General features: G+C 32.3%; 2 protein-coding genes and 1 non-coding gene across 6 annotated transcripts; 1 reads left to right on the top strand and 2 right to left on the bottom strand.

The window, feature by feature from the left end:
• Window positions 1-1,907: 1,907 nt before the first annotated feature.
• LOC132604680 (U6 spliceosomal RNA) lies at window positions 1,908-2,010 on the bottom strand. Its single transcript, XR_009568794.1, has one exon. It is a non-coding gene; the product is annotated as a U6 spliceosomal RNA (small nuclear RNA).
• A 42,172-nt stretch (window positions 2,011-44,182) lies between these two features.
• On the top strand, window positions 44,183-58,080 carry LOC132602903 (uncharacterized). Of its 4 annotated transcripts, XM_060315709.1 has the most exons (13): window positions 44,183-46,138; window positions 46,169-46,326; window positions 47,972-48,118; window positions 48,340-48,507; window positions 48,925-48,951; window positions 50,747-50,864; window positions 51,741-51,837; window positions 53,101-53,163; window positions 53,328-53,421; window positions 53,542-53,620; window positions 55,142-55,313; window positions 56,020-56,100; window positions 57,626-58,080. In XM_060315709.1, the coding sequence occupies exons 1-13, from the start codon at window positions 44,290-44,292 to the stop codon at window positions 57,792-57,794; spliced, it is 3,222 nt and encodes a 1,073-aa protein (XP_060171692.1). In that variant the 5' UTR covers window positions 44,183-44,289; the 3' UTR covers window positions 57,795-58,080. The 4 variants fall into 4 exon arrangements, with proteins under 4 accessions (XP_060171692.1, XP_060171691.1, XP_060171694.1 ...); XM_060315708.1 differs by having other exon boundaries at window positions 44,183-46,326; XM_060315711.1 differs by lacking the exon at window positions 47,972-48,118 and having other exon boundaries at window positions 44,183-46,326.
• A 6,349-nt stretch (window positions 58,081-64,429) lies between these two features.
• LOC132602904 (putative GDP-L-fucose synthase 2) lies at window positions 64,430-65,616 on the bottom strand. Its single transcript, XM_060315712.1, has one exon. The coding sequence runs from the start codon at window positions 65,520-65,522 to the stop codon at window positions 64,581-64,583; it is 942 nt and encodes a 313-aa protein (XP_060171695.1). The 5' UTR covers window positions 65,523-65,616; the 3' UTR covers window positions 64,430-64,580.
• Window positions 65,617-72,089: the final 6,473 nt, after the last annotated feature.

Raw genomic sequence — 72,089 nt, 5'->3', positions numbered from 1 at the left:
CTCCATCAACAGGAAAATGAATTTCTTTTTTTATATCAAAATTTCTAGGAAGCAGTGCAGCGCGTATGATATGTTTCCAGAATCCCTGTGGAAGTCCCAACTTTTGCACACTTTATGGCCAAAATAGTTGTGTCCCTATGGAATTAGGGATATAGTTAATTTACAACCTTGATAAGAATCACAAACAAGTTACTCAAATGAAAAGACTATAAATTCAAACTATTTGCTAGAGTTGAAATGATATTTGTCCAGAAAACTCTCTCTAACTCCACGCGACTATAGTGGTTGTAAGAGGTGACTGTTGAGTTAATGAGACAAGTTATGCCAATGATTCAGAAGATGAAAACCACAGGCAACTGTTGTATCATGTATGAATATAACACGTATACAAAGACCAAAATCCGAACAAAAAATAGTTTTGTTGGTTGAGTGTCTCCCAAGATCCAAGCTATATAACTTGTAACTATGACTAGATATCATTCTCAGCTTCACATTCACATAGTTCGACACAAGCACAAGGGCGGGCTGCAATAAGGGCCTTGTGTCCTTGTTATGTTAATAAAAAATGACTTGGCTATATTGTAACGAATTGGTCAACTACAGAAACCGAGAGTTCATAAGTTCATGTACTTGAGGATGGAACAAAAAACGAGGAGTCTCAACCATCTCTCTAGAAGAGATATAGAATTTGTTTGAAAGGACAATTGCAAACCTATCTAGGCAGGATTAAATATATGACAGTGGTAATCAATTCTGTAATCATTATTGTTCAGAACAAAGAATACACTTCCCTGGTCATATAAAAAATTATTAAATGTAATGACTAAACACACTGTACTACATTTTTTTGTAATATGACATGTAATAGATGTTTCTGTGTAGTTTATCTTATGTTGCTTGGGCTCTTTAAAAATATCATTGGGTGTGGGTCGGATCCTCCAAAAGCTATGCATTTTTGGATGATCAAAATTTTTGAAGGATCCGAACAACATAGGATTTATCAAAATGCAAATGACTTACATGTCTTTTGCGTGAAAATCATTACAAAGTACTAAACTAATCCAACCCGCCCGCCAGAAGTGCATATATATATATTGAAAGATCCACATAGCAAAATGTCCTTGCCTCCTAGACAGCATACTAACTTTCATTGGTATATTCACATGTCCTTGCCTATTTGAATAAATGTAATATCTTTTGGAAACACAATTTTATCACCTTTCATTACTTTATTTCCAACACCAACAACACAAACCTTCTTCCAACATTTAACACTATCTTCTATTTAAATATCAAATAACAAGCTCAAAAGATACATTCACCCAAATTAAGAAAACATTTAAAATATTTAAACTCACACATAGTCTATTTCTTTAATTATTTTTATTGGTGTGATACCTAATATGTTCCAAGCCCAAATTTGCTCACTGAACAATGTGATCAATGCAAAATTCACATTTCACTCTGTAAACAAAAATTTAAGAAAACTCAAATTAATATTGGTAAAGCAAAAAGCTTTATAACAATTATATATATAAAAAAAAAAAAATTGGACTATTTCTCGACCACAGAGATAAAAAATCCTAAACTACACTTCAAATCAAGAACTCACATTTCAAACGTCAGTAACAACCTCATCAAGAATCACTTCATTAAAAACTTCACAAAACCCCACTAAACCCCTTATTGTTGCTTCCACTTCATTAAAATAACAAAGCCTTCATATGCCTTCATTAATTTTGAGATTATAAACAGAAGATTAATTTCCAACACCGTATAACACTTTGGTCTGTATAAACCATAATGCCTTCAAATGGAGAGCCCGGATCAAAAATGTCGAATGGAGCCAAAAAAAAAAAAAACTGTGACCATAAACACAGAGCAAAAATGGGGGATTGGATTGTCAAAAAAATTTGGACCATTTCTCGATTTGTGCGTGTCATCCTTGCGCAGGGGCCATGCTAATCTTCTCTATATCGTTCCAATTTTATCGAATGTCCCCGAAGGGACGAACACATGTGTTAAGGTGTTGCTATATAAATTGAAGGGAGTTCCAGCTTTTGGTCGATGTGGTACTATCTAGTTAGGTGCCTCGTTGGAATAGAACCGGAAAAGGCTCTTTTTTTCTTGTTTAGTTGAGGCTTCTTTTAAAAGCCCATTACGAAATGAGCTTCTTGTGGACTATACTACCAGGAATAACTTGGGCTAGTAGGAAAATACACTTTGTAGCTTTACAAACCATTTAATCTACCTCTAATTTTGCATTCATTTTTCAAGCATTATACATGTGAGATATTATTTAAGCAAACTTAGAATGACCTTTTGGTTATAAATATAACTTAAAACCCATTTAAGTTAGCTGATTAAAAATAGCTGGTAAGCAATAAGTGTTGAAAAACTTTTAGATATTAAAAATGATAAGTCGTTACGTATTTGGATAGAAATGTTAAAACTGATAACAAACAATTGATATGTTGGGTAAAGAAGTGTTAATAAGTTGCTCTTTTGTTGAAATTTCTAAAATACCCTTAAAACTTTTACAAAAATTATAAATTTAAAAGTATTCTTGTAAAGAAAAGGTGAAAGACGAATAGAGAGTGAAGAGAAAATTAGGGATTCTATTATGGAAAACGTATTTTGAGACTTACAAAAAATGTTGAGGGTAAAATAGTAAAAGTATTGGTCAAACCAAAAGTGCTTATAAGCTAAAAAATCACAAGTTGGATGATTTTGTTACCAAACGCGTAGACAAGCTGTGCTTATAAGCTAGTTTAAATTCTCTCTTAGTGACTTTCGTGATACTTAAGGTAACATAAGTATAGATAGATAGAGTTAGAGTCTAAATTCTGAATCGACAATAGATTGAGATATCGATAAAGTATTCATTGAAATTCTACACAATATTGGTTTTTCTCGAAGTTATAATTTGTCTTTTCTTGTTTATCTCTTGATGTCCACCTTTTACTGGTCATGAACATTTATTTTCTTTTATTTTTATCGGATAGACGTAATTATGTTTCTTGCTTTACTTGTGAATCTCTTGATCTTCCTTCCTTTTGTAGCCATGACTAATTAACTAGTATGATTTTGCAATCTTGTAGAGATTACCCTTATGGAAATTGAATTTCATTTATATTGTTTAAGTAGGCAAAAAAAAAAAAAGTTTATTCGTGCAGTATAATCGATAAGCTACAAGTTCGAATAGTGGAGTCAGTTAATAAAAGTAATGAATCACTATTCTTAGGTTAGGACCTTCCTACATATTTATGAATACATTCAACTGATACTGTTATTTACTCCTGTTGCTTTGTTTTTCCTTGTAAAGTTTAAATATCACATCAAATCTAAATCAAGATGGTTAAATGAATTTAAATTATTAGAACTTTGTGAAAATTTGTTAAATTAAATTTAGATGGTTAATAATAAATGAAAAAGAAAACCAAGAATGATATGGCAAGCTTAACTGTGATGAGAGCAATATTCAATGCAATCCTGGTTTTGTTCTGAATGACTCCTTTCAGGGGAGACTGAACTAATTCTGGTTCACACTACGTAGGATTCATTTAAGGGGGAGACTGCACTAATACAAATTCACATCACATAGGACTCGTTTAAGGGGACACTGAACTAATCCAGATTCACATCCCGTAAGATTGTTTAAGGGGGGAGATCAAACTAATTCAGCTTCATATCACGTAGGACTTCTTTAAGGGGGAGACAATATAAGAGGAAAAAAAAATTCTATTTTCACAGTTACCTCTTGATGACTGTTATTCTCATTTCAAATCTATAGTATATGACAGTTAGCAAAGGAACGTCTTTGCAAGAGCAAAGTGTTGTGAAAATAATAGTAGTAATTGAATTCAAAATTAGAACATAGTATCTGGTGAAAACAAAGCTAACAAGATCAAGAGAAATATAAAACTTAATTGAATTCGATAAATAGCAAATCATATCCTAGGAAGAAATTAAAATATTTTCCAAACTGCATAAATTCATATAATTCTCAAAACATATATTGAAAAATCAAGGCTAACAAGATCAAGAGATGGAGCATCTCTTTGGAGATTGTGGTGTGATATCTTGTGCAATTGACGATGAAAGCAGGTGGATCTTCATATCTCTACAATTAATGAATAATTTCTTTGAATCATAAATTCCAATAACATCCACCGTAAAATTTCCATACCCGCTCGTAGTACTTATCTCCTTAACAACATTATCGCCCCTTATCTCGACGGGAAAATTATCAAAATTCACCTGTAGTAACGTGCGCTCTCCTTTCTCCTGATGATAAAGACCTAACATGTTCATCCAGAGGACATATGCCTTGTAGGAAACTGTAACGACAGCAACCTTGCACTCGATTTCACGAGGGGCGTGATTCTCAATGACGAAATTGATAGTTAAGTTTTGGGCGGAAAGAGATGAATAATGAGGCAATGATGATGAAGAAGAAATATTAATATTAGAAGATGTGATTTCTTCAATAGAAAATTTGGGAAGAGAAGCTTTATAGGATGCATCAACTAATTGATCTGAAATCACAGTCAAAAAGGATAAAACACTGAAGACAATTATCACTAAAATATAAAGCCTTTCTCGAAACTCAAAAGTGCCACTAGTGGAGGAATTATTGGTTTGTTCTTCTGGTTGCATCTTTAATTCAAAGTTGATGATCAAGAATTGACGATGGTATATATTAGAATTTCAACTAGAAATTAGGTTAAATACTCTCTATATAAGTTTAACTACAAATCCTAGGTAGATATGAATTAAATAACTAACAAATATCGAATTCTAAACAATTTAGGTTTCTATTCCGACTCTGAATTAGTCTTCTGGCACCAATATATTTGTACCCTCTTTAAACCTTTAGATTTATCAATACTTCAATGAGTACATATCGCGCTAGAAACTTGTGACGAAAATAACCAAATTATGGTTTTAAAGAAAGGACAAGCCAATAAGCCCTCCAATGGTGAAAATTTTGAACTTTCACATATGGCATCTATTCTACTAATTTTTGGGTTTGAAGTAATTGAGAATATTAAGTGTTAAACCCGAGTTTTAAAAAAAAGCACTTATATGCTTGTATAGAAGTGTTGAAACTGATAATAAAATGTAATTAGCGTGTTTGATAAAAAGGCGTTGATAAGTATTTATTATCTTAAACTGACCGAAATGTCCTTAAAGTATTTATAGAAAATATCTAAGTATATATAATATTGCGTTTCAACCAAACATGACACTAAGATCTATAGTATAATTAAATTACCTGAAATAACAAATCTTGCGATTTACTGTAGTGCACCGACTTCCTATATAGACAAAACATGTAAGGTAAATACTTACCGACTAAGTAGCAATAGCTAAAAATTAAAAATATTAAAGACATATATTTCGCTTCGCATTTATTGATTCGAATTAAATTTAAAGTACAAAATTTTTAACCCAATATATTTACCCTTCTTTAAACCCTAGGGGCAGTTTGTGTTTGTGTTTCAGAAGTAACAATTTATGTATAAAATTATTTTATTGATAGAGTTAATCTCCGTATATAATTTAGGATAACACATATAATGTTTGGTTAGGATTTTTGTTTTCTTTTTACAAATACCTGCATAATTTTACGAGGGAATAATTATATTATTATGCAAAAAAAAAAGTGTGTACTAATTTCTTATTCTCACCGCCTAAAACCCTAGGAATAATATATATTCCATCCTAAATTCGTGAAAATCTCCTTCAATGAGTATTAGTAATCAGAAAGACCTACTTTAAATAGAACCCAGAAAATTTAGAAAAATCTTTTCTATATAATTTTAACTACAAATCGTATTAGACATTTTTTTTATGAATAATTAAATAAACTAACAGATATCGAATTCTAAACAATTTAGGTTTCCTATTCCGACTCTAAATTAGTCTTTTAACACCAATACATATGTACCCTCTTTTAATCCTTAGACTCATCATATACTTCAATGAGTATAGTACCAGAAACTTGTGACAAAAATAGCCAAATTATGGTTTTAAAGAAAGAACAGGCCAATAAGCCCTCCAATGGTGAAAATAATAAATTTTCATGTGGGGATTTTCTTATAGTATTTTTAGTGAGCATTTTGATAAGTTTTTTCATAGGTTTTATGTGTTGGGTTATCAAACATGATATGGATTCAACTGCACAACGTCCCCAATTTTCAATTGAAGCAATCACAGCTTCTAATATTGATATTTCCACATCATCATCGATTAATCCTTATTATTCATCCCTTTCCGCTCAGAACTTGACCATCAATTTCGTCGTCGAGAATCACTACCCTCGTGAAATCCAGTGCAAGAGTGCGGTAGATACGGTTTCCTACAAGGGAGATGTTCTTTGGACAAACACGTTAGGCCTTTATCATCAACAGGAAGGGGAGCACACTGTATTACAGGTGAATTTCGATAGTTCCCCCATCGAGATAATGGGTGATGACGTGGCCAAGGAGATGAGTACTACGAGTGGGTATGGGGTTTTCATGGTGGAAGTAGATGGAATTTACGATTCGAAGAAATTGAAAGTTAATTGTAGAGATGTGAACATTCATGAATTTTCATCGATATTTACACAAGAGATCACATCACGATTTCCAAAGAGATGCTCTGATGAGTCGTGAAATTACGCGATATTCGACGCTAATTCCTTAAGCTTTTGTGACTCCTTAAGCACTTTTGTTGTTACTTTTTGTGTTTTTATGTTGTTGTGTAGGAAAAGATGCCCGGAGAGCAAAACGGAGCAAAACGGACCAAAATAGAGCAAAAATAGAACAAATTCATACTTTCTGGCACCATATGCTACACGCAGAGTATAGCATATGGCGCAGCATGTGCAACATGCGAGCAGCATGTGCAACATGCGAGCAGCATGTGGTGCAGCATGTGGTGACAGAGAAAATTGTCACCACGTGCTACGGTTTTGGCACCACATGCGATTAGCATGTTGAACATGTGAATAGCATGTGGTGCAGCATGTTGTGCAAGAGGGCATTTTGGTCCAGATTTTGTTCCCGTTTTTTGGAATGATATAAATACTCTTTTAGGGTTTGTAATATTTATCTTTTGCCATTTTGCAAGTTTTGGAGGCTAGGGTTTTCACCTACACCATTGGAGGAGAAGATTGGAGCACTTTAATGAGATAATTCTTAAACCTTTCTTCAATTCCTTGTTTTGTATTGAATATTTTAGTGTGTAGTATTTCATTTCTAGACTTGAATCTTGTTTATGAAAATATTCTTGATTAAAGTTTGGATTGAAACTCTTGTTTTGCTTATGTATTGAATGATTCTTATTGCTATTGACGTGGATCTTTGTTAATTTAATTAATCTCGTTCTTGAATGTTTCCAAAGGGATTAGCTAACCCTAGGACTCACCCATTTACTTAGATTGAGCTTGGAAAAGGAAATCTAGGTTGAGAAAGATTAATTAACAAGAATTTGGGTCATTAAACTCATCTAATAACTTGAGCTCGGAAGAGGATAGTTACTTGAGGTTAAATTGATTGTGTCTAATATCACACTCTAAGGCTTGGAAAAGCTTAGAGTGAAATTCATTGATTTGGTTGGAAGACTTTCAATGAGATTTTAGATATCATTATCTATTGACATAAACCCATTCTTAGTTGTAAAATCGTAAAATACGTTGGATCGTTACTTGAGTGTAATCTCCTATTATCCATGCTTGTGGTCATTGATCATTTTACTCGCTTTCTAGGTTAGTTTACATTTCCGCATTAGTTATAATTTTCTCAAACAAAAACCAAAATATTATCTATCGTTTGGCTTTAGCGTAGTTGGTGAAAGTTCCTTACTTTCTTAATCGCCTAGCACATTGTTCCCTGTGGGATCGACCCCGACTCATAGTTGGGTAAATATATTGCATACGACCGTGTACACTTTCTCTTTGAGGAGTGTATTTGGACGTTATCATGCTCCTCCCACGTTCGTGTTGATCTCTATATTTAAAATAAAAATAATATGAATTATTGATATTGCAGTTTGGAAATTATTTTAATTTCTTCCTAGGATTTTAAATGAGAATGCTTGTTATTTTCACAACACTTGCATCTTGTAAAATTGTTCTTCATGTTGGGATCGAAATAAAAAGGTGTCACGTCACGAGGAATCTAATAATTGCAAACCTTGATCAACGACAAATCAGACGACAAAGAAAAACATACTAAAAGCGACATAACCTTCTAATATGATTTGATCAATTGATTTACATATGAAAAACTAATATAAAATCATAAAACTTTTGAGAGAAAAATCTCCCCCTAAACGAGACCCTTTTAATGGCTACATTGTGGATGATATTGTGTTTTTGTTTGAAGGGAATATCCTTAATTTATAGAAGTGCAAAACTCCTGAACATAACATGATGTGAGTCTTAATTAATCGGGTTGGTATTCCGTATTGAGGAGGCGGGAGGTCTCACTTAGAGTGGTAAAACATTCTCTATCAAAACGATTTCATTCCATCATATTCATTGATGATTACTATCCCACATCATCAGATATATATATATAGCCATAGGGCAGTTAGCAAAGGAACATCTTTACAAAAGCAAGTTGTTCGTAGGGTTAACAGAGTATATTATGTTACATGTCACCAATAATTTAATTTTTTGATGATAATTAATACTTGCTACTTTTGTTTTTAAAATTTCAAAATATCTAAGTATGCAATACTTGATTTTGTTACAAGTCTATCCACTTCAGAACAACTTCAGACATGCCCAAAAAAAAAAAAAAAAACGTGTACATGTTAAATAACGGTGTCCAAATACGTTACACCGTGACTTTTTTCCTATCTGGCTATGATATCATGATAAGAAATAAATTTTGGGTCTAACTCAACTCCAAAAGTTACCTTATGAGGCGAGAATTGTCCAAAATCATAAAAGAAACCAGATTAATCCATCTCACACTCACGTGAGACTAACAAAACATTCCCTTCCTATGAGTTTCAGGGGTTTTTCATTTCTAAGACTCGAAACCATTCAAATCTTCACTTGTACTTCTCAAAGCTGTCTTTCATCTTTCTCTTTCCCTGAGCCAATAAGGGAATATTCTGGAAATCAATTATTGTTCATGTTCACATATTCCTGAAATTGTTTCAATTGGTAAGTATTGTGATAATAACAATATGTGAAGTGAGAGCTTTCTTAGAAATAAAATCAGTAAAACTAATTTTTATCGTGTGAATGCGGAATGCTTGGTGGAACAATTTTGATAAATTTATTTTCGTGTGACCTATAGGTTACGCTTTGAGCAATAAAATCAATCACAGATGTTTGTGTCAGGATAATCCGCCTACATTATACCCTGGAGGTGCTACCCTTACTAGAAGCCTGCGTGAACATGAGATAATTCGTGGGTCGGGGCTGAAGTTACTAGCCATGCAATAGCAGCATGGAAATTTTGTCCAAATGGAGAAACAGACAAAAAAATATAACTTCAAATAGACAACACAGATTAAAAAAAATAATCAAATATTTCAAATATTTTCAGAATCGAAAAGCCTCTTGTCTAGTTGAGCTTTTTCTCAAAAGCCCATTACGAAATGGGCTAATGTTGGATGACAAACCTTAGCCCATAAAATCTGCTCAGTTGTGATTTTAGATAGCAATTACGTGTTTGAATAGAAGCGTTGAAACTGATAATATATAATTAACGTGTTTAATAAAAAGGTGTTGATAAAGATTTATTTATTCGGTTAAATTAACTGAAATGTCCTTAAAGTATTTATAGAAAATATCTAAGTTATAGTATAAATATAATTAAATTACTTAAAATAAACAAAACCCCCTTTGTAAATAAAACATGTATGGTAGATACTTAGTGGTCGTTTGGTACCCGGACAAAATTATCCCGGTATTATAATCCAATCTTGGGACTAATTTATCCCATCTAAAAAGTGAGATAAAATAATCTCAAGGTTAATGGGATAAGGTGGGATATCCCACCTTTAACTATGGGCTTCATTTTATACTTTGTTTGGTAGAAGGTATAAAATTATCCAGGATAAATAATTTTATACCTTCTACTAAACATGGTACAAAATTAATTCCAAACTTAGTGTTGGGATATCCCACCTTATATATTGGGCTTCATTTTAACTAATTCCAAAAATTAGTGCTACCAAACGTGTACTGTGTTTAAGAATAATAGCTAAAAATTAAAAAAATAAAAATATTAAAGACAATTTCCATCGCATTTATTGGTTCGATGTAAATTTTAAGTACAAAAAATTTTAACCCAATATATTTACCCCTTTTTTATCCACAGCTTGTGTTGGTGTTTCAAAAGTAATAATTTATGTATAAAATTATTTTATTGATAGAGCTAATCACTTAATCTCCGTATAAAACTTAGGATATAATAACACATATAATGGTTTGGTTACGGTTTTAGTTTTCTTTTTACATAATACCTGCATAATTTTACGAGGTAATCATTATATTATTTTATGCAAAAAATAAAATAAAATAAAGTGCACTAATTTCTTATTCTCACCGCCTGAAACCCTACATAAAATATATACCATCCTGAATTTGTGACCATCTCCTTCAATGAGTATTAGAAATCAGAATCTAGACCTACTTTAAATAGAACCCAGAAAAATTAGAAAAATACTTTTTATATAATTTTAACTAGAAATCATATTCAGACATTAATAAAATAAACTAACAAATATCGAATTCTAAACAATTTAGGTTTTCTAACTCTACATTAGTCTTCTAACACCAGTATATATGTACCCTCTTTTAATCCCTAGATTCATCATATACTTCAATGAGTATCGTACCAGAAACTTGTGACAAAAATAGCCAAACTATGGTATTAAAAAAAGAACAAGCCAATAAGCCCTCCAATGTTGAAAAATATAAGTTTTCATGGAGTAATTTGCTTAAAAGTTTCTCTATGGGCATTTTGATAAGTTTGTTCTTGGGTTTTATTTCTTTGGTTATCAAATTTGATAGAGATACAAAAGCACAACGTCCCCAATTTTCAATTGAAGCAATCACAGCTTCTAATATGGATATTTCCACATCATCATCAATTAATCCTTATTATTCATCCCTTTCTGCTCAGAACTTGACTATCAATTTCGTCGTCGAAAATCACGCCCCTCGTGAAATCGAGTGCAAGAGTGTGGTCGTTACTGTTTCCTACAAAGGAGACGTTCTCTGGACAAACATGTTAGGCCTTTATCATCAGCAAAAAGGGGAGCGCACCGTATTACAGGTGAATTTTGATAGTTCGCCCATCGTGATAAGGAGCGATGACGTGGCCAAGGAGATGCGTAGTATGAGTGGGTATGGAGTTTTCACGGTGGATGTGAATGGAATTTACGATTCGAAGAAATTGAAAGTTCATTGTAGAGATGTGAAGATCCACGAATTTTCGTCTATATTTACACAAGAGATCACAACACGATTTCCAAAGAGATGCTCCCCCTACGTTAGACATCACAGCTGTCACTCTTGATCTTATCTTTTACCATTATATGTTCAAACTATCTAGATTTAAATTTAATAATAACATCTTTTGAGAATATGAATTATATTGTGGTTTGCGAATTATTTTAATTTCTTCCTACGATTTTAATATGAGAATGCTTGTTCTTTTCACAACGTGCACTTGTTCTCGTGAAATTGTTCTTTTGCTAACTTGTCTATGTAAATGTCTTGTGAGATGGATAAGATCCATTCCTCTTCAACTAGAAGTCTCGAGTTGAAAACGGAAAAATTTGTTTCCCTTTAAATGGGCTCAACGCGATTTGAATCTAAATATAAATGAATCGGTGAACTTCGGAAACCATATGGTTAAATAAAAAAGCGAGAAAATAAAAGAGAGTGAGTGGCTAAATTACGTTAACCAAACGCGTGACTAGAAGCCTAGAACTCTAGTTTACCGGCAAAATGTTGATCGACACAAAAACCTTTACTTTTTGTGACAATCTTTTGGGTAGCCACAAAACTTTTACTTTTGTGACAATTGAAGAGATTGTCATGTAAATATAAAGTCGCCAAAAAAACAAAAACCAATTTCCTGTATTATAAGAAGAAATCAATAGCTAAAAAGCAAAGAGAATTACGAAACTTAGTTGGTTGGAGCTTTAAGAGTGGAACTTTTTCATTATTTTCTTCATTCGTTTTAGCAACGGATTGTTAGCATCATATGGGTATTTGAGTTATTTAAGAGTATACTTGATGTGCTCATTGTTTTTTTTTTTTTTTTCAAGAAAAGAAACCAGTTACTTCGATCTCCATTTATGAAGATAAATAGTAGAAACATCGTCCATCGACCTTTTCCGATTCTATTTTGAAAATTTCTGAAATATACTCCCTCTATCCCAATTTATGTGCAGTTCGGATTTCGAGAGTCAAATAAAAAAAATTGACCTCAATTCGTTCATACATCCTTTAAATATTTTAAATTGTTAATGATTGTAACTTATAGTACTTTTTATGTACTTTCTAAATATATAAATTATTTTTCAAAAAACTTAAAGATGTCGGAATTCACATTCAAAATAAAGAAGTTTGATCGAATTGTATCACATAAATTGGGACAGATGGAGTAATTATTTGCTAATTTTATCCGGAGAAATAGGAGCAAGAAGATAGAGTTTGATTAGTGATAGAGGTCCGTGATAGAGTTCTAGTTTGTTCTTCAAGATGTGTATTTCACGTCCTTATCCTGGAAATTTTATTTTACAAAGTAAAGAAACTCTTAACAACTAGAAAAAGAAGGGGGAAAATGTGACCTATTTTTGCAAATTTATAGAGTTTAAGTTATGAAGTTTGCAAACTTTTTTGTGTGCTATATTACATTTTAATAAACTCCAACTCCACCACCACCACTATGTGGTAGTTTTCATTTATTTATTTATTTTAAAAATAGTTATGAGCATTGTCAGTGACCGAATGATGTAAAAATTAATTACATTAACGGTGTGTGTATATATATATATATATAAGCATAAATAATTTTCGCTAATTGTTGAACAACCAAAATATTCTCTAAATGTTGATCGACTTTTATGCCCCTTAGAATTAATATTTATTTTATTCCATATTGGATAGACTTGTAATAATTAGGATTTATATGAGATATACACTAGGATTCATATTCTACAATTAAGTTATTTATCATTAGGATTCATATGTTTATAAGACGTGTATTTAGTATCATTAGCAAAGAAACTTGCATACATTATTTATGGGTTAGCAAGAGAAAAGATCGGCGGCTGAATTTAACGAAGAACACAAAATTAATGGAGAATGAGAAAGCATTGCTTTTAGTTTACGAGGATGTAAGTTTTTTGTTTAATTTCTTTTTGTTTGTGTCTTTGATTTTTGCACTTGGATAGCACTAGGAGGAGACAGTTTTAATGGTATGAAGTTGTTCACCATTTTTTATCTGGCAAAATCTTGCACTCGCCTTTCTTTTCTGAGTTTTTTTTTATTATTATTACATAGGGGTAGGAGAAGGAAAAATGGGGGAGGAGATTATAATATGAGGATTCGAACCATCACCAACAAGGTGAAAGTTCAGGCAGCGAACCAACTGAGCTACTAAGTCCCTACCTTTTTCTTTTTTGAGTTTGATTTCCTACAGAGCAAACTTTCAGTAACACTTTTTTTTTTTTTTAAAGACTACAAAGTACGACTTTGCCGCTAATTAAGGAAATTCTTACTGTAAAATATAGGTTTCAAGATTTATTACCACTTTTGGAGAAAGAAAACCTTATGTCCAAGGAAGCACATTTCACAATGGCTCTTAGAAACATTAAGCTAAACAAATTCAGATTTATTAACCCGTGAAGAAGTTTGTACAAGGCGAGGGAACTCCATCTTTAGTTGTTTCCAATACCAAGCGGAAAATTATTCAACCATAGCATTTTCAGTTAGGATAATAATTCTTAAATTACACTGGTGAAGAAGAAAGTTTCGTAGAAATCTACTTGGTTTATTAATTTTGCAATTTGTAGGACTTATATCTGACGTAAAACTAAAATTAGCAAGTAACTAGACATAATATTATCGAAATAAATATTCACTTATTTATCTATCATTACTTTTATAATACTTATAAGACCAATTTTATCAAAGTTTTATGTCCTTGAGATTTAAAGGTATCTCTTTAAGAATAATTTAAAATAAAAAATAATTAAAGATTATCTTTTTAAGAGTAATTCAAAAAACAAATTACAATAAATAACGATTATTGTGAAATTCTGTATCCAACATACTACTAAAAATTCCCTGATTAAAAAATAAATAAATATGAATTCATACATCTTAAGTTGAACATAATATAGATGGAAAGTCAAATTACTTAAAACTTTTAGATAAGTAATGAAATGGCAACAAATGTATATTTAGTAAATATGACTAAATAACTATATCGGCCATATTTGTTGTATACGTAGAAGAGGAGTAGGATTAAGACACATCATGTACGAGGAATGAGGGTCTTTGAGTCCAAGTGAAAGTGAAACTCCAATAGATAATGTGTTCGTTTAAATCAAAATTAAAATACATATCGAAAACCAACCTGCTATAACTCAAATATATTTAATATTATAGGTGGGAAGGAAAGGGGAAAATAAGAAAGAGAAAACAAAGATGATGAATTATAAGGCTAACAGTATTTCTTTTAAAAATATTTTTTTTTGTAAATATCTGTCGTCTAATTATTTTTTAAAAAACATTTAAGATTTTAAAATTAATTAAGATAGAACTGTAACACAAGAAATATTAGTGTTCCTATCTAATATCGTTATCAAGTTAGTCGTCTTTTTATAATGAAATAAGTCGGTACCATTTTTGTTGAATTCGCCATTAGTATGGTGATAACTTAACATTTTAGCGAATTTATACGTGACTTTATATCCTATTCAAAAGATGCCCTATAAGAATTTAATTATTTCTTAGACAAATAATTTTGATAAATAATTTTAAGAGTCATATATGAGGAAAACTAATAGTTTTTCATGCAAGTCACAGACTCTTATGACTTACTCATTATTTGTCGAATAACAAGCAAGTTAAATTAAGGAAATCTATTTGTAAGAGGCTTGATGTCTTTTGGGTCCCATGTCTTTTGGGTATCTCAACCAGTGTACCATAGATAAAAGGGAATTTGGCACAGCGTGCCACGTGTTAGACTAATTTGGCAAATATTAGCCAATTTTTAATAAGTTGGTATAAAAAGGTCAATATACATGTTTTGGGTCAAATATTTAGCATAACATGACCCATAACCTTTTGAGAAAAAATAGCTCCCACCTTCTCATTCTCTCTCTACTTTGTTCTCTTTATACTTTGGTTTCTCCATTTCTTTTGACCAATTTATTTTCTTTGTTTCTCATTCTCTCTCCAAATTTTCCCCCACCACTTTCTTCTCCTAAAATCATTCAATTAGAATTTCCACTACAAGAATCTTGTTTTTTTTTTTTTAAATGGATTTAGTGGAGTTCAAAATATGTATACACCTTCTAATCAAAATTTGGAGGTTCTTGTTAATTTATACTACAAATATGGAGAAGAAAAGTCTTTCAAAAAACTTTAGGAAAAATCATGCTTCTGATTCTGATTTTGAAAAGGCAAAAAAAAAAAAAAATTACTTTGCTGGAATTTTGCAAACCCCTTAAGGAGGTTTGACCCTAAAGCCTATTTTTGATTAAAAGTTTGTCTTAAGGCATAAATGTATATATCACTAAATGTATACATCAAATGAAGGACTCTTTCACACTTGATGTATACTTTTATCAATAAATGTATACATTTTGGGTTAAAAGATTTAGTAACCATGTTAAATGTATATATCAAATATTATATGCAGTCCGCCTAATGTATACATAAACTGTTTATACCAACTAAATGTATTCATCAAATGAAAGACTCTTTCACAGTTGATGTATACTTTTCAATAAATGTTTACATTTTGGGTTCAAAGATTTAGTATCCACATTAAATGTATATATCAAATATTATGATGTTATAGACAACTTTTATTAATATGATTTTTTTTGTTAATGATGCTGCAAAAACATGAAATAAGGGAAACAAAATAATTGCTCCCTAATTTTTAGGGATATCTAACATGAAATAAGGGAATAATTAGAGTATTTTAACTAATACTTCAAATAAAAAGGAACAACATGAATAACTAGATCCCTAATTTTATGGATATGCAGTAACCAAATAAAAAAAAAATTGAATCCTTAGGGATCGTTTGGTGCATGGTATAAGCTGGGATATCCCAACACTAATTTTTTGTACCATGTTTGGTAGAAGGGATAAATTTATACCTTGTACCAAACAAGATATAAAATGCATCCAACTTAAAAGATGGGATATCCTTTTTTATCCCACTCATACTGGGATTATTTTATTCCATCTTTTAGATGGTATAAAATAATCCCCAGAGATTGGATAAATTAGTCTCGGGATTATAATCCCTGGATAATTTTGGCTACCTACCAAACGACCCCTTAGTGTTAAGAATACAATAACGTGAAATAGGGAAAGAGAAAGATATTCTCCCTATTTTTGCTCAAACAAAATATGCGGATGAAACATTTGGCTACGTAATGCCAATTTTTCTAGGCTTAAGTTTTGCTAAACACCTTTGGGCTTTGGGTTAAAGCATGCCAATACTATGTAAGACTTGCACCTAAATGTCAATTTCCCATAATAAAATGCTAGGAATTCGCATTCGCCCATACAATGATCATTATGTAAGAACTTCGAAGGATGACATGAAGGAGTAATTTATAGTATGAGATCCCATATTTTTTTTAGAAGATCATTAGATGTTGCGCGAAAATTTATATTTTAGGTTCAGACAATATCCAACTATGTTAACTTTACAATTAGGTGACAACATGCAAGTACAATTTAGCATTTTAACATAATCTATCTATACTATATTAAAAGCACGAAGAACCTTAGAAATGTTGATTGAACTTTTTGCCCTTCATTAAAAGACTTCACAATAGATAAAATTGTCATTTACTATTTTCCTTATTAAATATATGTGTAACTATACATAAACACTAATAATATATATTTTTTGAAATATTAAAAAAATCCACCGTTATTTTTGGAGTACTTTTTATCTTTGGCAAATAATCTATTTTTGGAAAAGTAAAAAAACGCACTGTTATTTTTGGAGTTCCTTTTTACTTTGGTAAATATTTTTTGGAAAAGTAAAACAACTCACCGTTATTTTTGTCAAAATAATAAATGCTATTTGCCATTACGATTCATATCTTTCGTATGTTTATAAGACGTGTGTTTATATACAATTTTTATTTTTTCATTCAAACTTCTACAAGATGCATTCTTTAGATTTGATGTGACGTTTTAAAGTAATGAGCGGAACCTGGAACTGAAAGTAATTTTGGTAGTGGTGATGACATCAATACGAATAATGCAAGTGGTAACGGAATTCAGCATCAGAATTGATCACAACGTTCTTTGTTTACTCTTTCCTTATCATATTTTTGCGTATGTGTGATTGTTGGAAATTCAAGATTGACTTTGTCGCTAAAAATAAAGATGTTTTTTGATATTTTTTTTCGGGTTTAATTTTGACTGAGGAGATTTGACATCTGTATTGATGTTATTTAGGTATTGTTTAGCTTTCTCGTGTCCGGAGGGGTCTGAAATTTTATGACACTTTGCTTTAGAAAACTACTATTAGCAATGAATCCGTGAAGTATAGCTACATTATTATGTATATTTATTTACTCAAATAATAATCATCATAATTGTCAGTTGATAACGGTTCAAAAAATCTATGTATTGGACACAAGTTTTTAAAAATTTAGTTTAATATTCTTTCATAGATAATTGACTGAAGATCCTCAATAACTAGAATGCATGTGTACTGACTATTATAAGAAACAAAATTTAGAATTTCCTTTACATTCAAGATAATAGTCCTAAACTAAAACAATTGCTATATATTACTACATCCCCAAGTAAATTTGGAGACTTGAAGACCTTCTTGTATGGCTATAGTTAGATTTGTTTTATAATTTGTTTTGGTTTTATTTAGGTTTATTTATGCCTTATTCTTTATAGTGTATTTTCATGAATTAATATTCAACAATAACTTTGATCACTTTCAAGTTCAGAACTCCCCAAGAATCCCTTACCTAAATCTCTTGTTGATGAGAGCCTTGCTTTTATTGGCAATCTAAAGGGTCAGATATGTCTTTATGATCATTCAAAGTTCTGAGAATTTTATTGCTTATGATGTGTTTTCTCAGAGAAAAGGACCAAAATCATCCATAATGTTTGAGTTTGGATCAAAATCATACATATTCTTTCACATGGTGCACTAATAGTACATTATGTTTGCATAAGTGGTGCACTTTTAGTCACAATCCCAAATAAATTTAACGGAAAAGAACAAAAATGCCCCTGAACTTTTAGAAAAGGTATAAAAATACCCTTTATTCATTTATTTTGCTAAAACTACCCCTCAATTCAACTTTTTGAGAATTTATTCCCCTTGACTAACGGACAACACTAATTTTTTTTTAAAAAAAAATAAATAAATTGCACATGACATTTTATTACTGAAAAATTGATTTATTCTTTTAAAAAGAAATTTGAAACCTTGGAATTTTTTTAAATTTGGAAAACTTTTTTTTAATGAGTAAAACCTTGACTAACGGACAACACTAATTTTTTTTCTTTTCAAAATGTGAAAAATTGGATTTTTATAAAAATCTGAAAAAATTAAATTTTTTATGGAAAAACTATGTTTAAAAAAAAAACCAGAAAACTATCTTTTTTTAAATCTAGAAGAAAATTATGGAGTATTAGTTTTGCACATTTTACTTAAAAAAACAATCAGTTTTTCAGATTTAAAAATTGAATTTTCTAAAAAAGAAATGGGGTTTCCACCCGTTAATTTTTTTTTTCCAAACTTAAAAAAATTCCACATGTTTTAATGAAAATCCAATTCTGTTTTTTTTTTTTGTATATATATATATATATATATAAAAGGCTTACTACATTTGTTTTTTTAAAGAAATGGATGTTGAAAAATTATTTTTCCTTATTCTACAAATAACGATTTTTCAGATTTCTTTTTAAAAGAATAAATCAATTTTTCAGTAATAAAATGTCATGTGCAATTTAATTTATTTTTTTTAAAAAAAATAATTAGTGTTGTCCGTTAGTCAAGGGGAATAAATTCTCAAAAAGTTGAATTGAGGGGTAGTTTTAGCAAAATAGATGAATAAAGGGTATTTTTATACCTTTTCTAAAAGTTCAGGGGCATTTTTGTTCTTTTCCGTTAAATTTATTTGGGATTGTGACTAAAAGTGCACCACTTATGCAAACATAATGTACTATTAGTGCACCATGTGAAAGAATATGTATGATTTTGATCCAAACCCAAACATTATGGATGATTTTGGTCCTTTTCTCTGTTTTCTCATGTATAATAATATGGTTGTATATGATTAAAATTTCTTACACAATAATTGTTAAATGGGCAAAGGGTCAAATATACCCCTCTACTTTACTTTATTGGTTAAATATACCCTCCGTTAGCCAAAGTACCTAAATATACCCCTCTGTTAACCAAAGTTGTTAAATATACACCTACATGGATGGAAATGCCCAAATCTGATGAAATTAACCATTTAGCTTAAAAAAACTATGCCCCATAATTTTAACCCGACCCGACCCACAAATCATGCCCGAGATTGACAGCTTATCTCGGCTTTATTCTTTAAACCTTTCTAAAAAATTTATGGACTAACTAAACATTTATGCTTCAAAGAATTTTTCAAGAACAGTGGTTTAAAGATTTTGCAATATATCAAATTCCTTGGAACTATAATAAGATAGACCCATCAGTTTAAATAAAACAGTAACTCAACAATTTTTAATCATTGATTAATTAAGTTATAATAAACGCTCGAACTATTTTAAATTTTTATGTCATTAGTTTAATTAACTTAAAAATTGACATTTTTCATCGTTCTTCATTGTAGCTTTAATTTGCGTCAACAATGCTAAAGCTTCACCCAATAAGAATTCACATATAAGATTCTCACCCAATTAGAAAGTTGATTATTAACTATGTTTTTAGAAAGATTTAAAGAATAAAGCCGAGATAAGCTGCCAATCTCAGGCATGGTTTGTGGGTCGGGTCGGGTTAAAATTAAGGGGCATGGTTTTTTTTAAGTTAAATGGTTAATTTCATCTGATTTGAGCATTTTCATCCATGTAGGGGTATATTTAACAACTTTGGCTAACAGAGGGGTATATTTACTTTGGCTAACGGAGGGTATATTTAACCAATAAAGTAAAGTAGAGGGGTATATTTGACCCTTTGCCCTTGTTAAATTTATCATCCAATACTTTGCGATTTCCTAACAAGTTATTGAACATTCTAAAATTATCAAAAGCTGTCGCTTTCTTTTATTATTTGTAACATGTAAGATAAGAACTAATTTGATAAAATTTGGTAACTGGAGCAAATCAGACGAACAACCATCAGAATGGATCCAAAGTTCTTGATAAGTTAATAAGAATATTGAGAGTATTCACAGCTAAACAAACATGAATTTTCGACAGGTGCTTTAATAATATAAAAATTAGTTATTTCACTCTCAGTATTCTTTTATATATTAAGTTATTTCAATACTAAATAAATATGAATTATCGACGGAAAGTTAAACAGTAAAATTTGTCGCTAATTCTATTTAGCGCTAGAACGAAATATCAAAAAAAAAATTTAGCTACGATCAATTTAGCAACTGATTTATGACGAAATTCGTAGCTAAGTCCAATTTTTCGTGTAGTCTTTATGCAATTTAACTCACAGAATTCAACTTGAAACACAAGCGTCCCATTCAGATATATACTATATATACTCCCTTTTAACTCTTTTATTTTGGCTATGATCATAAACTAACAAGTTTTTCTTCAATGAAGGTTGTACCAGAGCCTCGTTACACTAATAACCACTTTGTGGTTATAGAGGATGAACAAAATAAGCTCACGACTGATGAAATCATTTGTTGTAAACTTTGCTTTGTTTACTAGGAATTCTTTTGCTTATTTTTGTCTGTTTTTTTTTTTCTGTTAAAATTCATTCAGACTATAACTCCTATAAAGCTACTGTGCTCAAAATTTCAATTGAAGCAATTTCATCTTCTAATATTGACATTTCCTCACCATCCTTAATTTCTGCTCAGAATTTGACTATGGATTTCGTTGTCGAAAATCACGCACCTTTTGAGGTCGAGTACAATAACGTGGTCGTCTCGATTTGGTAACATGAAGACGTTATTTGGGAGAATACGTTAGATGTTCATCGCCAGCAGATAGGAGAGCGTGTGTTGATACAAGCAGAAGTGAATCCAGGATTTTAAGAGGATGGGTTCACCATTAGCTACGGTTTTTTTTTTTTTTTTATTTCTTTTGCCTTTGGTTCATTGCAGCTTAGCGCCTATTGAGTTTTTTTGATTTCTTTTGTCTTTTAGGACATGGGTAATTAGAAATAAAGGTGGTGGGGGGGGGGGGGGGGGGGGGAGTCATTAGATGTAATATAAAAAAAGAAACACGTTTTTTCACTTTTGGATAATTAGAATTATAGAAGAAAAATGATTTAGAATAATATAAAAAGGAAAGTTAAAAGGTTGTTTTAGAAAGAAAAAAAAAAAAAAAAAAAAGCATAAAACGTGCAGGAGCTTGGGTTCGATTCCTAGACCTTGAGGAAATAAACACAACCCCTAACCAGTGCTCCACTCAACCTGATTTAATCATGTGTTCTTTAGTTATTATTAGATATATTTTCAGAATTATACACATAATGTATCGAGTTTAGTCAAGTGATCATGTGTTCACGTGATCCAAAAATTATACCTAAATTCGCCTCTGGATACAAGTGTCTTTTGAAAATTTTCCCGTGAAGTTGAGGAGCGATAAGGTTGTGAACACGATTACCAAGGAAAATAGGACACGTGGATTTGGAGTTTTTACAGTGCAAGTAAATGGATGGTTTACTTTGGGCTATTATGGTGTAATGAGCATGCAAGTTTATTGTGGAAAAGTGAATCTCCATTTTTCATCACCTACAAATGAGACAGATTTGCAAAAAAAATGCTCCATTGAATTGTGGTTATGATAAAGATTACTTTCCTTAGAAGGAATTTTAATTTTAAGAGTTTCATCAAATCTAATATGAGTATTATAATATCTAGAAATTTCTTTATGTCTCGAGATAGCTTATTGCCTGAACTTCATCTATATGTGGCTAAAGTTTAATCATTTTTTTCTGACTTCAGCCATTTTTTGCTCGAGCTTTAGTTGTATGTTGCTGAAGTTCAAACAAATATCGCTGAAGTCCGACAAAAATGACTGAATATATGGCTGAAGTTCAGGCAAAACGCAAAACTGATTGAACTTCACTTGTACACAACTTCATATCTGAAGTGTATGTGCAAAAAAATTTACAATGTGGGTGCAGGTTAAATTGCGGCGTCAAAAACTATAGTCCCATGAAATTTTTATAGTAAACCGATGAATTCGAGACGTGTCTTTAATATATTTTTATTTCAATTTTTAACTATCGTATTCTTAGCCGGTATTCAGCAAGTAATTACCATACATATTGTCATTTGTCAGTGGCGCACGCGAGATATTTAATGGCAGTATCAACACTTAAAAAAAGGTGAATAAGTATAAAAACCATTGTAATGGTAGTAAATTTTTTGAAAAAAGTACGATTCGAATCATATTAATGAAAAAACGATTCAAGGATATTACTCTAACTCACCTCTAATAATTTTTGTTATATTCATTTCATAATAATTCTAAATCATGAGCCTTGGAAATTGTGAGTACAACATTTTTATAGTAATTTGGTCAGTTTTGCTTCCACTTTTTTTTCAGGTAGTAATTGTAATTTACATATACCTACTACTTTTAATTGTTTTATAGTTGAATTTAAGTGTCTAAGTTTTGCTATTTGAATTTTTCTTTTTGAAAAGATCTGTACAAAGTGAGGCACGTAATATTGGTAAAAACTTACTCGTAGCGGGTGTTTATATCTAGCCAATACATGCTTGTCATGTGCTTGAATATAAAGTTCTTTTACAAAATCATTATTCCCTCCGTCCAAATTTATGTGGCATCTTTTGCTTCCCGAGAATCAATTTAACTAATTTTTAAACCTAATTGGATTAGATCAACTTAATGTTTGAATTAAAATTAGATATTCAAAAAGTACTACAAGTTGCAATTCTTCTCATGTCAATATGGTGAAAAAATACAAATGTTGGTCAAAGTTTACATAATTTGAATCTCAAGAAACGAAAGTGTCACATAAATTTGGACAGAAGGAGTATTATTTAACATAGCTTTTACTTCATTAAATCATTTAATCATGATAAATTATATTATTTCGGTGTAAATGCCCGATGCGGATAAAGAAATATATAGATTCTCCCAATAACAAAGCACACTCGTTCAACATCAAGCTCTCTATTGAGATCGTAAACACCTAATTTTTGACTGAATCTGAGTTTTACCCCATTTTTAACGTTAAATGTTTTTTTTTTAAGTCTAATCTTCATGCTTTGACTTTAAATTTATTTTTAGTAGGTTTTATTTGAGAATCTATCCTTCCTTTTAGATTTTGTTATAAGCAAAAAGCTTTTTTATTTTTGTTTTCAATTTCTGCTCCATATTTATAAGAACCCCTAGCGCATTATCCACAGTGCATCAAGGAGCCAGGGGCGGACCTATGCCCAATGTAATGGTGCTCCAGCACCCGTTAAACTCGACGCAGTCTAGATATAGTTATATAAAAGATATATAAAAATTGGGTAGAAAAACTCGAAAAGCACCCTAGAAATAAAAAACACAGCCGGGTGTTTTGCTTTCTAGGTGGAACTTTAAAGATTTGGGTGACCAGGGAACTTGGGTTCGAATCTCTGCTCAGGATTTTATTTTATTAAATTTAATGAGGCACCCACGACTCTTAAATCCTAGGTCCGCCACTGCAAGGAGCTGTACAAGATAGTAATTCAGGATATGGAATAGAAAATTCCTCTATTCTAGATCTCTTTGAAATAATTATTGTTTTCACTGATTATCAAGTTCTTATGAAAGGTAAGGAAGGTACTATAGGTTTTGTAATAGCGATGGGCACAACGATACTATTAGGATATCAAACATTATCTTGGCGGTCAATAATTTGTAGTATCTATTTTTCGTGATATTATGCATGGATAGAGCTAATCAAAGGCTGTAGAACCTATGCATGGGGATATTTTCAAGACTCATACAAAAAATGAATTGTGAATCATGACATTCTCTTTATCCATTCCATTAGTTATTTATTTTTAGACTCCATTCCAATATTATTTAACCATTGTTATTTGAAATTCACTAATTAACCTGACTAATTCAGATTCGATCCGGATGAGGGATCTAATCCATCACATGACCGCATCAGCAAAAGAACAGCCTTACAAGGAGAAAGTGCTTTGAAAATAATAAGCATTCTCATCTAAAATCAGGGGAAGAAATTAAAACAAATAGTTTCCAACTACAATCTCAATCTTTTTGCTTAAAAGATGTAGTTATCATACATTATGCATCATAACAAAATACAGGATCTCGCTGGACCAAATGACCAGTCGTGTCGGAGTCATGTAGATCATTACTATTACAATCTGAAATATATCTAACAAAAGTAGTTCGGCGTTTGTCTGTCATATACGCATCCACAACAACCAAAAGAACAACGGCTAGGTGGGACAATATCTCCAGAAAAGTTTCTTCCTTGGCTAGTAGGTCTGCAACCCTGTTTTGCTCCATGTATGTGTGCCTAAGTGTAGGCTTTCCAGTCTGGCTCATAGGTACCTGCATTCACATAGAATAGGGTTAAAATTAAGATTTCATTTCTCAGTAAGATGATTCCCTCGGTCGAGTCTGTCTCGATTTGCAATGGAATTAGCTTGTCTCTATTAGCAATGCGCAACTCCTGTAATAAGGTAAGTAATTCTAACCTGGTATTTGTAGTGTGCGGGATGCCTTTCATAAATCCCAGTGCCTAGTCTCCGTTGCTATTTCTAAAGATACCACTTATGCCAGTAATTCCTGGATTTTCTATGGTCAAACCATCTATGTTAAGTTTATAGTGGTGTTAGCTGGTGTGTGTGTGTGTGTTTTGGGGCAAGGGGGGGGGGGTCCCATTTGACTACAATCTCAATTTATTTTTTCAAAAGATGTTAGTATTATAAAATTCTAAATCTACAGAGCAGGAACAGATAATGCCTGGTGAAATAATATTATCATGTCTGACATGGGAGCATCTCTTTGGAAATCGTGATGTGATCTCTTGTGTAAATGACTACGAAAATGAGTGGATCTTCACATCTCTACAATGAACCTCCAATTTCTTTGAATTGTGAATTCCATTTATGTCCACCGTGAAAACTCCATACCCACTGTTAGTACTCATCTCCTTAGCCACATCATAGCCTCTTATCTCGACGGGCGAATTACTGAAATTCACCTGTATCGACGTAAGCTTTCTTTTATGTTGATAATAAAGTCCTAACGTGTTCGCCCAGAGAATATTTCCCTTGTAGGAAATTAAAACAACCGCGCTTTTGTACTCAACTTCACGTGGAGCGGGATTTTCTACGATGAAATTGATAGTCAAGTTTTGAGCATAAAGGGACGCATAATAAGGAGACAATGATGATGATGATGAGGAAATAACAATTTTAGAAGCTGTGATTGCTTCAATTGAAAATTTAGGAGTATAATCAATAAAAAAGGAAATAAATATGACCGAATAAAAACATGTGGAGAGACCGATCATAAGTGATACTAGAATTTGCACACATGGACTGTCAGAATTTTCACCATTGGAGGGCTTATTGGTTCTATGTTCTTCCTTTAAAACCACAATGTGACTATTATTATCACAAGGTTCTGGTACTATCTTCATTCTGTTGAAGTTTAATTTGATGAGGAAATGATTAAAATATTGCCTTAAATAAAGGGGAAAAGTTTCCTTTGGTGAAGAAAAGATCAAAATAGTCCCTTGAATATTTCCTTTAATTTCTAGGTTTTTTATATTTTTCATCCAGTATTCGATATTCGCTTTGGGTCCGGATTAATTTTAATTCTCGTCAAGAAGTATGACTTTGAGATAAAGGGGTAACATGCACGGATCCAGATTTTAATGCCGGCATTTAACTTGTGCCCATTTTTTTAATTTTTTTTGTTACATGTTTACCCACTTAGGACAACTTCAGACATGAATGACTGAAGTTTAGTCATTTTTGCCTTACTTCAGGCACATATGGCTGAAGTTTAGTCATTTTTGCTTTAACTTCATCCATATGTGGCTGAAGTTCAGTCTTTTTTGCATGACTTCAACCATTTTAGCTCAATCTTTAGCCATATCTTGACGAAGTTCAAACAAAAATGGTTGAAGTCAGGCAAAATGAATGAACTTCAGTCATATATACACTACAACAACTTTGGTTATCAGTGACGAACTATTTTGTCACTTAAAATTCATATTTCATCACAAAAAATATTTTGTGACGGAAAAAAAATCGTCAAACGTTCGTCCCTAAACATGGATCGCTAAAAGTATACAAAGACAACTTAGTGCTTCGTCACTAAATAAGGTTTATTAACTACAAAAAATAATTTTGTCCTTAAATTCATACTATTTATGACAAACTTGTTCGTCAAAAAAAGTATAAAATTTTTGTGGTTGATAGTGTGTTTTTGTCACTAAAAAGACAATTAATGCCGACAAAACAACCTTGTCACTAATTATTATTTTAATCAGTGACGATCATAATTGTCTTTAAAGTCATGTAATTTGTAGCTGAAAAAATGAATTTTCGTCACTAAAAACGATCTTTATATACAAAAAATATTTCGTCATTAAATACATAAATTGGTGACAAAAACAATTTTATGGTTAAAAGCTATCATGCCATCGTTAAAAATATTGATTTTACTTACAAAACAAAATTGTCACTAAAGAATGTGATTATCAGTGACAATTATAATTTTCATCAAATACAAAGATAATTCGTACTCAAAGTGATTTTAGGACAACTTATTATCGCCAAATATAACCATTTGTGATGAACTGATTCGTTGGTGATTAAAATATGATTTTCCTAAAAAGTATAATATAGTAATTATTTTAGAATAAAATTAGAATCCATTGTACAAATTAAGCAAGCATGTATTTTATTCTTTAATAATATACAAAATGAAAATAACGTAACAAAACATGCAAAGTACTGACAAAAAATTTCAGAAAAAATGACTAAAATTATATTGAGACAACATCTCATTACAATTTCCTTAAATTTAAAGAAACAATAATGAAATTAAATCTATTCAACATGAAAGTATAATTACAATACAAGAATATTGATAAATTAAAAAGACAAAAATATGTTTCTTCCTCGTATGCTAACATAGCTCCACTCATCCAATGATTTTACTCTTGAATTAGTTTCACCATCATGTACCTGTGTGAAACAAAAAAAAGAACATATAATGTTAGTGCACTTTTTGATATCACCATCTAAATAAAATTTATTTTCAATCTTTAATCGCAAAATTAATACCTCTTCATGGTCGAAGACTGATCATCGTTGTTCACCCAGCCAACCAATTGCACTTAACCCCACCATATTCCCGTCCGTGAAAATGACATCCATATAAATGAATTTGAATACCTTCAAAAAAGCTATATGAGCCATTCAAAAAGTAAAGAGAAGGGGTTTTTTACTTCACTACAATATGGTGCCATTCATTTCAAATTAAAGTAAGCAAGTTAATAGATCAATCAATGAAATATCATCAAAGTATATCCAAGCATAAAACTATTTCAGGAATTCTAAAGCAGAGAAAGTTACGTTGGACCTTTTAGAGTCGAAAACTTCTTCAATATAATAAGAACTTAACTACAGCAAACTCCGGGGTACTCGATCTGACCGGAGAACGAAAATAGCGACAGGAGCTTGAATCGCGAACCTGGAACGGAACCCGAATTTTTGATAGAAAGCGAGGTGTTATGGTGGTGTTTTTCTTAGAATATGTCCTCTATATTTAGCTATATATATTTATTCCTTTGCCTAACTGATCGTGATTTTTTTTCGTGAATTAAGATCTCTAGTAGTGCCAATGCTATCTCTGATTGTTGCGGGTACTTTTTTTTTTCTCTCAAAAGTGTGTAATGCCTTTTTCTGTATATTCTTTGTGTATTTTTTTATTTTATTTTTATGTCTCTCTTTGTATCTTCGTGTGTTGTGTTATATATATTGGTTGTGCGTGTTGTGATTGTTGCTCGAAAAATGGAACGTGAAGGAGTGGGTTAGAGGGGAGATAAGTTTCTCCTGAGAGTTTTAGGGAAAAAGAATGTTTGTTTTAGGATAGGTGAAAGGGAGAAAAAAACGTGGGGTGTAGGGTATAATGGTGGGCTGGTGAGTTGAAAGTTTTAGGTTAATAAACCCTTTTTTTGTCTTTTTGTCTTTTTGTTTATTTTGTCCTTTTTCGCTTTTTTCAAAGACTCAGAGATGTGACAATACAAATATTAACTAATTGTTTTAAAACTAATAAAAAATATAACACGTCAAATAGCTAGTCCAAAAATATAACTAAGAAAAATATTAAAATCAGTAATTTATTTATTAAAATCTAAATTAGAAGAAAAATATATTTTTTATAAATTTTCTTTTCTTTTGAAAAATAAAAACAAAACTTATCCTAAAATGTGACTCTATTTTTGTAATTTTCAAATTTTAAAAGTAAGACTTACTAAAAATGAAATAAAAATTAAAATATTTAATTAAACCTAAAAGAAATATTTAAACACTAAAAATGATGTAAAAATTTGTGTTTGGTAAAAAATTAGGTGCTTACATTTATTATTATTATTAATAAAATCTCCCATTAAGCAAGCTTAGTGGAAATTTAATTAAAAAAGATTTTGAGAAAATTTTGTACTTTATAAATAATGGGATTAAGTTTCAGATGCACTCCGTAAATTAAAAAAAAGTATTTATACCTCATATATTATAAAAATCATATACTTACACCCCTATGAGGTATATTTGTAGCTAAGTATATTATAATATAACTATTAAAGTAAATTAAAATTATAAATAAGACGTTTTTATGTATTTATTTTTATGAAATTGTAAAAAGAGATAAACATTTTGTTCGATATCTTTACTCACGCATTTGATTAAATGTATATCTATAAAATAAAATGAATACAAATTAAGTGACTTAATAAGATATATCGACTATTAATAATAATTTTTCTATAATATGACTTAGTTTCAGATAAGCTCCCTAAATTTTGAAATTTAAACACTTATAACCCCCCCCCCCCCCCCAATACTATAAAATTCATACACTTACACCTCCCCATGTCTGTAACTAAATATATTAAAATATAATTAGTCAAAAGAAAACTAAAATTATAAATAAGAAATTTGTATGTATTTATTTTGTGAAATTTAATAAAGAAAATAAACATTTTTGTTGGATATCTGTATTTATGTAATTGATTAAAACAGAGAATTCTTCGAATCATTATTTTAATAAATAAGAAATGAATACAAATTAATTACTTAATAAGATATATAGACCATTAGTAGTAACATTCCTACAATATGACTCAATTTCGGATACACTCCCTAAATTTAGAATTTAAACACTTATACCTCAAATACTATAAAAATAAATAAAAAAATAAAAACTCCTACATTTATACCCACGATAAGGTATATCCATAACTAAATATATTAATATATAACTATTCAAAAGAAAACTAAAATTACAAATAAGAAGCTTTTTATTTCTTTATTTTTATGAAATTTAATAAAGAAAATAAACATTTTTGTTAGCTATCTTTATTCACACATTTGATTCAAACAAAGAATTGTTTGAAACATGTATCTTTATAAATGATAAATAAACACAAATTAACTACTTAATAAGATACACCGACTATTAGTAATAACTTTTCTGTAATATGACTCAGTTTCGGACACCCTCCCTAAATTTTAAAATTTAAAAACTTATAACCCCTATACTATAGAAATTCTACACTTACACCCCCTATGATGTATATCGTAGCTAAATATATTAAAATATAATTATTTAAAATCAAATTAAAATTATAAATAAGAAGCATCTAATATGTTTATTTTTATGAAATTTAATAAAGAAGATAAATGTTTTTGTTGGATATCTTTATTCATGCATTTGATTAAAACTGAGAATTCTTTAAAACATGTATCTTTATACCGACTATTAGTAATAACTATTCTATAATATGACTCAATTTTTGATACACTCCCTAAATATTAAAATTTAAACAATTTATCTCCCAATACTATAGAAATTCTATACTCATCCTCTACAAGGTATATCAATAACTATATTTATTAAAATATAATTATACAAAAGCAAATTAAAATTATGAAAATGAAATTTTTATATATTTATTTTTATGAAATTTAATAAAGAAGACAAACACATTTGTTGGATATCTTTATTCACACATTTGATTAACAACGAATTTTTTGAAACATGTATCTTTATAAATAAGACATGAACACAAACTAATTACATAATAAGATACACTGACTATTAGAAATAACTATTCTATAATATGGCTCAGTTTCAGATACGCTCTTTATTTTAAAATTTAAAATCTTATATCCCTTATACTATAGAAATCATGCACTAACACCCCCTATGAGATATATCAATAACTAAATATATCATAATGTGATTATTCAAAAGTAAATTAAAATTATAAATAAGAAATTTTTATATATTTATTTTTATGAAATAAAGAAGATAAACATTTTTGTGGGATATCTCTATTCACACATTTGATTAAAACAACAAAATTCTCTAAACATGTATTCTTATAAATAAGAAATGGCACAAATTGATTACTTTATAAGATATACCGAATATTAGTAATAACTTTCCTATAATATGACTCAGTTTATGATAAGCTCCCTAAATTTTAAAATTTAAACACTCCCATATACTATAGAAATTTTACACTCACACTCCCATATACTATAGAAATTTTACACTGCCAACCTCAAGGTAAAGGCAGGAGGAAAACTACTGAAGCCCCCAAGAAATTGGTCCCTACATGGATCTCTAAAGGACCAATTGCTCTTGGGCCTGCTGCTGTAGCACCTTTACCAGAGGAAGCACCGCATGATAAGATGCCTGATTTGGAAGTGACTGAGAATCAACATGACACAGCACCAAATCCTCTAAATAACTCAAGTGTGCAAACTAAAACTCCTGCGAAGGGACTGCTGCCCTGCACATTTGCAACTTGGGAGCAGCACATTACATGGATGATTGCAAACTCAAAGGGAAACCCTCAACGTGCAGAAGTTTTCAGAATGATTTACTCTGAGACTGTGTATGGCATATGGATGGAATGAAATGGACGAATCTTTGAGAAAAGGAGCCGGGAATGGAATATTGTTGCAAAAGAGATTGCCTATGTCACCTGCGTTCGAGCCCCAACCAGAATTAGGCCCCTAGTACTTAGTTTCAAATTTTAGCTTCTGTATGTTGTTGCTCAAGTGTTTATTTAGAACGGCAAGCTGTGTGTAGCTATGCCTAGCTTTGTAATTCACTTTGGTGATTAATATAAAAACTTAGTTACCAAAAAAAAAGTAATATATTAAAATATACTTATTAAAGTTATAAATAAGGAATTTTTTTTTTATTTATTTTTATGAAATTTAAAGAAGATAAATATTTTTGTTGGATATTTTTATTCAAATATTTGATTAAAACAACGAGTTTTTTGCAACATGTATCTTTGTTATAAATAAGAAATATTCCAAGTTAATTACTTAATAAGATATGCCAACTATCAGTTGTAACTTTCGTATAATATGACTAAGTTTTGAATACACCTCCCTGACTTTTAAAATTTAAACACTTATACCCCTATACTATGTAGATCATACTTATACCCCAATGAGATATATCAATAACTAAATATATAACAATATAATTATTCAAAAACAATTATGTATAAATAAGAATTTTTATATATATTTATTTTATAAATTTAGTAAAGAAGATATACATTTTTGGTGGATATCTTTATTCGCGCTTTTGATTTAAAAATAGAAATTTTTGAAACATGTATAATATTTATAAAAGCAAATGAACAGAAATTAATCACTTAATAAGATATACTGAATATTAATAATAACTTTTCTATTATATGACTCAGTTTTTGATACGCTTCCTAAATTTTATAATCTAAACACTTAATCCCCATATACTATAGAAATTCTACACTCTCACCCTATGAGGTATGTCAATAAGTAAATATATTAAAATATAATTATTCAAAAGTAAACTACAATTATAAATAAGAAATTTTTTTGTAGCTATTTTAATAATTATATTTCCACGAACGCTCTGCACATGTTTATTTTTAACACTACAGTGCCTTTATCATAATTATTTGAAATCCTAGTTGGTTATTTTTTAATTTTTTTTAATTTTCACATTAGTGGTAAACGTTTAATCAAAGATCCACAAAACATCCAACACCTTTTACAAAGTCTAGACTTGCAAGTTGACGTTATCTTCGTATAATTGCGCAAGTTGACGTTATCTTTGTATAATTTCTCTATGTGGAATCACGACCCCGACTCACATTACGTTTTATGTTTACATTGATACTTGCCTTTAATTCTCATAAGATGTAGTTGGGCGCTACCACATTATTCTATGATTTAGTATTTTTTATTCCTATGAAGAGCACTTGAAAAAAATATTTGTTAGTTGTCACTTGTCATCATAAACTATCGTTGGCAAAGATCCTTTATATTTAGCTATGAATATTTTTCGTCGCAACTAGTTCATTTATTCAACTACAAATTTTAAATCGTCGCTATTTAAAACATTACATATTTTGTGACAATTTTTTTTTTGTCACTAAGTCGCATGTTGATTAGAGACAATAAATTGCTCGTCACTAATTGCTTATATTATTAGTGACAACAATTGAGGTCATCATTCAATATAAAATTTTATGGCTAAAGCTTACAACATTTAACTACAAACTCTAATTTGTTGCTATTTTAAGAACATAATTTTTGTGACGATACTTTTTGCGTGTTTAAAATGTAATTAATTTAAAGACAAATAATTATTTGTCACAAATTGGATACATTATTAGTGACAAAATAATGTGTCGCTGATAACTTAAATTTGTGGCTATTGTTGCCAACTCATATTTTGGTGGGAAATTTTAGTGAACACTACGAATTTTGTGTTTCGTCACTGAAAATATGTGGCTCATGTGTTTAAAGACTAAATTTAGTTTTTGACACAAAAAGTGAACAATTAGTGACGAATTTTATGTTGTAGCTAAGAATTTCGTAGTTAAATATCATATTTGTTGTAGTGACGCCTGAATTTGGCTGATTTTCCAACTTGAAACATCATCTCATTCCTCCTTTCTTCTCCCCGCTTTGCTTTTTTCATAAATATCCTGGTTTTTCTAAAAATGTTCGCTATGATCAGGACAACATCGATAACTTGTCACCATAAACAATCGTAAACAAAGATCATTGATTTTAGCTACAAATTTTTTTCGTCGCCAATAGTTAAATCATTCAACTACAACTTTTAAATCGTCACTATTTAAAACATTACATATTTTGTGACAAAAATTTGTTGTCACTAAATCGCATGTTGATTAGAGACAATAAATTGTCTGTCACTAATTGTTTATGTTATTAGTGACAAAAACTAAGGTCACAATTAAACATAAAATTCTGTAGCTAAAACTTACGATGATTAACTACAAATTCTAATTTGTCGCTAATGTATCAACACAGTTTTTGCAACAAAAAATTTTCGTCTCCAAAATTTAATTAATTTTAGGACGAAAATCATTGTCACAAATTGGGTACATCATTAATGACAAAATAATGTGTCACCGATAACTTTAAATTCGTGGCTAATAGTACTCAATAAATGACGCCAACTCTTTTTTGGGAGGGAAACTTTAGGGGACAAAACTTTGCTACGAAATTTTGTGTTTCGTCACTAAAAACATGTGCCTCATGTATTTAAGGACGAAATGTAACTTTTGTCACAAAAAATGAATAATTAGTGATGAATTTTGCGTTGTGGCTATTATTTTCGTAGCTAAATATCATATTTGTTGTAGTGATAGCTGAAATTCAGGCAAAACTGATTGAACTTTACTCGTATGTAACATTTGAAACGGTGTCTTAATTTGGTTTTGTCAAGCTTAAGTTTAGACATCGCATGTCTGAAGTGATCAATGTGCAAAAAACAGGGTGCGTTAAATGGCGGTGTCAAAACAAGCTGCCTCGTGAATTTTTTATGATAAACGATGACTGCAAGACACGTGTCTTTAATATATTTTTATATCAATTTTTATCTACTATATTCTTACTTATAGCCTATTTGACCAAGCTTTTGGGAAGCTAAAAGTGCTTATTTTTTCCAAAAAGTGAGGTGTTTGGCCAAACTTTGAAATTAGTGATTTGGGGAGTAGCAAAAGCTGTTTTTCAACAGCTAAAAAGGTAGTTTTTTCCCAAAAACACTTTTGTGAAAAACACTTTAAGAAAAATATACTTAGAAACACTTTTTAAAAGTTTGGTCAAACATTATTTTGCCATCACTGGCCTTAGAAATTGTGAGCAAAATTTTCAGGTAGTAATTTTATTTTGCTTATACGTACTACTTTTAATTGTTTTATAGTTGAATTTCGACTAATTTAAATTTATCTTTTTGAAAGGATCAGCACAAGTGGGGGCACGTAACATTAGAAAAAACGTACCCGAATCGGGTGTTTATATCTAGTCAATACATACATGTCATATTGTCATGTGTTTTTAAATATAGAGTTCTTTAATTAAACCATGATTATTAAACATTTATTTTTACTTCATTAAATCACTTAACCATGATACTTATATTAGTTTGGTGTAAAAACCCGGTGCGGATAAGTTTTTTCCCGTAAGATTGGTGTCTTTGCAAACTATACTCATTCAACAATAAGCTCTCTATTGAGATTGTGAGCACCTAATTTTTTACCGAAATTTGAATTTTGCCCCATTTTTAGCGTTAATTGTTTTCTTTCAAGTCCAATCACAGTTTTTCTACTTTAATTTAATTTTTAATAGGTTTTATTTGAAAATGTATTCTTTCTTTTTATTATGTTATAAGAACAATCTTTTTTTTTTTTCAATTTCTGCTAGCCCCATATTTATCCGAACCCCTTATGCATTATACATAGTGAAGGAGAAGTACAATGATATATATTCTACCTCTTGTTCCATCAAGATTACCTATACTACTGGCCGTTACAGGCACACGATGAAATAGTCGAAGTGTACATGCATATCGTAATTAAAAGAAAGTTCGGATCAATCAAAAACCAAAGGGTCGAGAAAACGTAATTTAGCCAACTGCTCTAACAGCATAGGCAAGTTTTTTTTTTTTTCCATTGTCCTTTTTTTAAAATTTAACAATCTGACATACGGAATCCATCGGTCAACTAATTCCGAATTTTAAAGGGAAAGAAAATTTCTCCATTCTCAAATCCAAAATATATTTTTAAAGATGGAGAGATCTCATCCATCCCCCCATATTTAACATGCAAGTTAGTAAAAGGACGACTTTACAACAACATGTCACATGTGCCACGAAAATAATAAGCATTCTCATTTAAAATTTTCTGAAGGAACTAAAATATTTCTCAAACTGCAATAACAATTCATATTCTCAAAAAAAAAAATCCACTTGCTAGCTGTTATCTGACTGTTATTATAAGATATAGAATTACAAGATCAAGAGGGTTGTCTAACGTTGGTGCATTTCCTTAGAAATTGTGGTGTGATCTCTTGTGCAAATGACGACGAAAACTGGTGGATCTTCACATCTTCACAATGAACTTCTAATTTTTCCGAATCATAAATTTCGTTCATGTCCACAGTGAAAACTCCATACCCGTTCGTAGTACTCATTTCCTTAGCCACGTCATCATCCCCTCTTAGATCTATGGGCGAATTACCGAAATGCACCTATACCGACGTACATTCTCCTTCTTGCTGACGATGAAGGCCTACCGTATTTACCCAGAGAAAATCTCCCTTGTGGGATACCGAAACTGCCGCGTTCTCGCAATCTATTTCACGAGGGGCACGATTCTCGGCAGCGAAATCGATAGTCAAGTTCTGAGCAGAAATTAGTGATGAATTATTATAAGGTAATGAGGAAATTATATCAATGCTAGAAGTATTTATTGCTTCAATATAAAATTGGGGATCATGATGTTCAACTAAATCTCTATTGGAATCGAAATTACTAAAAATTACACCCATCCCCCCAAAATGGTCCTTCCCTACTACTGGTTATGTTAAACTAAATACAGATGGATGGTCTAAAGGAAATCCAGGGAACAATGGAGGAGGGGGTGTAGTAAGGAATGATAGAGGTCAATTTATTGCTGCATTTGGAGTACATTTGGGCATTACTACAAACAATATTGCTGAAACTCAAGCTATGGAACATGGTATAGAATGGTGTATACCAAAGGGTTATAAAAGGTTAGAATTGGAAAGTGATTCCAAATTACTAGTAGAGTGGATAAAGAATACTTCAAAGCCTCATGGAGTATCAATGATTCTATTATGAAGATACAGGGACTTCTAATGCGGACTGAGAGTTAGAGCATTGAGCACTGTTTTAGAGAGGGTAACAGAGTGGCAGGCTGTTTATCAAACTGGGGACGAGATTACAGCACTATTACTTGGATTATTGATTTCCAAGATCTACCAAAAGACGTTAGGGGTGAATTGAAAATGGACAGAAATCAATTGCCAACAGTGAGAAGGAATCTCATCAAGGGTCTTTGTAATATAGATCGGAGTATGGATAGAAACTATGCATTTGATGCTCCTTGATGTATATTTTGTATAGCAGAAGAGTGAATCTCTTCATGTAATTTATTTTTGTAAGCTTAAAAGAAATCCTATCACTCTTAGTATGGAACCTGTCCATACAAGATAGGTACAGAGGTGTATTACCTATGTTTTGATGCTTGTGTGAAGCTAATAAAAGTGCCTCTCTTTGAGGGGAGATAGATAAAAAATAAAAAAAAATCCCCAAACATGCGTAGAAAAAGAGGAGAACACAAATTGCTTATTCACACTTTGGACCTTGAGAATTTTCATCATTGGAGGGCTTATTGGCTACTTCTTCTTTCTTTAAAATCATCATTTGGCTATTTTTGTCGCAAATTTCTGGTACGCCGAAGAAGAATATATTCCTAGGGTTTAAAGAGGGTACATATATACTCCTATTAGGTTAAAACCTATTGTACTAGTATTCACGTCACGTCAATAAATGCGAGACATGTATGGTAATTTGTTTATTTTAGGTAATTTAATTCCATTGTAATTCTTAGTGTTGTTATGGTATCTTTCAAAATATATACCTAGTAATTTAACTATTTTGGGGTTTAAGACGGTGAGAATGAGAGCTAAAGTCTAGGGGTTAAAGAAGGTATTATATAACTTAACGTACTGGAATTCACGTCAAATTAATAAATGCACCATTATTGGTTTTTCCCATTTCCTAATAAAATATGACATTTTAAATATATATATATTTTTTAAAAAATACTCGTAGTAAATGGGAAAAACCAATATTAATGATGCATCAACCGATGTTACCACTTACCAGGCAATGTGCAGCTTTGTGGTACTTGTTCTATCGAATTCAGTATTTTATTTAAGGCAAAAAATTTATATATGTGAAAAAACTCTTAAAAAAAATTCAAGAGACTATTAAACCCAAACCCATGATCTGAAAAGTAAAATGACGAATCAATCAAAATTTAAACTTTTGATCTGCCTATGATCCGGTCACATTCGCTTGCAAATCAAGATCAAGAGAGTTATATACTATAAAACTCTAAAATTCATAAACTCCTTAATTAAATTCGATTGAAATTAAACCAATAATCTTAATTCAAGAGTATAAATCGCTTGAGCATATTGTTTTCCGGTGAAAACGAATAATCAGTTAGAGATTTGTAATTTAAGGGTTTGAAGACAAGTGGGTCGTATTTGATCCCGGAAACTCTCCTTTCGGAGTTAATATGTATGATTATTAGACTTATATTGGAAATACCGAACTTGAGAACTAGTAAAATTGAACAAGACAGATATGAATTCAAAGAAAGTTAATGAGCCGGGATGTATGTTTCCTTAGAGAGCAAAGTGAGAGATAGGTTACAAGAGAAAAGAGATGATGCCCTTAGCGGTCGACTGACGTGACCCAACTATGCCCCCACATGCTTCTCTGCCACAGCGCTCTGATCGAGATTTACTGACGTGACCCGAGTAGGTGGGAGTGGATGCCAGTTGTGGGGGACCTCCCGACCTCTCCAAGTTCCCGGTCATAGAGGCTAGCTCGGACACGGATTTCACCCAATACACATATTTTTGGCAATTCATTTATCTCGTGTAATGATGAAAATTGGAGCTTCATATCTCCACAACAAACATCCATAATAATATCCTTCTGTATATAACTTCCTCTTACTTGCACCGCGAAAACTCCAAATCCACTCGTTCTATTTTCCTTCGCGATGGCATTAGCAACATAATCGTTCATTATCTTGTATATGTGTACGTTGTCCTTTCTGCTAACGGTAAAGGCCTAACGTACTCATCCAGATAATGTTCCCTTGGTAGGAAATTAAGACCACGCTTCCGTACTGAACTTCCTGACCAGCATGATTTTCAACGACGAAATTAATAGTCAAGTTTTTAGCAGAAATTAGGGAATAGAAGCTTTATATATAGGATTCAACTTCCCAGAAGACGGAAAACAATTAGTGACCACTCACAACAAGGTTTTTCTTTAATGACAATAGTGGAAGGCTTCTTGATTTGTTCTTCCTTTAAGACCATAATGTGGCTATTAGTCACAGGCTCACAGCTCACAAGGTTCTGGTACTATCTTCATTGTGTTGAAGTTTATTTTGGTGAGGAAATGATCAAAATAATCCTTTAAATAAAGGGTCAAGTTTCCTTTAATTTCTGTTTTTTTTTTTTAAATTTATCCGATATCAAGTATCGCTATGGGGTCTGATTTAATTTGGATTTGTACCGGAAAATTCCACTTTGAGGTAAAGTGATGTCTACCAACGGCGATTCCATTCCCTGAGCTCATATTCGAAATCTCAAATTAAGGATAAAGGGGTACTTACCACTATGGTATCAAATAGACGGGACGACTCGAAACCGACCCGAAGGTGCGGGAGTAGGCCGGTTTAAGTGGAGGTAAAATTTCGTGAGGCGGCCTATATTAACACCGTCCAAATGCATCCACCTTTTATTTTTTTTTGCACATATATCAACTTCAGACATGCATTGTCTGGAGTTATACTTGACAAAATCAAACCTCAGACATAGTCTCTGAAGTTACATATGATTGAAATTTAAGTAAAAATAGTTGGATGTCAGTCATTTTTGCTTGAAGTTCGGTCATTTTTTCTTGAACTTCAGCCATACGTGCATGAACTTCAGACAGAGATGGATGAAGTCAGACAAATATGATTGAAATTCAGCCACCCATAGTTGAAATTCAAGCAAAAAACAGTTGAAGTCGGGCAAAAATGACTGAACTTCAGTCATATATAATTGAAGTTCAAGAAAAAATGGCTAAAGTGAGACAAAAACGATTGAAATTCAGGTATATATAAAACTTCAGACGGTGTATGTCTGAAGTTGTCCCGAAATGATTACACGTGCAAAAAAAAATTAAATAGCGGGGATAAGTCAAAGGCCAGCGTCAAAATTCGGTATCCTTGAACTTTGCCCGGTTTGGAGTGGGAAGGGGGCTCTGTCGGACACATTTTTTGGCCCCCGAGACGAGACCGATGCTGGCCCGATTAGCGACCCATGGGGGACCGGCCCCAACCAGTATTTTGTGGGGGAAAAAATAATTAAAAACTGGGAAATCATGTTTTTAACTTAAGATAAACTTATACGTTTTATCTTAAATAGATTGATTGTGTAAAATAAGCAACCGGCAAATAAATAACAATTGGAAGAAAGTAGTTTTTTTTCTTTATATTCTTGAACCATGGAAGTATTATTTTAAGTACCTGATTGATCAAAGGTTTCAAGATCCAAATTTATATATCCTTTTACATGTTTATATTATAATGTGCAGGGTGAATAACTTTTACCTCGAAGCCTGGATTTATCTATGCAAAATCAATTGAAATTTCTGAAAATATTGAACCGCAAACACAAAACTCAAACCAAATAATGATCCATTCGGCGGTCGGAACTCTGAGTCTTGAATTCACAGAATTAAAATTCATAATCCATCTCAAGTGCTGTGAAAAAAAGTACTACTAATAAGCATTCTTGCAATAATATTGTTTGATAAAAATAAGGCTAATAACAAGACCTAAGAAACTAAATGCACATTAAAGAAAAAAAAAAAGACAAAAGTAATTCTTAAAATTCCTTCGAGGAAAGTAAATCCTACTACTACTGTAGGTACTCTTTCATTCTTAATCAAAAATCTCGAGTTTGAGCCCTACATACATAGTCGCCTTTGTTAGGAAACGATTTACTCACATGAACCTTACTGTTCCAAACACTGAGGTGAAACCAGAACAAGAGACGTATCACAATCGTACAAAGTGGTGGAACATGTTTGTAGCAATCCTATTTCTTGTGTAGATGATGAAAAATTGAGCTTCACATCTCCACGATCAACTTCCAAATTCAGTGAAAATGTATAAATTGTCAATTTAGGTGCCGTTCGGCCATAAATATCAAAAACAAATTCACTTTTTTTGGAATTTTTGAAGTTGGAGTTGTGTTTGGCCATAGTTTTTAAAATTGTAGTTTTTGGTGAAATGTAGTGTAAAAAAGTGAAAAAAATTTGAAAAATAAATTTTTTCGTTTTTGTTTTTGGTATTCCAGAATACAACTCCGGAGTTGTATTCCGAATATTTATGGCCAAACGCCTAAAAGTAAAAAAAGTGAAAAAAATTTCCCAAAAAAATGAATAATTTTTATGGCCAAACGGCTATTTAGAATCTAGTAACTTAAACAAATTAAAATCATTGCCTGCCACTAGCACAACAATAGGACCACTCTATCTTGTTAGAGGCGGTAGTTGGTTACATATGACGCGAGCCAAACCATTGTATGTTTGTGATGGTGGTAGTCAATCTTTTATCGTCTATTTCATATAATTAAATTTTTTGGACCCGATTATGATAATGTGGATACAATAATTTTGTTTTTTTGGCATATGATCATGACAATTTTCCAGCTTCATGCAATCTCAAGTGCTGTGGAAAAAAATAGTGATAATAAGCATTCTCATTTAAAATTCATTCTCAAAAAAATATCTAGCTGTTATAAATTGAAAATACTAGACGAATATTCTCTGATTAAAATAAGGCTAATAACAAGATAAAGAGCCTAATTGCATATTGAAAAAGAAAACTATTAAAACTCATCCAAGGAAAGCAAGTCCTATCGCTTTATGTAGTCGCCTTTGTTAGAGAACGTTTATCCCCTATGTGAGACTTTCCAGCGTGAATCCAAATTTAATCGGATCCCAAGGAAAATATTGAATATCGAGTGAAAAATCAAACAAAGAAATTAAGTCGTATAACAATTGTTGTCCAAAGTGGTGGAACATTTTTGTAGCAATCCTATTTCTTGTGGAGATGATGAAAACTTGAGCTTCACATCTCCACAAGAAACTAGCAAACATGCATCTGCCTAAATAGTGCCTTTACATCTACCGTGAAAATTCCGGATCCACTCGTTGTATTTTCCTTAGCGATGGCATTAGCAACGTTGTCGTCCGTTATATTAATGGGCGAATTATCAAAAACCACTTCTATCGATGTACGTTCTTTCTTCTGTTGACGATAAAGGTCTAACTTATTCACCCAAATAATATTTGCCTTGTCGAAAATCAAGGCCATTACGTTTCTGTACTTGAGCTGACGGCGAGTAGGATTTTCGACAACGAAATTGATAGTCAAATTTTGAGCAGAAATTAGGGATGATGAAGGCAGTGAGGAAATAATAATATTAGAAAGTTGTGATTTCTTCAATTGAAAATTTGGGATTTGAAGAGTCATTAGCATTCCAACCAAAATAAATAAACAAACAGGCCAAGAGAAATCCAAGAATTACTATTAAAGGAGTAATTATTTTTCGAGACATAACGTGGCTATTTGTCACTAGTTTTGTTTTTCGTTATGGAGGATGAAAGATTCAACATACCCAGAGAATAATTCACTCAAAAAGTCATAGAACTCAATAGTGAAAATAACTAGCTACCCTTATATTTATAATAGTACAAAACTTATTTTGAATAGAAATAGAAAACCTGTTTCGATATAATTTTGACTAAACACCTATTTAGATTAATTAATTTTTTTATCAAATACCAAATTCTAGACCATTTAGATTTCCTACTTCAATATTGAGTTAGTATTCAACGTGAGCAGAAAGTTAAAAATTGATGGTGACGAAATCATGGTATATAATTCTAGTGAGAAAATAACAGGAAAAATGGTTTTGTAGCCTTTATAATTTTTTTTAGTTTTATAATTTTTTTACAAGAAAATTTCATTTTTTTTAACACGTGAGAGATCTAAAAAGGTCAATTTTACCCCTCACCTTGTTATAAAAAATTTAGCTTTCCTGTCCACCTCAGCTGTGCACCTAAGAGCTAAAATGGCTGGATATATATTATTATGAGTGTAATGGTGGTTTAGTACATTAATCCTATTTAATTAAGCAAATATACTAATGATGAACGTTGCCACATCACTTTCAGTGGGAGGTTTATAAAATCTAACCAAAGTGATTTTTGTTATAAGTGGAGCAAAGTAAGATGATTTTTATGTAAAAAAATAAAAATAAATTGTGTAGCGAAACAAAGTTGGATGACCACTCGTGAAATTTAATTGTGTATTTCTTTACCAAGAAAGATAATGGTAAAGTTTAAGTACTCCATCTCTGGGTATGCAACTTTGCCCCCTTAATATGAATCTTTTTCGCGTGAATTCGAATTTACTTGAACCCCAAGCGGTTACTGAATGCCTAATGAGGAACCAAAAAAGGAGGTGCATTTCATTTGAAAAACTCAACTAAATTTTATATCACTAAAAGTCAACAACATGTATACCCCCAAAAAAAGTTACTCTGACAAATGATAAATATATTAGTATATTTTAAAAATTATTCCCCTGCAATTAAACATTTTTACAACAACAATAACAACATACCCAATTTAATTTTATGAGTGGAGTCTAGAGAAGATAATGTGTATGAGACCTTATCTCTTCCTTGGGGAGGCGGAGAGGTTGTTTCCGGGAGACTCTCAGCTCATAGCAAGATGAAAAGTAGTTAGAGGTAACAAACAAAAATAAGAGACTACTTATGGGAAGTTAGAGGTAACAAACAAAAATAAGAGACTACTTATGGGACATCCTCGACTCATAGCAAGATGAAAAATAGTCCGTAGCAACAAAAAAAAAAGGTTGTTTCCGGGAGACCCTCGGCTTATAGCAAGACGTAAAGTAGTCAGTAGCAACAAATAAAAACAAGAGGCTATTTTCGGGAGACCCTTTACTCACAGCAAGACGAAAAGTAGTCAGTAGTAGCAAACAAAAACAAGAGGTTATTTTCGAGAGACCCTCAGCTCATATCAAGACGAGAAGTAGTCAGTAGCAATAGATAAAAATAAGAAGCTATTTTCAAGAGATCCTCGACTCATAACAAGACGAAAAGTAGTCAATAGCAACAAACAAAAATAGTAGCAAGACAATAGGATACCCGAGGCTAAAGAAACCACAGACAATAATAGATCCAATTAAACATTTTTATTCCACCAAAATCTTATAAAAAATTAAGCTTTCCCGCCCACTGCATTTTCCACCCAAATCCACCCCCCCCCCCCCCCCCCCTCTCTCTCTCTCTCTCTCTCACACATACACACAAATGACAAAACTGATGCAAAGAATTCTTGGTGTCAATCTTTAGGGTTCTTTTGTGGGGTTACCCATCAAGCCAAAAATGCCTGATTTTGCCAATCTTGAAATTTCCAGTGAATCCAATACACAAATCCAGGCATTAGTTTCTGACCAAAATTCCCATATGGGGTTCCCTATTTTGCAAAAAGAAGATGAGTTAAATCTTGAAAACAATGGTTGTGTTGAGTTGGAACAGAAAGAAGATAAGTTAAATCTTGAAAACAATGGTTGTGGTGAGTTGGAAAAGAAAGCAGATGAGTTAATTCTTGAAAACAATGGTTTTGATGAGTTGAAGATGAAAGAAAATAATGGTTGTGGTGAGTTGGAAATTAGCCCAAAAATGCCTGATTTTGGCAATCTTTTGAACCCTCCAAATCTTGAAATTTCCAGTGAATCTAATACCCAAATAGAGGCACTAGTTACTGACCAAGATTCTGATATGGTGTTCCCTATTTTGCAAAAAGAAGATGACTTGGAACAGAAAAAAGATGAGTTGATTCTTGAAAACAATGGTTGTGGTGAGTTGGAACAGAAAGAAAATGAGTTAAATTTGGAAAATAATGGTATTGGTGAGGATGAGTTAAATCTGGAAAATAATGGTTGTGATGAGTTGGAAATTAGCCAAAAAATGCCTGATTTTGGCAATCTTTTGAACCCTTCTTCAAATCTTGAAATTTCCAGTGAATCTGATAACCAAATGCAGATACTAATTTCTGACCAAGATTCCCACTTGGGTATCCCTATTTTGCTAAAAGAAGATGAATTGAAACTGGAAAACAATGGTTTTGGTGAGTTGGAAATGAAAGAAGAAGAGTTAATTCTTGAAAGCAATGGTTTTGATGAGTTGAAACTGAAAAATAATGGTAACCTTTTGGACCCTCCAAATCTTGAAATTTCCAGTGAATCTGATAACCAAATGCAGATACTAAAAAATAATGGCTGTGGTTTGTTGGAAAAGAAAGAGAATGAGTTATATCTGGGAAAAAATGGTTGTGGTGAGTTGGAAATGAAAGAAGAGGAGTTAATGCTTGAAAACAATGGTTGTGGTGAGTTGGTAATGAAAGAAGACGAGTTAATGCCTGAAAACAATGGTTGTGTTGAGTTGGAAGCGAATGAAAACGAGTTGATTCTTGAAAACAATGGTTGTTGTGGTGAGCTGGAAAAGAAAGAAAATGAGTTAATTCTTGAAAAAAATGGCTATGTTGAGTTGGAAATGAAAGAGGATGAGTTGAATCTTGAAAACAGTGGTTGTGTTGAGTTGGAAATGAAAGGAGATGAGTTAGTTCTTGAAAAAAATGGGTATGTTGAGTTGGAAATGAAAGAAAATGAGTTAAATCTGGATAATTCTGGTTGTGAGTTGGAAGTGAAAGAAAACCAGTTAATTCTTGAAAACAATGGTTGTGGTGACTTGGAAATGAAAGAAGACGAGTTAATTCTTGAAAATAATGGTTGTGGTGAGTCGGAAATGAAAGAAAACCAGTTAATTCTTGAAAACAATGGTTGTGGTGAGCTGGAAACGAAAGAAGACCAGTTAATTCTTGAAAACAATGGTTGTGGTGAGCTAAATTTGGAAAATAATGGTTGTATTGAGTTGGAAATGAAAGAAAACGAGTTAATTCTTGAAAATAATGGTTTTGGTGAGTTGGAAAACAAAGAAGATGAGTTAAATCTGGAAAACAATGGTTGTGTTGAGCTGGAAATGAAAGAAAATGAGTTAATTCTTGAACATAATGGTTGTGGTGAGTTGGAGATGAAAGAAGATGAGTTAATTCTTGAAAACAATGGTTGTGGTGAGTTGGAGCAGAAAGAAGACGAGTTAATTCTTGAAAACAATGGTTGTGTTGAGTTGGAGCAGAAAGAAGACGAGTTAATTCTTGAAAACAATGGTTGTGGTGAGTTAAATCTGGAAAACAATGGTTGTGATGAGTTGGGATTTAGGGGTTTGAGGCCAAATGGTGGTGGGTCGGTGGCGAAAAAGAGTTTGGATGAGTTTGTCAAAGATTGGGTTGATAGGAGAATCAATGGTGGTGTTGATAAACGCAATTGTATATTGCCATTCCTTGTTCATGCTCCGAAATCGGTAAATTTCGTTTTTCTAATGATAGTTGTTGATGAATTTGAAGTATGCCAGTAGAAAATGTAGTTGTTTTGGATTGACCATGAGATATAAAACTTTCCTATTATCTTGTATTTGCCCTTATAAGAAAATGTAGAAAAAAATGGGTCGGTGTCCACACAATGAAAAGTGACATTTCTGTTTACGCACACTGGAGAAAGTGTTTAGCTAGTGAAATTGGTTCATCTGCACCAACAATTATGTATTGCCATCCCTATTCGTGCTCCGAAATTGGTACATTTCTTATTTGTTGATGAATTTAAAGTATGTCAGTAGAAAATGTAGTTGGTCCATGAGATATAACTTTTTGCTGTTATCTTGTAGTTGCCCTCATAAGAAAATGTAGAAAAAGAAAGGCCGGTGTGGACAATGCAAAGTGGCATTTCTTGTGCGCATAGGAGAAAGCGTTTTAGTCAAATCAGTTCCTCTACACCTATAATTGTTTCAATTGAGCAGCTCAAACTGTGTAGCTTTGGTTTCTTTGATCTTTCCTGAGGTTTAGGTGGAGAGAGCTTTGAAGCTAATCCATTATGTTTGCTGACTGATAGCAGATGATGTAAGCTCTGTTGAGCTCGAATTTTACCAGATTTTGTGTGAGTTTAGCTTAAGCTTATCTTTGAATTTATCTTATATCTTAGTAAAGCTTGAGGTCAATAGTGTTGTCGGATAGGTAGAGCGTTTAGCGTCGCTTAGAGAGTGGTTCAGTTTAGGATCAAGTTGCTAAGGTGTCATGTCTTTACTCCTACGCTCTTTCCTGAAGATGGCAATGGTAATATTAAATGATTTCACTTGATCATAGTTTTTTGTAATTCATGTATCCATATAATTGTTGTTTGTGTTTATAGTTATTGAGTGTTCCACATTAATGATGAAATGAGTTGTTTTCTCCTTATAGTTTTAAGTAATCCTCATCTCATGAACTAGCTTGTGGGGTTAAGTTAGGCTCAAGGTCCGTTTTCTTTAACATAGTGTTGGAGGGAGACCCATTTTAATTCTTAGTTACCTGATTTGGCCTCCATGTTATGTTTGTCCAGACCTGAGCATGCTGAGGAGTTCTTGCATTGATTTAAAGAATGAATTGTTTCTCCTTACATGGTGCTGAACAATCCTCAACTCACGAGCTAGTTTCTGGGGTTGGGTTAGGCGCAAGACCCTTTTCTATATAGTTATTATATATGTATGTGTACTCTGATTTTTTTCTTCATTTGCGCATTTCCTTATTGAAACACACACTTTATTAGCTTTACACTTAAAGCACCAAGAGAACTCAACGCTATATTTAGTTTTAGCATTTGATAACACTGGAGTCAAACATCATGACCCTAAGTCAACTTGGGTCGGATACAACCTATCTCCATCAAAGTAACACAGGGAACTTGGGAATCTTTTCCGCACTGGCGATTGAGATTTGTAAAATAATTAATCTTATTCTCTTTAATGCATGATATTGTTGCACTTACAATAGTAACATACTATTAAATGAGTGGGACTGAGGAGTAAGAAACTCACAGAAGAAAAGCCTTTGACTCTTTTATGTTAATAATTTTAGGAGACATACATTTGGTCAATAGATAATAAACTTTTCCAATGTTTCGAAATTTTGTGTCAGCTTGAGTGCTCCGTTTGCCAAAGATTAATTTTTCCAGGCGAGGAGGTAGAATGCTCTGTTCGAGATTGTACGGGTGTTTTCCACTCAGAATGTGCAAAAGAAATACTTGGGTCATCTTCTCCGAAAGCGTTTAAGTGCCCTCAGCATGTAAGTTGGATTTAGTATACATCTTGATTCTTGGCTGAGTGATCACAAAGCAGATTTCTTACTTAATATGTTTGATTTGGATTTGATTAAGCTCAGCTTATTCTCACTCACTCTGATTTGTACAATTGTTTTAGCTGTGCACATTTTGTTTCTTAAAGCTTTCCGATTTCCTGCCCCACCTTTAATAACTAGTGTGTATATGATGTTTCTTTCCTGAATAGGTATGTTATGTTTGTAATAAAAAGATACATCTCTGGCGGTGCATCAGATGTCCACTAGCATCACATGACAAGTGTGCCGCATTTCCGGAGCACGTGGTTCATTTAAATGATCAGCCAGGGCGAGTTATTTGTTGGAAGCATCCATCAGATTGGCGTCTTCTGGAGAAGGTCAATCTCTTCATTTGTTCATTAGCACTGTTCTATTTCTATTAGATAAGTTCTCCATGAGACATCTTTTGGATAACAATAATGAAGAGATCATAATGTAGAAGTGATCATAATTTGTAGTGCATAATAGTACTTTGTTCTTTTTGAGCCTGCGATATTTGACAGAGTTTGCCATGATTTTGCATTATTCCCGCATTGAGCAATAACAAAACATATATAATTGAGATTCTTTTCTTGTTAAGGTATTGTGATGTTATTCATGATTCGATTTCTCTGTGATGCTATTAGTATTTCAACATAGTTATGAACAAAAAACAAAATATTTCAATGTACAGTAGCCTCTATCACTGGATCTTTATTTTTGATTGATTAGGCTGGCTAACATGACAGGACTGACGTATCTTGTTTGATAAGCAGCATGAAGCCTCAACAAGTAATTTGGAGGTAAGAAATTTATTAAACCATGTTATTATTTATGAAAGCCTTTCATTCATCGGTTCTTTTATGATAAAAACCTTTCGTTAATAGCATAGCATGACGGTGTCAAATGTATGTAACCATTGAAAATATGGCTCAAACATATTTGCTTTTGCCAAGTTTACCCAACTTCCTATACAACAGGGGGTTCTCTTTACACTAATATTATAAATTCAATAAAAAGATCATTTTATACAACATATGTTGCACTTAGCTTAGAGTTTTAGGGAGCCTCAAGTAAACCTTTAACATCATTGCACCGATATGAGTTCTTCACATCACTTAAGAACCATCTATTATTTGAAACCCCACAATTACTAGCTGACTCTTCTCCGTGGAGCACTCTCCTCTTATTGAGGTATAACATACTTCTTCTTTTATCGCCTACTTCAAATCTCTTCATTACACTCTCTACTACAGTTTTCTATATTAGTCCAATGAGGACCTCCATCAAATACTAGAAAATGTGCATGTATCTTATCCTTGAAGTCCCCAGTAATTCAAAAGTAGTGCTTTTCACAGGATTTCAGCACCATGCCCAAACCCAAATCTTCAAACACGTGCGTGCACACACACATACTCGGGAGTCCAAGTTCTATGATCATAAACTCGGTTAATATCGAGTATACATAAAAGCACATGCTTCCACTTGACCTTGTATACACCAACTCATTTGTTATTAGAACTGCATCAAGAATTTGCTTTTGTGTATATATAAATAATGAATGTGAAGTTAAGTGTATCCATCATTTATTTTAATCTGTATGAGCACTTGCGTCATTAAATTACTTGCCAGACCAGTCGGTCTAAATCCGATGTCCCTTAGCACCACTCTTCTTTGGCATAAGCACAACAAAGGAAGAGTATAACTTCTTCCTCGAAGGAGCCCACGTGGTAGAAACAATTTAGGCAATCCATCATATCAAGATTTTTTCTAATATATGAGAATGTTGAGATGGATGTGTGGCCACACCAGGAGTGACAGGATTAGGAATGAGGATATTCGGGACAAGGTGGGAGTGGCCTCGGTGGAAGACAAGATGCGAGAAGCGAGATTGAGATGGTTTGGGCATGTGAAGAGGAGAGACACAGATGCCCCAGTGCGGAGGTGTGAGAGGTTGGCCATGGATGGTTTCAGACGAGGTAGGGGTAGGCCGAAGAAGTATTGGGGAGAGGTAATTAGACACGACATGGCGCAGTTACAACTTATCGAGGACATGACCTTAGATAGGAGGGTTTGGAGGACCCAGATTAGGGCAGAAGGCTAGTTGATAGTCTCGTTATCCTGTCTTATTAGTAGTCGCATTATCGCAGTATAATTTCTTGTGCTCTGATTTCTGCTATTATCTGTTATTTCCTGTGCTTTGATTATCCTATGTTATTTGTGTCGCTTGCGTTATTTCATTTCCATATCGCTTTGAATCTCTTAGCCTTATCTGACCTCCTTTTATGCTTTTTTATTGAGCCGAGGGTCTTACGGAAACAGCCGTCCTACCTTGGTAGGAGTAAGGTCTGCGTACACTCTACCCTCCCCAGACCCCACGTTGTGGGATTTCACTGGGTTGTTGTTGTTGTTGTATCATATCAACACTCACACTCTCTAATTATTGACGGATAGATTGTTACTTATTTCTCATTAATGTTAAAGATCTCACGGTTTTAAGAACCTTGGGCTTAATTATTTCGAGAAGATTCTGACTAGCTTTTCCTTTCTTTAGTTTGGAATCAATATCTGATTTACTTCTTTTAACCTTAACTTCAGGAGATATTCAAGAATTTGCCTTTACCATACATGGAGGAGGAGTTCAAGATTGACATAAATTGGAAAGACATGATTGACAACAGATCTGAACCACCTCCATACGTGCATATCAAGAGAAGTATCCTATGAATACTCATTGCCAAGTCTTCTTAAATTTAGGATTTGTATGGTAGTTCTAAGCATATCAATAAATGAACAGCTCATATCAATCTAATTTTTACGAGGTTGCTTAAATTTATTCTTCCTAGGTTAAGACTGTAGAGTCCTTGATGTGTGTAGTTTTTCTTTTCTCTTGTTTAGTCCTTTTCGTGCAAACTGTTCCTATCATGTCTTCTTTATGATTGCATACTTAGCTCTTGCTAGACCTTTTTGTATACGCTTGCTGTAGTCAGAAAGACACCTATAAGGGAGATTTTGACTTAGAGCCCGTTTGGATTGGCTTATAAGTTGCTTAAAAGCTGTTTTCAGCTTTTTTGAGTGTTTGGCTGGTCAGCTTAAAGCCATTTTGTGCTTAAAATAAGCCCAAAAAATTAATAACTTATTTTTTTTTGACTTATAAGCTGTTTCCAGCTTATAAGCTGCTTTTTTTAAGCCCATCCAAACAGGCTCTTATACTAATTTCTAGTGATCTAAAAGAACAAGAATAAGGTGACACATAATTTTGTCAAGCTAGGCATAAGCTCCATGGATTTTCTAGTTTATAAGTTTGATAAACTTCTAACTCAAAAATATTAGAATAGTGAATAGCAGAAAAAGCATAATAAGGAGAACAATCCGTAGTTGACTAAAATATCCTTTTCTATTATAAATGAATAGATGGGTAGCATATCTTGTTTTTGGTGTTTGAAAGTTTCAATAAGTTGCCTTTATTGAAATGAGTAGAAAAATGGAAAAATTCAAACTGTGCCACAGAAGTTCATAAATCACTATTCAACCAAGTTAGTTTGTCAACGGCAAAAGTAGTACTATGCGGAAAAACCTTAACTCTTATCAGATGTCTACCTCATTAAAAGAAAACGTGATGACATTAATGCTGATATTGGGTGCACGAGCTGCAGATCCACTGAATGCTCGGACAGTTGTGTTTGCAGGTAATGCTAACTGTTGTGTGGTTTTCTAATCTGTTCTTGCCAGGCTGGAATTTGCTCTTACTAATTGTCAAAATATGCAATGATTTGCTGTTATCATTCCTGATATGAATCCTAGGGAAGTCTGTGGAGATTTATATTCTGATGCAACTTTGAATAAGTTAAGCCTATGTTATGATATTATTTGTGCATTAGTAATTCAGTTTTAGGATAAGGTTCTGTGTAGGAAAGGTTCCTGGAGTACTCTCTTTTCTAATGATAAAGTATTTAGTCCCCTTTGTGATCTTGCATTTGGGCAAAAAATGGTTCAAAACTCTTTTCTCGGAAAACTTTTTCAGGTGTTTGCAAAACTGATAAAATTCTGATTTTTTTTTTTCCAACCAAAGGCCACATTTCGTGAAAAAACTTTCTGGGGAGTTTCCTGCTCAATTGTAAGGTTTTGAAACCCTTGCAGCTTAGAGAAAACTGGTTTATTCATTCCTGGAATCTTATGTTCTGGATATTGTCATTTCTGCGTTCTGCCTTTGTAATATCCTTTGCATGTTTCAAATGTTTAGATAGTTCTTTTAGTCTTCTTAAGAAAAAGTTCTTCTAGTCGTACCTCCATCCAACAGTCCATCCAAAATTTTGTTCGCTCATCATTGTCATCCTCACCTTTACAAAACTGTTACTCCTCCGTCACAATTTATGTGACACTCTTTCCTTTTTAGTCAGTCTCAAAAAGAATTCGATTTTACCTTTAATGAAATGTATAGCCACAAAAATTTCTATGGCTTATTCTAGACCACAAGTTTCAAAAGTCTTCTTTTCCTCTTAAACTCCGTGTCTTGTCAAACACCTTCACATAAATTGGGACGGTTGTAGTAATATTCATCCCTGAGGGCTCCTGATAGTTTTCCATACTTTACTTTGGATGAGGATGTCACAACCACCATTGACTATCCATACCTGCTTTGCTTTGATCAGTTCCTTCCATGACTCTTCCTTTTTGTTCAAAACCAAATCTCCATAGCTACTTGTATATTAGAATTTTCTTCTGAATTATCAGGTTTTCAGCCTCAGACCTCCATATTTTACTTGCATCAATCACTGTTGAAATGCAGACAGCTAATACACCTTTAACTGCTTGTTATAGTGATATTCACCAAAATATTAGACTTACTTCTGTTGAAGGTAAATCTTTATATACCTTTAGAGAGTGCTTTAAACTTTATATCCATTAAATGACTTACATTGAAACCATTGTTTTGAGTTTTACTTGTCTAGCAAGATGGGCACCAACTCCAATGACAGCTTCACCATCTTCTGTGATCTCCATAAATATAACTGGCAAGTCAAACTAATTTACTTATCTAAACACGTTTGTCAATCTGAATGAAGTATATTAGTCTTCCATTTGAAGCCCAATAAGTCAATAACTATTATGTCAACATAAATCGGTATGCTGTCTATTTTACAAGGAGCTTTCTTGACAGTTGTGTTTGACTTAATAGGGTTCAATCCATAAGTTGTTCGAAGGCGTGCCATTGCTCTGATATGTGCTCAAACAGACCATTTCGGAGAGATAGAAGGATAAAACTTGTCAAGGTGTGATACTTTGGTACTCAAGTTAGAACCAGCTTATGGTTTTGATTATCATGTTTATTGTTAGTGGTAGAATATCTTCATGCATTGCTTTGGTTGATTCTTTTCTGTGTTGCTTTACAGACTGAACTTTGTGGTTGGGGGGTGGTAGCAGCTGAATCTGTAAACAAAGGTGACTTCATAATTGAGTACATTGGCGAAGGTGATTCTCTTACAAGTGAAGCTGTCAACTCCTTTAATTTTCTGAGTTATTCATGATTCTATGTGTTTATTACACGTAACTGCATTTTTGTGCATATAACATCTTTCAAGTATTTACACTCAAAACTTATCTATAAAATGTTATGCTCTACACCAACAACAATTATGCCTTAATTTAAGGAAAGTTGGGTCCGACTATGAGTTCTCGTTGACCATGTCCCTTCATTTAAACTCATCTTGTACCAATACTATACAAAATAGAAAACTAAAAGTACTAGAAGTGTTTTACATTTTTCACTAGTATATAAATCTTTGACAAGACTAAAAGTCTCTCAGAAAACATAGAATTTAAACTACACGTAAAGACATGACCAGAAAAAAATCCCAGCTAATTGGTATTGCCTATGTAGATCTTTTTCTTCCATGCCTTATTTTCCGCCAGGTCTGCATGGATTCTAAAAAATTGTAGGTCCTTTTATTAACTTCTTTCAGTGTGATTTTAGGTTTGTCTCGTGCCTTTTTAACACCTTTACTGATCATGATTTTACACCTACAGATCAGTGCATCTAAAATTCGATGCAGGACATGGCCAAACTATCTCAAACGACCTCTTTATCCTTAGCGTGTCGTAGTTGAGCTTTCTATCAAATGTGGTCATTTTCAAAGTTTAATTTTGTTTGACCACACATCTGTCTTAGCATCCACATCCTGAGACACTCATCTTGTGGATATGTTCAATTTTCGCGGCTCAATATTCACTTCCATGTAACATTTTATCTTATAACTGTTCTATAGAGCTTGCCTTTCACTTTTGTAGGCATCCTTATAATACATACAACTGTGATAACCCTTTTCCAATTCAACCATCATATCTTGATTCTATCTAATATCTTTATCTGTCATAACATTCTCCTGGAGCGTCAAGCGTAGATATCTGAATTGTTAGTATTTAGGTACTATCTCATGTCTAATCTCACCTCAACTTCAATCTTCTTATATTGACTAAACCTACAATGCACACATCCAGTTTTACTTCTACTTTTCGTAAACCCTTACTTTCTAGAGTGCTTTTCCTCAATTCAGTGTTTTGATTGACGTCCTCGCCAGTTTCATCAATTAGCACGATATCTTCACCAATTAGGATAAACAAGCACGGGTTCTATGTTGATACCTGGTATAAACCCACAGTTATGAAAACCTCCTTTCTATCATGTAAATCCTTTTCCCGAATCCTGAGGACCTATATGACATTTAGAAATCCATTTGTTCTCTTGCTATCGTTTCATCCATGATTCCTTGTACCACTCAACTGGCTCATCTGCCTGAAATGTGCAACGCAAAGCAGAGGACTTTTTGCTAGTTAATTTGGATGCAGAAATATTAAACTCCTTTGCTTGTAAATTCCGTTAGTGACCCATTTGATGTGCAATCTTTATGTATATCATCGCATGTCGGAACATTTTGTTTTCGTTTTAGCAAGCATCTTAAGGCATCTAATTTGGTTAGTCACTTCTTGTTTCAGTTATTGACGATGCCTTGTGTGAGAAAAGGCTTTGGGACATGAAATACAAGGGAGTGAAAAATTTCTACATGTGTGAACTACGGAAAGATTTCACAATTGATGCAACATTCAAGGGAAACTTGTCCCGTTTTCTCAACCATAGTTGTGATCCTAATTGCAAATTGGAAAAATGGTAAGTTAACTTCTTCTAATAGCATTTCCTTGTTTCAGATAGTTTGGACTGTTCTTTAACATCAGATGTTGGGTGATCAGACTAGAGCTGCTCCATAATGCTGGTCCAAGCCAAGATCTCATCATCTTGAATTTGAAAAGGATATATTCCAACACTAACATCCCAGATGTTTTTTTTTTTGGGTGGAAGTTATATGACCATAGCCCTTAAACCACATTAAAGTATAGATACATGGATTTCATTTGTGATGTCATGCTTTCAAAGTAATATACGCCTATGTTGCCTGGGCTCCTAAAAATGTTGTCGGATGCGTGTCGGATCCTAGTAGTGCATTTTTGGAGGATCCAATAGGGGTGTTTGAGCAACATAGATATGCTCTTCTAATTTCATTCAATTTTAAGGTTTATATTGAACGCTAGAGGAAATCATATTGAAGTTGTTTATTCTACCCTGTTATATTTTTTAAGATTCAAGCACTATAAATATATATATAAAAAAAAAGGGCAGCCCGGTGCACTAAGCTCCAACTATGTGCGGGGTCCGAGCAACATAGATATACATTTATCATCTTTTTTCCCTTTTTGAGAATAACATATTTATCATTTCTTAGGTTGCAAGTGTTATGGTCCTTACCTGTTTGATTCTTCCTTTACATTGTGTGACTTGAGCAATGCCGTAATGGTTTACTTTTTATTGCCTATTAAAGGCAGGTAGAAGGTGAGACTCGAGTTGGTGTCTTTGCTGCTCGATCCATTGAAGTAGGAGAATCTCTGACCTATGATTACAGGTATGGTCCTTTCTATTGCTACCTTTATATTCCCTTTATCCTAATTTATATGAAGGTGATTGACTGGGCATGAAGTTTAAGAATGAAAAGAAGACTTTTGAAACTTGTGGTAAAAAATAAGACGGATATTTGTGTGGCTATAAATCATCTCATTAAGGGTAAAATGGAAAGTTTAAATTTAAAATGTTTACTAAATAGAGAAATATGTCATTCTTTTTGGGTCTGTCTAAAAATGAAAGATTGTCACATAAATTGGGACGGAAGGAGTGACTGTTATTATGTGGTAAAGCTAATTTTAGGTTCTTGCATTCTTGTTGTTTGTGTAACCTTTGGTGATACTTCCAAGGCGTGTCAGTAATATATGCCTGTAATTTTTTTTAACCTTTTGTGGTTATACATAATAACTGATATATGTAGATTGATTGGTATGAGCTAAATGACAATGAAGAAACCTCCTTTTCATGAGGCTATGTATCTAGGAAATAAGACACAAAATTATGCTCTATTACATCTTCGACTATTTGGCCATGTTATTTTCACTGATATTTGGAATGTTTGTAAGATTTCACAGGGGAAGCTTCCATTTATGTGATTTTGTTTGATGTACCTGTTTATTTCCACCAAAGATGTGGTAATAGTTGCTTGTGGTCCTCAAAAATAGTACATCAGGCAGAAGATATTTTGTTTTCAACTAGTACGTACAAATTTAAGAAATTGACATTTTTAAAATCTAGAGTTGGTTCGCTAGAAAAGATTTATAAAACAAATAGTGAAGTGCTTTTAAATGTAAATGGCAAGGGCATAATTCTTTGCTTTGATGAGAAAGCTTGACGATTAGTTGTTATTGAAGCCATAGAAAGCAGTAAAATGGAAGACATCATCGTTCCTGGATTTCCATACAAGGAATAATTTACTAAATAAATACCTTGAGCTTTCACATGCATTCTTTTTCGTATGAACAGGATGCAATTGAGACTTCCTAGTCAAGTGTTGCTTGTGTGTTTGTTTGAGATGGACAAGAATGAACTAGAAGGCTTTGGAGCTTAATGTATTTACATAATGGTGGAAGGCTTTAACGCTTAAACCTCTACAGTATAGTCATGGGCACCAATTGATGTATAGTCAAACCTCTCTATAGCAATATTTCACTATAACAACCAAGTTTTCTTTGGAACTGGTTTTTCATCTTCTATTATCTCATATGTTCTCTGTAACAACATTTCGCTATAGTAGCTAAAAAGTATCCGGACAAATGACTGTTATAGAGAGATTTGAATGTACGTGTCTTCTAAAAATGGAAGCTAACTTTGCTTTCAAGTTGAAGCATTAGACTGTACATCATATGCTACAACTGCAACGATCACACCGTAGTTCCTAACAAATTGAAGTCGGTTATATGAATCCTTACTTTTCTTAATTATAAATTCAGCTGAGGCTAAAATAGCTTATTACTATCACTTTATGCTTTGTGCTGAGTATATTGGTTAAATATTGCTTGCTGAATCTGATTTGCTTTTGTATGCAGATTTGTGCAGTTTGGACCGGAAGTGAAGTGCCATTGTGGAGCTTCGAATTGTCAAGGCTATCTTGGCAGCAAAAAGAAAATCACAAATAAACTGGACATCTGCTGGGGTTTGAAACGCAAGAGAACGTCTACTTCTTGCCTCGCGATCATTAAAGTGAATTCATGTTAGCCAATTTTTTTTATTCGATCAATTTTTATATATCGCATTTTCCACAAAATGCAATAAACCAAAAGAAAGCCACTGCACAAAAAGAGAGGAAAAAGGAACAACACTATTGCTTGTATTAAGCATTGTTACATTGGCGGCAGATACATTGATTTATAATGTTATACGCCTTTTTTCGAGCATAGTTATTTCACTTCTGAAATATGACAGAATCCTCACATTGTAAAGATTAGATCTTTTCATTTCATTGCCTTTCAATTCTAGCTGGATATGCATGGTTTCAAGTGCCTTCTATTTCTATTTCATTTCTTAAATGGTTTTATGGGAGTGATGAGCAGAAAGAGTATGATTTTGTTCTTTTCACCATTCACACGAGCATGGTTTTCTCTGAAATCGATTTCTTTGCATTTCATGTATGTGACTAGGTAGCTAATGAACTTCATTCTTGCTGGACGTTCGTCTTTGTGCTTCCAGAATGAAATGTGATGATGTTTATGTGCTAAATCTTTGTGCTTCACATCTCTGCAATACAATAGGCAGATTGTTGAGCGCAGAAAATGGATGTTTAAGCTATAAAGATTGGCTTGCTTTTTTTGAAAGCTAATTCATGACCTGTTAAAGGTACTTGCTACTTGAGCCGAGGATCTATTGGAAACCATCTCTCTATCAGTAAGGTCTGCGTGCACCCTACCCTCTGGAGACCCCCTTGTGGAATTACACTAGGTATGTTGTTGTTTGAAGGTACTTGCTAAATTGCTGGATAACGTAAGCACTTCAGAATAATAAGTGTGATGGTCAAATAAGTAACTGATGTTGGTAACTGTTGAAAGACTTTGGCAAGATTATATATTGAAGATTGCTGACTGCTATAGAAAAGGCATTGGCATGTCTAAGGAAGTTTTCATCCATAACCTTAGGTTGCATATGATACGTTGTTATACTGCCCATTTTTGCCGTGAGCCATTACTTGTATTAAACACAATTCTATAATGCGTAGGCTATAGTAATTGAAGATAATATTCCGTTATTGATGCAAAACTATGGAGCAAGTCAACCAAGAGCTAAAACTATGAAATACCATCATAGAGAATAAATGTTTTAGTATAGTACAAAATAGAAGTAACAGATGAAATATGCATCTAGTCTCTGGGGGAACTTTTAGGTGAAATGAGATTGGAGAAGATTGTGGTGCTTATATGTACACTAGTCAATAACCATCTTTAATGAAGATCTCGGAGCATATTTACGCTTCGCGTGTTTAGGGATTTATATTATACTACAAAAGAAAGTGTGTTAATACTGCTATCATCCTCAAAACCAGCAAAAGTCTACAGACACTGGAGAGGGCAATTTTTAGATGAACAAACACCACATAATTTGGTGTTCCTAAGATCTATAACGTACTCTTTCAAGAAATTCATGAGACCAGCAGATACTTGGAACACGTCGGTCCATTTGAAAGAAACTGAATAGAAATATAGAGATGTTCACAAATGGATCAAGGTATCTTGACATTAATGATTTTTCTGCAGACAAAAGTTATGTTTCATGTCCTCCTGAGTAACATTAAGAATCGAAAGCAGCTTAACATACAAAGTCAGAAATAATTGCGGAGTTAGACTGCAGCATATACACAAAACCGATAAGCTCATTGCAGACCGGTTAGCAGGAACCTTTGGCAGAGCAATACCAAACATAACAAGTCAAGTCAAGGCCCGCAACCAATATGCAGGAAGTAGCAAGCAGTCGTCAGTTCTGATCTAACCTAAGCACAGTATGCCTCCCTGCAGAACTACTTAAACTTCTTATGACAACAGTTCTTTTCTTCCTCTTTTGTTAATAAACCTTCTTCTTCTTCTTTTTTCTTTTGAGGAAGGTAAGATATTATTGATAGACAAAAACCACCAAGAAAGTGCTATAGCAGTTTATGATAGTGAGTCTTTAGTAAGTATCCATGACAGGTAGGTTATAGATGCTTTTCGGTTCCAAGTGAACAGCCGATAAATTTTCGAGTTGTTTCTACAGATAGCAACTATCTCACAGGAAAGGTTGGTATCAGAATAGAAACTAAACTAAAGCTATGATTTTTAACTCAAACCAAAATCTCTTCATTCCATTTTACAAGTATCACTGGCAAGTGGCAACCAGAGACGAATGTAGCCTTTTGGCTATGGCCCATCTTAACCCATAATTTTCGACACGGAGTGTGTGTGTGTGTGTCTGTGTAACAATCTACTAAAATCTCAACAAATATATTAAGATCTGAACCAATAATTTTATCATTACAATGAGTAAACAGCTGGGAATCTTAAAGATTGAACCCGTAAAGTTTAAATCTGATTCGCCTCTGCTTGCAATCCCACATAGCAAGAGCTAAATTACTGGAAGCTTCATGTGTCAATGTCAAAGAATTCTTTGTGGTTCCTTTTTATCATTTTCTTTCAGCAAAAGAGTAAAAAGAATTTTTTTAGAGGATATTTTTCTCACTATAATGCACATGAGTGCACATTACATGTTGAACTCCACACACAATGACTAACAGAAGGGAGTGCGTAAGCTATTTCTAAATAAATGAAAGTCCTGTTTTAAGATCCAAAACATAATTTTTAAGAGCAAAGAAAAAAGCTATTTTCTTGATAAGGAAAGAGCTCAGGCAAAAAGCTATTATCTTTATATTGAGAAGGATTCCTCACAAGTGGTCAAGAGAAACTCTTAATGTGTTAAGTAGTTTCTCCATTTACATTCTCAAGACGAGATGAAAAAGGGTCCTCCTCCCCTTAAGGGTGGATCCAGCATTGTAGTTATGGGTTCAGTAGAACTCAGTAGCTTAGACTCAAACTCCATATTTGTGTTAAAAATTTGTTCAATATATAAATAATCTATACAGAACCCAATCAGTAAGACGAATTGTTATTCAGAACCCATAAACTAAAAATCCTGGCTCCGCCTCTGCAGCTCCCTAGAAAGACATTTCATAATGGACTATTCCAACATTGAACACGATTTCTTGAGTGTCACATTGAATAAAAACTGGATCTTTAGAAAAATAATTAACATAAACATAGTACCCAAAATCAGTACAACAGAGAATCAAGAATTCAACTAAGCTTATTGAACAATCTGACAAACAAGAATAACAATCTCATATCTTGTAAATATTCAAGTAATGACCTGAACTATTGCTTGCCATAATTCTCCAAGTACCATTTGTAGGTATCAAATGACATTTATAGCAGTATATGATAGAGATTCTTTGGTAAGTATCTAACATGACATTTAGGTTATAGTTGCTTTTAAGTTTCAAGTGAACAAGCCACAAAGTTTCGAGCTATTACTGCAGATATCAGAGCTATGTCACAGGTAAGGTTAGTAACACAGAATAGAAACTAAAACTATCACATCACTGAGATTTTAGACTCAAACAGAAACCCCTTCATTCACAGGTATTCCTTGCAACCCCACATCCAAAGAGCTATATTACTGGAAGCTTCATGTGTCGGTGTCAAGGAATTCTTTGGGGTTCCTCTAAATCGTTTTCTTTCAGCAGAAAAGCGACACAAAATGTATGGAAATGATATGTTTCTCACTATATTGCACATGAGTGCACATTACATGTCGAATTCCACGACTTACAGAGACTAAAAGAAGGAAGTAAGCTCTTTCTAAATGAATGGAAATCTTGTTTGAAGATGCAAAACATATTTTTTAGGAGCAAAGAAAAAGCTAATATCTTTATATTGAGATGGAATCTGCATAAGTGGTCGAAAGAAACTCTTATTGTGTTAAATAGTCTCCATTTACACTCTCAAAGACGAGATGAAAAAGGGTCCTTCCTTTGAACCTTGTTTGCCAGGGGCGGAGGCATAGGGGTGCAAGGGGGTTCGTTGAAAATATATATATATATATATATTTTTTGAGAAGGTAACAACTGTTTTATATATCCAGAAAAAAACTGCACCAAGTTAATGCAGTCCAAAGCAATCACAATGAACTATACGGAAAAATATACTGCACCAAGTGAAAAAAATATACTATGAAAATACGGCAAAATAACTTTTTTTTGCATATATATAAGTTGTTGAATCCAGCCTCTTAGCATAAGATTTTTTTTTTTTGAATCCCCTTGTTTGAATTTCTGGCTCCGCCGCTGTTGTTTACCATTGTCAATTAGTTTATCACCAACCAGAAGTAAAACTCAATATAAACTGATCCATGCTTTTAGACATTTCACAATGAACTATTCCAATATTGAACACGATTTCTTTAGATCAGCAAATCGGATAAAAGTTGGATCTTTGGAAAAGTAATTAACATAAGCATAGTACTCAAATCGGTACAACAGATAATCAAGAATTCAACTAAGCTCTCTATCAGCTTATTAAACTCATTCAACAAACAAGAATAGCAATCTCGTATCTTGCAAATATAACAACACCCCTAAACTATTGCTTGACCATTTATAAGTATCAACAAGACCATCTTGAAGCGAAATCTTCGGTTTACAACCCAATCCAGCAATCTTTGAATTATCCATAAGCTTTCTTGGTGTCCCATCTGGCTTTGTCGAATCCCAATTAATTCCCCTTTAAACCCCACAACTTCCTTAACCAATTCAGCTAATTCCTTAATAGTAACTTCAATTCCACTTCCCACATTAACATGTTCCAAATCACTATAATTTTCCAACAGAAATATAACCGCATCGGTTAAATCATCAACATGTAAACATTCCCTTAATGGTGAACCAGTCCCCCACACAACAACCTTGTCAAGATTGTTTTTGGAGATTTTGATTATGATTTTCATATTTTGATGCTTAAAACTAACCGAGAGTGATTTTCACTACAGACTATTTCACAATGAACTATTGCAATATTGGACACAATTGAACAAAAATTGGATCTTTGGAAATATAATTAACATAAACACAGTACTCAAATCAGTACAACAGATAATCAAGAATTCAACTAAGCTCTCCATAAGTTTATTAAACCCATTCAACAAACAAGAATAACAATCTCATATCTTGCAAAAATAACACAATCACCTGAATTGTTGGTTGCCATAATTCTCCAAATACCATTTATAAGTATCAACAAGACCATCTTGAAGCGAAATCTTCGGTTTCCAACCCAAACAAGCAATCTTTGAATTATCCATAAGCTTTCTTGGTGTCCCATCTGGCTTTGTCGAATCCCAAATTAATTCCCCTTTAAACCCCACAAATTCAGCTAATTCCTTAATAGTAACTTCATTTCCACTCCCCACATTAACATGTTCCAAATCACTATTATTTTCCAACAAAAATATAACCGCATCGGTTAAATCATCAACATGTAAAGATTCCCTTAATGGTGAACTAGTCCCCCACACAACAACTTTGTCTAGATTGTTAATTTTTGGAGATTTTGATTATGATTTTCATATTTTGATGCTTAGAAACTAACCGAGAGTGATATTCAATACAAACTAATATTGCAATATTGGACACAATTGAATAAAAGTTGGATCTTTGGAAATATAATTAACATAAACATAGTAATCAAATCAGTACAACAGATAATCAAGAATTCAACTAAGCTCTCTATAAGCTTATTAAACTCATTCGACAAACAAGAATAACAATCTCATATCTCGCAAAAATAACAACACACCCGAACTACTGCTTGCCATAATTCTCCAAATACCATTTATAAGTATCAACAAGACCATCTCGAAGCGAAATCTTTGGTTTCCAGCCCAATGCAGCAATCTTGGAATTATCCATAAGTTTTCTTGGTGTCCAATCTGGCTTTCTTGAATCCCAAATTAACACCACAACATCCTTAACCAATTCAGCTAATTCTTAAATGCTAACTTCATTTCCACTCCCAACATTAACATGTTCTAAATTACTATAATTCTCCAACAAAAATATCACAATTTTCAACATGCAAAAATTCCCTTAATGGTGAACCAGAAACCTCATACAACAAGCTCATCAAGATTGTTAATTTTTGGAGATTTTGATTATGATTTTCATATTTTGATCTTAAAACTAACCGAGAGTGATGTTCAATACAGACTATTTCACAATGAACTACTGCAATATTGGACACAATTGAATAAAAGTTGGATCTTTGGAAATATAATTAACATAAACATAGTACTCCAAAATCAGTACAACAGATAATCAAGAATTCAACTAAGCTCTCTATAAGCTTATTAAACTCATTCGACAAACAAGAATAACAATCTCATATCTCGCAAAAATAACAACACACCTGAACTACTGCTTTCCGTAGTTCTCCAAATATCATTTGTAAGTATCGACAAGACCATCTTGAAGCGAAATCTTCGGTTTCCAACCCAATCCAGCAATCTTGAATTATCCATAAGTTTTCTTGGTGTCCAATCTGGCTTTGTTGAATCCCAAATTAACTCCCGTTTAAACCCCACAACATCCTTAACCAATTCAGCTAATTCTTTAATGCTAACTTCATTTCCACTCCCAAAATTAACATGTTCTAATTCACTATAATTCTCCAAACAAAAATATCACAACCTTGTCAAGATTGTTAATTTTGGAGTTTTTTACGCTCTATATCACTATTGCAACATTGAACGCGATTTCTTGAGAGTAGCACATTGAATAAAAATTGAATCTTTGGAAAAATAATTAACATAAACATAGTATCCCAAATCAGTACAACAGATAATCAATAACTCAATTAAGCTTATTATAATCCGACAAACAAGAACAACAACAACAACAATCTCATATCTCGCAAAAATAACAACACACCTGAACTACTGCTTTCCATGGTTCTCCACATACCATTTGTAAGTATCAACAAGACCATCTCGAAGCGAAATCTTCGGTTTCCAACCCAATCCCTCAATCTTTGAATTATCCATAAGCTTTCTTGGTGTACCATCTGGCTTAGTCGAATCCCAAATTAACTCCCCTTTAAACCCCACAACTTCCTTAACCAATTCAGCTAATTCCTTAATACTAACTTCATTTCCACTCCCCACATTAACATGTTCCAAATCACTATAATTTTCCAACAAAAATATAACCGCGTCGGCTAAATCATCAACATGTAAAAACTCCCTTAATGGTGAACCACTACCCCAAACAACAACCTTATCAACATTCTCAATCTTAGCTTCATGAAATCTACGTAATAAAGCAGGTAAAACATGTGAATTCTCAGGATGGAAATTATCATTTGTACCATATAAATTAGTCGGCATTGCAGAAATAGCATCAAAATTATGTTGAATCCTATAACCTTGACACATTTTAATACCGGCTATTTTTGCAATAGCATACCATTCATTAGTTTCTTCTAATGGTCCAGTTAAAAGGGCATTTTCGGGAATTGGTTGTGGGGCAAATTTAGGGTAAATACAAGAAGAACCTAAAAACAAAAGCTTTTTAACTTTACATTTAAATGATGAAACGATGACGTTTGTTTGGATTTGAAGATTTAAGGTTATGAAATCAGCTGGGTATGTTTTGTTTGCGTGAATACCGCCGACTTTTGCGGCGGCGAGGATGACGTAATCAGGTTGATTGGTGGAGAAGAACGTGTCGACATCTGATTGGTTAGTGAGATCGAGATCGGAATGTGTTTTGAGGATGAGATTGTGGAAGCCGAGTTGGTTGAGTTTACGGACTACGGCGGATCCGACCAGTCCACGGTGGCCGGCGACGTAGATCTTGGCTGACTTATCTATTGCCATTATTTATTTTTTGTGTGTATGTGTCTATACTTAAGATCTCATATGTGTGTGTGTGAAAAATGAGACATGTAAAAAGAAAGATAAATAGGCAATGGCTGACTTGTCTTTTGGCATTTTTTTTTTTTTTTGTGTGTGTGTGTGAGAGAGATGAGAGATACTTAGGTACAGTTTGATCATAAATATAAAAAACAAATTCACTTTTTTTTGAAATTTTTGAATTTGGAGTTGGAGTTGTGTTTGGCCATAATTTTTGAAATTGTAGCTTTTGGTGAAATGTAGTGAAAAAAATTTGAAAAAACAAGTTTTTCTTGTTTTTGGTATTCCGGAATATAACTCCGGAGTTGTATTCCGAATATTTATGGCTAAACGCCTAAAAGTAAAAAAGTGAAAAAAAATTCTGAAAAAAAGTGAATTATTTTTATGGTTAGATTCTAATTAATGGTTACTAACTACTTAGTTAGATTCTTCTAATTAATGTTCACTAACCAAAAGGCTTCTCTTCCAAATTCAACCTTTTAGTTGTTCTTTTATTGCTTATATAGCTTCTTTTATATGTCTCATTTTTCTCCTACTATATATTGTTTTATTGACTTAATAGTTTTTTAAAATTTGTCAGTAAATTTTAAATGAACACATAAATTACGACTTATTTCAATTAAGCACCCGAACACATGATAATATGTTTCTATTCGACATTTTCTATTTAAATTTTTAAATTTTTTTTGCGTCTACTCTCAAATGTCTATTACATAGACAAGTTAACTACTTAAAATATGTCACCTCCTTTAATATACGCATTAGCCTCAATAACTTGTAAATCCTTAGAATCGTTCCAACTATAATTGATGTGTATAATTGAAGAAAATGACATATTTTATGCTTGTGTATCTAAATATTACATAATTTTTAGTTTTCCAAGGAATAGTAATACTCACTCCATCCCAATTTAAGTGTCTTAGTTTGACTCGGCATAAAGTTTAAGAAATAAAGAGAGACTTTTGAATCATGTGGTCTGAAATTAAAAATGTGTATAGTCTTTTAAATCATGTGATCTAGAACTTGCTAAAACTTACTAAATATAGAAGTAGACACTTTTTTTTAGACAAATAAAAAAGAAAAATAAGATACTTAAATTGGGACGGAGGGAGCATCAAACAATTGTGTAACAAAAGAGAGCAATCATTTTTAAGGTTTTTGAGTACCGTTTTTTCCTTTTGTGTGTGTGTGGGGCGGGGGGGAGGGTATTAAAAAGGATGAGGTTGTCTGTTTAGCATAGAAACACATGATTAAATTAAGCATGAAGCGTTGAAGCTTTATTTTTGTTTAAAAAGTGATTAGAATGTACATTTTATAAAATAATGTGCCACTTATAAACTAACAAAAGGAAGAAATGGCATGTTCTCATCACTTAAGTTTTTGGAAAGCAAAAGGATTTAATTATATTAAGAAAAGTCATTATTTCTTTTCATATTTTCATTGTATTTTGTGTATCTTAAATGAAAATAACATCTACTAACATATCATCGAAAGAATAAATACAACATATATAATTGATGTCTCTTGAACCAGATTATTTTTCTTCTGTTTTAAAGAAAGTGTTATAGATCATAATAGATGTTTTTAATCACACAGATGTCATAGCTAAGTTGGATCTCAAGAAATTTCCAAAGCCTAAATCTAAATGAAATTCAATAAATAAATAATGCTAAAAAGAAGTTTAACATAAGGACAAAAAAGTCTTTATTCAATTTTTAAATACTTTGGGTGCAATTTTAATTTTTGGAGAGCCTTTAGTATTTTGGAATTTGCAGAAAAGATCGAACTAATCTTTCAATAACTTTATCTCACAAAGAGAGAGAAAAAAAGTAATGCAAATTTAATTTTAATATGCCAAAAAACACCAGTATAAGTAAATAAAAGCCGGAGAAGTTTCTTACTATATGATTATTACTCCCTCCGTCCCAAATTAACAGTCACTTAGCTCAAACAAATAATTTAAAAAATAATTGTTCCATCCGATTTATAATAGTGTTCACGTAGCTTTTTTATTTTGTTCAATATAAGTATTTTGTGTCCACTTACAGAAGGAATTATTTTTTTATTTTTTTCCAGATTTGTCCTTATTAAGTGTCAAGTCACTAGATCTTAATGTGTAGTATATATGCAAATTAAAATTTAGAGTAATTTAGTCAAAATACTTAGTACTATTTTATTGTAGAAGTTAGTAGGGTGTGCTAAAAGCATGAGTGAATTCCTATTTAATTAGGTAGTTTAGTTAGTTGGTGAGATTGAGATTGGAATGTGTACAGAGGAGTAGATTTGTGAAACCTAATTGGTTGAGGGTAAATACTTACCCACACCAGGTGTGTTTATATCAACTCAATGCATTTACTATGATTAAGCGATTTAATAAAGTGAATATATATATTAATTAATCATGATTAAGTGATAGTTGTATATATTCAAACAAATGACATACATTAATTGATCTGGTGTAAACACCTGATGGAGATAAATTTTTACCTTGGTTGAGTTTACCAATCATGGCGGCCGGCGACGAAGATCTTGGCGGAAGTATTATCGACATTTTTAGTGTGTGAAATGACAAAGGCATTAGAGGGAGGGGCTAAATAATGCGAAAAAAACATTTAAGCCATGGTGAAAAGAAAAAGAAGATTTATAAGCAAATAATAGGAGAAATTTCTTACTACATACTATAATTATTGAGTATCTTAAATTTGGAAAAAGAAAATTAGTCGAATTATTAAATTATATGTGAAAATGTGGATTTAGTTTTTAGGGATACTTGCAGTTTTAGTCCCTCAATTATTAATAAATTTTAATTTTGATCTTTGTAATATTTCACTAAATCCATTTAACCTTTAATTAACTGAAATGTGTGTTTTGGTCGCTTTATGTAAGAACATGTGATCTTAGACTATTTCTCAAAACTATATTACATTGACAGTTGAATGGTTTCACACTTAATAATTCATTAAAAATTGAAGTTTTGCAGTCAAAAGGCAACTGCGCATATCAATTAATTGATTGTTATATATACTTAAGTAGAAATCACGAGGAGCAAAATCACAATTTATCAATAGTCGAGGGACTAAAAGTGCTAATTTCCCTAGTTATTATTCAAAAAGAGAAAGTGATTATAAATTTTAACGACTTGGGGTGGTATGTTAAATTGTTAATCTGATAAAGGGCGGGTTCTCCTATGTTGTGTCAAATCCGCGTAGCTTTGTTTTTCTTCTTCTGGTGTCAATCAATACAAATGTTGTAATATATTTTATGAATCAAAGCATGCATTTGTAAGAAAATAAGGGATTACTCTATTTAGGAAATAAATCAAGGAAAAAAGTTTGATAAAAATAAGAAATTAGTGCAAGAAAATATGATCTTTTATAATTATGTTTCAAGAAACTAAATTTAATTTATTTTAACCTGACTTGATTTTTGTGGAGCTTGAAACATTTGACATTACTAAAAAGGATAGGACATGAAATAGAAAGATAGCATTTTTTTTTCTTGCACATATACAGGCTTTTAACCTTTTTCATTGTTTTAGAAAACTTCTCCATGTGAATTATTTGAAGTTGGAAAAAGGAAAGTCTATTCTATAAAAGGTTTTTATCCAAAAATGTTTCCATTTTTCCTTTTTAAGTGAGTCATGCACTTGTCATATCTCGCCCTTAATTAATTTACTTGAAATTGTCTGGTACAACGATTACAGAGGCGGATCCAGGATTTAAACTCTATGGGTTCAATCCTGAGATTCTTAGCATTAAATTCATTATATTTTTAAAGTTATGGGTTCATATCTACTATTTATTACAGTTTTAGTAAATTTTTATAAATAAATTTATGCTCCGCGTCGAAAGCTAGGGTTTCAATTGAACCCCATCTAACATGCTAGATACGCCTCTGACAACGAATCTAATTTATTTATAAAATAATGCTAATTATTTAAATTCAGTTGATTCTGTACCTTCCAAATAATTGATGCATGTATAATCATAATCTATTACTTAGGCATTAATAATTGATTTCCAAAAATGATGGCTACTAATATGCCATCGAATATATGCAAAGAAAAATGTATGGCAACTAAAACTTAAGGAATCTTTTTTTTTTTTTGGTGTAGGAGATTATCCATAAGTTTTCTTGGTGTACCACCTGGCTTAGTCGAATCCCAAATTAACTCTCCTTTAAACCCCACAACTTCTTTAACCAATTCAGCTAATTCTTTAATACTAACTTATTTTCCACTCGCCACATTAAAATGTTCCAAATCACTATAATTTTCCAACAAAAATATAACCGCGTCGGTTAAATCATCAACATGTAAAGATTCCCTTAATGGTGAACCAGTCCCCCACACAACAACTTTGTCAAGATTGTTAATTTTTGGAGATTTTAATTATAATTTTCATACTTCGATGCTTAGAAACTAACCGAGAATGATATTCAATACAAACTAATATTGCAACATTGGACACAATCGAATAAAAATTGGATCTTTGGAAATATAATTAACATAAACATAGTACTCAAATCAGTACAACAGATAATCAAGAATTCATCTAAGGTTTCTACAAGCTTATTAAACTCATTCAACAAACAAGAATAACAATCTGATTGGTTAGTGAGATCGAGATCGGAATGTGTTTTGAGGATGAGATTGTTGAAGCCGAGTTGGTTGAGTTTACGGACTACAGCGGATTCTTCTAATTAATGTTCACTAACCAAAAGGCTTCTCTTCCAAATTCAACCTTTTAGTTGTCCTTTTATTGCTTATATAGCTTCTTTTATATGTCTCATTTTTCTCCTGCTATATATTGTTTTATTGGCTTAATAGTTTTTTAAAATTTGTCAGTAAATTTTACATGAACACATAAATTACGACTTCTTTCAATTAAGCACCCGAACACATGATAATATGTTTCTATTCGACATTTTCTATTTAAATTTTAAAAAAACTTTTGCGTCTATTCTCAAATGTCTATTACATAGACAAATTAACTACTTAAAATATGTCACCTCCTTTAATATACGCATTAGCCTCAACAACTTGTAAATCCTTAGAATCGTTCCAACTATAACTGATGTGTATAATTAAAGAAAATGACATATTTTACGCTTGTGTATCTAAATATTACATAATTTTTAGTTTTCCAAGGAATAGTAATACTCACTCCGTCCCAATTTAAGTATCTTAGTTTGACTCGGTATAAAGTTTAAGAAATAGAGAGAGACTTTTGAATCACGTGATCTTAAATTAAAGATGTGTAGTCTTTTAAATCATGTGATCTAAAACTTGCTAAAATTTACTAAATATAGAAATAGACACTTTTTGTATTAAATATATAAATTTAGGGTAAAGACAAGAAGAACCTAAAAATAAAAGTTTTTTAACTTTGTATTTAAATGATGAAACGATGATGTTTGTTTGGATTTGGAGATTTAAGGTTATGAAATCAGCTGGGTATGTTTTGTTTGCGTGAATACCGCCGACTTTTGCGGCGGCAAGGATGACGTAATCAGGTTGATTGGTGGAGAAAAACGTGTCGACATCTGATTGATTAGTGAGATCGAGATCGGAATGAGTTTTGAGGATGAGATTGTGGAAGCCGAGTTGGTTGAGTTTACGGACTACGGCGGATCCGACCAGTCCACGATGGCCGGCAACGTAGATCTTAGCTGACTTATCTATTGCCATTATTTTTTGTGTCTATACTTAAGATCTCATATGTGTGAGAAAAACGAGACATGTAAAAAGAAAGATAAATAGGCAATGGCTGACTTATCTTTTGGAATTTTTTTTTTTTTTTTTGTGGGTGTGTGATGAGAGATACTTAGGTACCGTTTGACCATAAATACCAAAAATAAATTCACTTTTTTTGGAATTTTTGAAGTTGGAGTTGTGTTTGGCCATAATTTTTGGTGAAATGTAGTGTAAAAAAGTGAAAAAAATTTGAAAAATAAGTTTTTTTTGTTTTTGGTATTCCGGAATACAACTCCGGAGTTGTATTCAGAATATTTATGGTCAAACGCCTAAAAGTAAAAAAGTGAAAAAAAATTCTGAAAAAAAGTGAATAATTTTTATGTCCAAACGGCTACTTAGTTAGATTCTAACTAATGGTTACTAACTACTTAGTTAGATTCTTCTAATTAATGTTCACTAACCAAAAGGCTTCTTTTCCAAATTCAACCTTTTAGTTGTCCTTTTATTGCTTGCTTATATAGCTTCTTTTATATGTCTCATTTTTCTCCTACTATATATTGTTTTATTGGCTTAATAGTTTTTTAAAATTTGTCAGTAAATTTTAAATAAACACATAAATTACGACTTATTTCAATTAAGCACCCGAACACATGATAATATGTTTCTATTTGACATTTTCTATTTAAATTTTAAAAAAACTTTTGCGTCTATTCTCAAATGTCTATTACATAGACAAGTTAACTACTTAAAATATGTCACCTCCTTTAATATACGCATTAGCCTGAATAACTTGTAAATCCTTAGAATCGTTCCAACTATAACTGATGTGTATAATT

The sequence above is a fragment of the Lycium barbarum genome, chromosome 7 (genome assembly GCF_019175385.1).
Source record: "Lycium barbarum isolate Lr01 chromosome 7, ASM1917538v2, whole genome shotgun sequence".
NCBI classification, from domain to species: Eukaryota; Viridiplantae; Streptophyta; class Magnoliopsida; order Solanales; family Solanaceae; genus Lycium; species Lycium barbarum.
This window is presented reverse-complemented; position numbering and strand designations above follow the sequence as displayed.

Coding starts and splice junctions, on each gene's coding strand:
- LOC132602903 (XM_060315708.1), top strand. CDS start 44,290: ATGCCTGATTTTGCCAATCTTGAAATTTCCAGTGAATCCAATACACAA. Junction 48,952..50,746: donor CCTCAACAAGTAATTTGGAG/GTAAGAAATTTA, acceptor CCTTAACTTCAG/GAGATATTCAAGAATTTGCC. Junction 53,621..55,141: donor AATTGAGTACATTGGCGAAG/GTGATTCTCTTA, acceptor TTCTTGTTTCAG/TTATTGACGATGCCTTGTGT.
- LOC132602904 (XM_060315712.1), bottom strand. CDS start 65,522: ATGGCAATAGATAAGTCAGCCAAGATCTACGTCGCCGGCCACCGTGGA.